We start from the raw sequence: 61627 nt of genomic DNA on the forward strand, positions 1-61627 counted from the left end.
CCGGCGTACAAGACGACCCCCGACTTTTAAGAAGATTTTCAGGGGTTAAAAAGTCGTCTTGTACGCCGGAAAATACGGTATTTTTTTTTTTCAGGGAGACTTTAGAAACCAAATAATATTAAAAAAAGCAAAAAAATAAATAGGCTTTCTATGGCCCACAATTAGAGAGAGAGAGGTGGCACACCCAGGAGTCAAGACTGGCACACAAGCTGAAAGGGCAATATTACTCTCCCACTGTTTTTTTATGTACTTTTTTTTTTCAGGGAGACTTTAGAAACCAAATAATATTAAAAAAAGCAAAAAAATAAATAGGCTTTCTATGGCCCACAATTAGAGAGAGAGAGGTGGCACACCCAGGAGTCAAGACTGGCACACAAGCTGAAAGGGCAATATTACTCTCCCACTGTTTTTTTATGTACTTTTTTTTTTTTTCAGGGAGACTTTAGAAACCAAATAATATTAAAAAAAGCAAAAAAATAAATAGGCTTTCTATGGCCCACAATTAGAGAGAGAGAGGTGGCACACCCAGGAGTCAAGACTGGCACACAAGCTGAAAGGGCAATATTACTCTCCCACTGTTTTTTTATGTATTTTTTTTTTTTCAGGGAGACTTTAGAAACCAAATAATATTAAAAAAAGCAAAAAAATAAATAGGCTTTCTATGGCCCACAATTAGAGAGAGAGAGGTGGCACACCCAGGAGTCAAGACTGGCACACAAGCTGAAAGGGCAATATTACTCTCCCACTGTTTTTTTATGTTTTTTTTTTTTCAGGGAGACTTTAGAAACCAAATAATATTAAAAAAAACAAAAAAATAAATAGGCTTTCTGTGGCCCACAATTAGAGAGAGAGAGGTGGCACACCCAGGAGTCAAGACTGGCACACAAGCTGAAAGGGCAATATTACTCTCCCACTGTTTTTTTATGTATTTTTTTTTTTCAGGGAGACTTTAGAAACCAAATAATATTAAAAAAAGCAAAAAAATAAATAGGCTTTCTATGGCCCACAATTAGAGAGAGAGAGGTGGCACACCCAGGAGTCAAGACTGGCACACAAGCTGAAAGGGCAATATTACTCTCCCACTGTTTTTTTTTATGTATATATTTTTTTTTTTCAGGGAGACTTTAGAAACCAAATAATATTAAAAAAAGCAAAAAAATAAATAGGCTTTCTATGGCCCACAATTAGAGAGAGAGAGGTGGCACACCCAGGAGTCAAGACTGGCACACAAGCTGAAAGGGCAATATTACTCTCCCACTGTTTTTTTTTATGTATATATTTTTTTTTTTCAGGGAGACTTTAGAAACCAAATAATATTAAAAAAAGCAAAAAAATAAATAGGCTTTCTATGGCCCACAATTAGAGAGAGAGAGGTGGCACACCCAGGAGTCAAGACTGGCACACAAGCTGAAAGGGCAATATTACTCTCCCACTGATTTTTTATGTATTTTTTTTTTTTCACGGAGACTTTAGAAACCCAATAATATTAAAAAAAACAAAAAAATAAATAGGCTTTGTATGGCCCACTGAATGAGAGATGGCACACACAGGAGTGGCACACAAGCCCTGACTGAGGCCAATATTTTTCTCCCACTGATTGATGTAGTGTTTTTGTGTTGAGGTAGATTTTAGAACACAAATCAAGGAAAAAAAAAAATAGGCTTTCTATGGCCCACTCAGTGAGAGATGGCACACACAGGGATGGCACTGTAGCAGAAATGCCAATCTTAATCTTCCACAAAAAAAAAAAAAAAAAACAGGGACTGTCCTACAATTACTATCTCCCTGCAGTAATGTAAGCCAGGTATGGCAGGCAGCAATAGGAGTGGACTGATGCACAAATTAAATAAAAAGTGTGGACAAACAAAAAAGATAGCTGTGCAGAAAGGAAGGAACAAGAGGATATGTGCTTTGAAAAAAGCAGTTGGTTTCCACAGTGGCGTACACACAGCAATACAGCTATCACGGAGCCTTCTAGGGCAGCCCAATGAGCTACAGCGCTGAGGGAAAAAAAAAAAAAAAAAAGCTTCCACTGTCCCTGCACACCGAAGGTGGTGTTGGACAGTGGAAATCGCTACAGCACAAGCGGTTTGGTGGTTAGTGGACCCTGCCTAACGCTATCCCTGCTTCTGACGAAGCGGCAGCAACCTCTCCCTAAGCTCAGATCAGCAGCAGTAAGATGGCGGTCGGCGGGAACGCCCCTTTATAGCCCCTGTGACGCCGCAGACAGCAAGCCAATCACTGCAATGCCCTTCTCTAAGATGGTGGGGACCAGGACCTATGTCATCACGCTGCCCACACTCTGCGTTCACCTTCATTGGCTGAGAAATGGCGCTTTTCGCGTCATTGAAACGCGACTTTGGCGCGAAAGTCGCGTACCGCATGGCCGACAAGCACAGGGGTCGGATCGGGTTTCATGAGACGCCGACTTAGCCAAAAGTCGGCGACTTTTGAAAATGAACGACCCATTTCGCTCAACCCTATTCACTACTGAACACTAAAGGGCATGCAATGAAAGATTACGTCCTGACACCAGTGACAGAGTCAGGATGTACTTTGAGGGCGGAGTTTGTTCGGCCCCCGAAGGATCATATAAATATCCAAATGGCCCTTGGCAGAAAAAAGATTCCCCACCCCTGACTTAGTGCATCAACTAATTTTCAAGGCTTTATTCATTCATTCATTTATTTATTTCAAAAGGTTCAACAATTATCCATTATTTAAAGCAGATTTCTCCCCTTTAATGGGGTGAAATCCACTATGATTATATAAGGAGCCATTCAGTTCAGGTCCAGACCCACCAGAATATTTTTTACTCTGGATTTTTATCGTAAGATCCACGGCGAAAATATTCTGCTGTGTCAAAACTCACCTTTAGCCCCTGACATCCCATAATGCCCATAATGTGATTGGTAGTGTATGACCCCACGTGTCTGTATGTATCCTGACATCCCATAATGTGATCGGTAGTGTATGACCCCACTTGTCTGTATGTAACCTGACATCCCATAATGTGTTCTGTAGTGTATGACCGTTATGTCCTTAACATCTTACAATGGATACACTCCAAGCATATGCAGCGCCCCAGAGTCCTGGTCGTTGCAGTAACGTCGCTCTGCCGCTAAGGGGGGCGATGTTGCGTCTGATTGCACTAAAGGAGTTCACCTGACCAGGTAACACTCACACTACACTTCACACTCCGGCCACCAGGGGGAGTGGTTCTATCTAGTAGGCCACTCCTCACACTCTGGTAAAACTGGGGGTTGGACAGAAAGACAGAGAGAAGTAACTGGGAAGAGCTAGAGAGAGGAACTGTCAGGGATGGGATCCTGGCAGACTCCTAAGAGAACAACGCAACAAGTGAGCAACGGGAATACAGCAAAGAGGCAATAGGACCAGAAGGAGTCGTGCTGTAAGATCGAGGCAACATCCTTCTGAGGCGCAAACAGTCAGTGGCCGGAACGCCGAGAAAGTAAGAGACTTTAAGCATTACTTCAAACCACGGCAGGACAGCCAATTATAGGTTGGCTGTCTCACTTAAACACCTAAGCAGACAACGGAGGCAGCTGCGGGAGAGGGGCGACTCTAGGGTCCCGGAAGAACTCCAGGCCTACCCCGTCATACGGGTGCGTCCTAGCCATATCATCTGGGGGACGGAGAGAGAACGAACATCAGAGGCAGACAGAATCAGTTGTGAGGACTATCCCGGGGTGCTCAGCAGGGAAGAACTACAACACATAGGCGCTAGCAGGTTCTCACCTGTCAAGGGAACTCCTAATGTGCCTTTGGACCGGCCGGTCTCAGACAGCCCTGTTAACAGTGCTCTGGATTGACTATCTCGAAGCCTTCAGTAAAGAGGTAAAGAGACTGCAACCTGGTGTCCTCGTTATTTACCGCGACCTGCACCGCACCACCACAACATCATCACCATCCACACCCTTCATTGGACGCCCCTCAGCAGGGTCACGGACCGGGTCTAGCCACCGTGACAACCCCAGAACTGAGACAGAGAGGCCCGGTACCGGGTACCCCTCGACCCTGCGGGACTTAAGTTGGAGCGCCCCCACTGCCGCAGGGCCGAGGGGTACCCGGTGCGATGATTATATCCATATTTTTCTCTAGGGCATGAAGTGCAGCAAATTCCTCTGAACCAAGATTAGGAGGGGCTTGTTGGTTCAGACCTCCTATTCGTTTCAAGTCATCTTCCACCACTTTAAGAAAGATGTCTATATTAGCGTAATCCCCCGCCGGGGGCATTCTATTACTCTTTAATTTTAAATCTGTACATGGTCCAGAACCCCTATCTTGTTTGTTTTCTTCCAGGAGATGTACTAGATTATTCATATCATTGAGGTCTTCCTCACCAATGCCTAGTTCCCGACATCTTTCTTGGTCATTTAGTTTAAAGAACTTCTTCCATTTTAGTTTGCGGCAGAACAAATTAATGTCCTTGACCCATGTAAATGTATTGAATTGTGTTGTCGGGACAAACGTTAGTCCCTTTCTCAGAATCCCCAGTTCAGCTGTAGATAATGTGTATTGACTCAGATTAATAATTTGATTATCCGTCTGTGTTAGGGCCGTTTTCTCAGGTCGTAGCCTGTTGGCGCTCTCTGATCTAAAAAACCCACAGAGGATGAGGAGGCCGAGGAAACTCCTGATGAGGAAGGCAGTGGCCTTAGAAAACTGGAGGGTTGACCCATCGGAACATTTCCCTGGGTTCCCTGATCTCGACCTCTTCCCCCATGCTGAAACCTTCCTGAGTTTCCCCTCTGATATCTCCATTTTCCCCCCTGCTGGAGAGTATGGCCTCTCCCCCTACGTCTCCAAGTAGTTGTTACAGGAGCCCTCTCAGTATCAGACGTTTCTGCTTCGGATGATGATATCTCTGAGCCAGTAATTCCAGAATAATCAAAACTGTAAGCCGTATTATCCTTAAACTCTGCAGAATCTCTCAAGAATTGGGAGTGTTTACGATTTTTTATCTGTGTTTGATATCTCTCAATCGACACTTGTAATTCACTCTCTTTTCTATTAAAGTTTGGATCTGATTTGTATTTCAGCGTTTTTTCTATCAGATCATTCAATTTTTTGGAAGAGGATTCCAAGATGATTTTTTCCTCCTCCAAAAGAAGTCTCATAAGCCTCACAGAGGATGCAATTGATTCCTCTTTCCACGCTTTTAAGAGAGTTGGATTACTTACTCGTGGTGAAGGAGAGATATTGATATGAAGACCCTTAGGTACAATACTGTTTTTAATATAGTTTTCAAGGGCTTTTGTCTCCCACCAAGATTTAAGGTAGTTTTTATAAACGCTTGTTAGCTCTTTAAACACAGAATGGACTGATGGACTAAGGTCAGTACTGCTATAGTCTACCTCCTCTGAAAAAACCTTGTTTGCCTCATTTACCCAGGACTCGCAATTGATTGGTCCAGACAGGAATCCAGCCATATCAAAATCAAAAATCAAATTAAATATGGATAAATTGGTATAGTATTCAAACACTTTAATTCAAAAACCGACTAATACCTAAAAATACTTTATTAGAAAAATATTAAAAGTTGTAATAGACAAAAAACCCGCAAACCTACACTAAATATAAAAGATAGGGCTCCTATTAATCCCTATGAATCCCTAGTCCACCCTTCCTGACAGTGGAGGTTGGCACCCTAGCTTGTACGCAAAATGGCGCCCCCACTCACCGGCGGCTCGTCCTGATATAACCTACTAAACCCTACTACCAGCAGGACAGCAAGAAAAAGCCCGTATCCTCAACACACGTGCCGCTGGAAAATGAAATGGAAAAAGCTTGTTGCGTTGTTCTCTTAGGAGTCTGCCAGGATCCCATCCCTGACAGGTCCTCTCACTAGCTCTTCCCAGTTACTTCTCTCTGTCTTTCTGTCCAACCCCCAGTTTTACCAGAGTGTGAGGAGTGGCCTACTAGATAGAACCACTCCCCCTGGTGGCCGGAGTGTGAAGTGTAGTGTGAGTGTTACCTGGTCAGGTGAACTCCTTTAGTGCAATCAGACGCAACATCGCCCCCCTTAGCAGCAGAGCGACGTTACTGCAACGACCAGGACTCTGGGGCGCTGCACATACACTACCGTTCAAAAGTTTAGGATCACTTAGAAATTTCCTTATTTTTGAAAGAAAAGCAGTTTTTCCCAATGAAGCTAACATTAAATGATTCAGAAATACACTGTATACATTGTAAATGTGGTAAATGACTATTCTAGCTGCAAACGTCTGGTTTGTAATGCAGTATCTTCATAGGTGTATAGATGTCCATTTCCAACAACCATCACTCCAGTGTTCTTGTGGTACTTTGTGTTTGCTAACTGTGTAAGAAGGCTAATGGATGGTTAGAATACCCTTGAAAACCCTTGGGCAAGTATGTTAGCACAGCTGAAAACAGTTTGGCAGATTAGAGAACCAATAAACCTGAACTTCCTTTGAGCTAGTTGAGAATCTGGAGCATTACATTTGTTGGTTCCATTAAACTCTCAAAATGGCCAGAAAAAAAGAACTTTCATGTGAAACTCGACAGTCTATTCTTGTTCTTAGAAATGAAGGCTATTCTATGCGAGAAATTGCCAAGAAACTAAAGATTCCTACAACGGTGTGTACTACTCCCTTCAGAGGAGATCACAAACAGGCTCTAACTAGAGTAGAAAGAGAAGTGGGAGGCCCCGCTGCACAACTGAGCAACAAGGCAAGTACATTAGAGTCTGTAGTTTGGGAAATCGATGCCTCACAGGTCCTCAACTGGCAGCTTCATTAAATAGTACACGCAAAACACCAGTGTCAACATCTACAGTGAAGAGGCGACTCCGGGATGCTGGCCTTCAGGGCATAGTGGCAAAGAAAGAGCCATATCTGAGACTGGCTAATAAAAGGGAAAATATTAATATGGGCAAAAGAGCACAGACATTGGACAGAGGAAGATTGGAAAAAAGTGTTATGGACAAATGAATCCAAGTTTGAGGAGTTTGGATCACACAGAAGAACATTTGTGAGACGCAGAACAACTGAAAAGAAGCTGGAAGAGTGCCTGACGCCATCTGTCAAGCATGGTGGAGTTAATGTGATGGTCTGGGGTTGCTTTGGTGCTGGTAAAGTGGGAGATTTGTACAAGGTAAAAGAGATATTGAATAAGGAAGGCTATCACTCCATTTTGTAACGCCATGCCATACCCTGTGGACAGCGCTTGATTGGAGCCAATTTCATTTTACAACAGGACAATGACACAAAGCACACCTCCAAATTATGCAAGAACTATTTAGGGAAGAAGCCGGCAGCTGGTATTCTATCTGTATAGGAGTGGCCAGCGCAGTCACCAGATCTCAGCCCCATTGAGCTGTTGTGGGAGCAGCTTGGCCGTACGGTGCCAAAAAGTGCCCATCAAGCCAAACCAACTTGTGGAGGGGCTTCTGGAAGCATGGGGTGAAATTTCTCCAGATTATCTCAGCAAATTAACTGCTAGAACGCCAAAGGTCTGCAATCCTGGAATTGCTGCAAAGGGAGCATTCTGTGACGAAAGCAAAGTATGAAGGAGAAAATTATTATTTCAAATAAAATTATTTTTTTCGAACCTTGTCAATGTCTGGACTAGATTTTCAATTCATTTGGCAACTCATTTGATTAATAAAAGTATGAGTTTTCATGGAAAACACAAAATTGTCTGTGTGACCCTAAACTTTGGAACGGTAGTGTATGCCGCTCTATACTATCACTGAACTACTGCCTGATCTGTGCTGGATGCTGCTGCGGGCATTACAACGTTCACTGTATCGTCTCCAGACACGATCACGCCTGTCACACGTGAGTACCTGCTCTCACCTGCCAAAAAAGAAGAAAACAGATTGGACTACAAGAAGGCCCGCACAACCGCATGATATGGAAAATTTACAATACGTTTATTAAACACCACAGCAAGACATATAAAAACAATTAAAATACAACAGGTGTATACAAAACACCCCTATTCAAACATAATGTGTCTGCAAACAATAAATAGGAATACAGTATGGAATGGTAAACCGGGCTAGCATAAGTGTATATCACCACAAATAAGTAAGAATGTATATCATGGCTGAAAAGGAAACCCATCTAGCGTCCGAAGAACACAAAAGTAGGAAGTCCAAAATGGTATGCACTAGGTCCCTAAGCTCCCTGTAGATGCATCAAAATAATAAAGCATAATGAGCACATGGTAAGAAATATTTATATAAAGCTCACTATATAGCTCTCAAGTAGGGTGTGAACAAGATGCAAAGATGGAGTACCCATACAAAATAATGGGAGTGATAACATGCCATGGATACTCAACTGACTCTAGGAAGAAAACAGCTAAAGCCCAAAGATAATCTGGCTGTGAAGAGCCGTGCAGATGTCCATGCCCTGAACAGCCGGCATTGGAACAGAATTTAATAAACGTTTTGTAAATTTTCCATATCATGCGGTTGTGCGGGCCTTCTTGTAGTCCAATCTGTTTTCTTCTTTTTTGGCAGGTGAGAGCAGGTACTCACATGTGACAGGCGTGATCGTGTCTGGAGACGATACAGTGAACGTTGTAATGCCCGCAGCATCATCCAGCACAGATCAGGCAGTAGTTCAGTGATAGTATAGAGCGGCATACACTACCGTTCCAAAGTTTAGGGTCACACAGACAATTTTGTGTTTTCCATGAAAACTCATACTCATACTCATTCTTACCATGTGCTCATTATGCTTTATTATTTTGATGCATCTACAGGGAGCTTAGGGACCTAGTGCATACCATTTTGGACTTCCTACTTTTGTGTTCTTCGGACGCTAGATGGGTTTCCTTTTCAGCCATGATATACATTCTTACTTATTTGTGGTGATATACACTTATGCTAGCCCGGTTTACCATTCCATACTGTATTCCTATTTATTGTTTGCAGACACATTATGTTTGAATAGGGGTGTTTTGTATACACCTGTTGTATTTTAATTGTTTTTATATGTCTTGCTGTGGTGTTTAATAAACGTATTGTAAATTTTCCATATCATGCGGTTGTGCGGGCCTTCTTGTAGTCCAATCTGTTTTCTTCTTTTTTGACTATATATATATCATTGGACTAGGCATTGCACCCCTCCCCCTTATGTTATATTTATATTTATATCCAGCTTGAGTGCACCCTTCTCTATTGCTCATACCTGCTCTCACCTGCGACAAAGAAATAATTAAAAAAGTATGTTCAATAATGCAATTCATTGGCACACTGATCAAGGCCTCACCCTGGGTTTTGCTTTCAACAGCTTCTTCTGAAGCTGGGAAACAAATGGTCAAGCTGTGTATGTGATCAGAGTAACATTGAATCTTTTTATGTTAGAATTGCTATTTTACTGATGACTTTGGAATTAAAGCCATTTTGCATCACACTACTGGGTGGTCTGCACGTGGTTCACTCAGCGGAACGGAGCACAGGCAGTAAATAAGAAAACTGCTGTATGAGCCTGAGAAGCACACACCTGATGGGCAGAAGGGTGAAGATGGCCACCAGCAATCTCCTGTGAGCAGTTTCCTATCTACAGTAGAGGTGGTGAGCAGGGCTGTGGAGTCGATAAGCCAAACCTCCAACTTCGACTCCAACTCCTCAATTTCCATGACACCGACTCTGACTCCACCAAAATGGGCTCAGACTCCACAGTCCTGGTGGTGCCATGTAATGATTTATCTGCATTATACACCATTTGTGGGAAAAAGCTGATGTTGTAGCCAAGTTGGTGAGTTTTGAGAACCAACTTTCTCACTTTAGGGTGAGAGGACTAGCCCTAAAATATCACAAGGATCCAACATTTCAACGTGATGCCCCACTGAATATTGTATTCTCTGGTGATTGACAGTTGAGCTGCCTGTTGCTGGGTGTGAGCCCAGGTCCCACTTCACGACATTTGGCCCTCAAGGCTTGTGTTTCTGACAGTTTCATCACACACGCCACTAGCCTTTAGAGGGCATGTTGTACAGCTCTGGCAGTGGTCCTCCTCACACACAGGAGCAGATACTGGTCCTGAGTTTGGGTTGATGACCTTCTACAGCTCTGCTGGCTCTCCTCATGTCCTGGTATTTGTTCCATGCTCTCAAGACTGTCCTGGGAAACACAGCAAACCTTCCTGTGTGTGGCACGTATGGATACACCATCCTGGATGAGCTGGACAGGACTGCAAGCTGCAAGTGCTCACAAGCAAAATGCAAAACTAGAGAAGAACCGGTCACAAAATATTACAATGTTTGGCCAAAATCTAAACCATTCTCTTTTTGGAGGGCATCTTGCTGTTCCTCCTCTCCACTGCACCTGTTGTCATATTTTCCCCTTTGAAGGTGACACTGATCACAATCGCTTCTGCATCCTGATCTGAAAAGTTTGATATTTGTGCTGTGATTCTAAGTTTCTTTGAGCAGCATCATCTCAGGATCTCCATCAGCTTTTGTCTTTTTCCCATTTGTAACACATAATTAGATTTCTCATCTTCTGTAACTCAGTATGATTCTCTCTCATAGCTCGGTATGAAGATAGATCCATGATTTTGAGCTCGGAGACCCAGGATGACTATTGTCCACCACGGCCCGTATCTCCTTAGTCACCGGGCTAATTACCTACAGGATATTTTACCATTCGTCATGACTGTAATTTCCTCACACTATTTTTAGAATATTTTATAAGTGGGCGTTTATAAATGAAAAGCAATAAAAGAGAAGCAATGAACATACGTGAGACTTTATGAATTGCACAACTCATTCTAATAATGTCTAATATTCTTATAATGTCTACGGACACTCATCCCCTACTGTATGTGTGGTACATGAGTATAACCGGCCACCATGTCTGAATCACCCGGCCGAGCAGTATGACCAACCTCATAGGACATCAGTAACGGCTCTAGAATGTTTATCCCAAATGATTTAATTACTGAGAACATCATAGAAGAAACCGTCGCGTATTTCAGGGCATATTTTGATTGATTCATCATTTAGGCTGATTGACAGCCAGGAGATGACATAAGTGATTTCTGCCAACAGGAATGCAGAGTTGTTCCCATCTTTCATATTCAGGAACATCTTTTTCAACACAACACGCTGCATATTCAGGACATTAGTCTCATAAACCTTCCAATCCCTGTTACCCTACAGATAAAAATCTCACACGTTAGTCTGGTGACAGTAGAACCCTTTTGCTCATTGTACTTTGTTTTGTTAATTCTACATTAACGTGGCTCAGAAACATAATTATTTTTTGCACCATTATTTTTTTGTAACTTTAAAAGGAGTTATCCGTGACTTTTGTTTTTTTCTCCCTTCGAGGATAACTACCTGTTTGAGGTTCTCATGGCTCAGAGCAGTCAAGGACCTCTCCTGCCGATGATTCTCCTCCTTAGTGTGATGTTCCATTCTGCTCTGTCGATGTCTGGCTGATTGACAGCCAGGTCCCTGCTACCTAACTGCGGAGAGCCAGCTGTCAATCAATGTGACGTCCCATCAACAGAGCACAGTGGAAGAGGGATAACTGCTCTGTTAACATGATGTCAAAGAAAGCAGGAGAATTGCCGCCTGAGCTTGGAGATCAGCTCAGCAACAACCTACCTGTGATTTCTTAGCCTCACAGGGAAAAAAAATAAAACAAAGTCCCGGATACCGGTAATTCATTTAACAGAATGTTTTTTCTTTACCTGTAATGTACTGGTATATAGATAGAAATGTATATACCAATATATCTATAAAAAAAAAGAATACCATTTAGATCTTTAGGCAGAAATTGTTATTGTCATATCCCACAGTGCAGCCTGTGGCTCACTGTTAGAGTTTCTGTCCTCCACATTACAGGTCCTGAGTTTAAGTCCTAGATCAGCTAGAAAGAAAAATACTGGCAGTTGTAAAGGCAAGAACTGAGCCCAGTCAGGTTGCCGAGGATGGGGAGTGCTCCTTCCCTCTTGTGGCATCGGAGGAGTAGCTTCACGTGGAATTGAACTACACATGTAGTGTGATTTGTATGGCATCAATTAATTGGGCAACCTCTCCCAAGGCTGCACACACATTACATCCACCCTGCCATCCAGGTTTAGACTGTGTAATGAGCCTTGTAAAAGAAAAAAAAAAAAAAAAAGAGAGACTGTGCCAAGGGAGTCCTCCTCACCATAAGGAATCGTATGGACAACGTGCGGTGGTATTGAGATGAAAGAGATGAGTGACTTTATTAAGTGGCTGGACGCCCAAGGATTTATTTTGTGCTGTTGATGTACTTACTTTGTGGTGCCTGAAGATAACACTAGTTGACACCAGCTGTGTTGGAGTGAAATTTCCTCCTGTGACCATCATCTGGACCGGAAGACTGTAATCCCACAGACTTTTTGGCCCCAAATTGCTTTCGGCATAAAATGGCACAAGACTTATATTGGAGGTGATCAGTGGACACTGAGACAAAACATTTAAAGACAAATCAACCAACCAAACCTGTCATCTTCTTTTCCCTCCATCACAGAAATATTAAGGGAAAAATGGATGTCAAATTTCAACACCCGATCACTTGGTTCACTCATGAGATAAGCGTATGTCAAAAGTTTCTAGGAGTGGGTAACATCCCTCTCCCCATTGTATGCATGTCTTAAGGGGGGGTTGGAAGAGATATTTGTTGGTTCTACTGATTCATAACCTTGAAGATGTATTTACACATGTAATATTAGTTGCAAAAATTTCTACAACAATTCTCGCAAATATGGCAAAGCCCCACTCTTAAAAAAGGTGGAATGTTTGTAATGGGTGTTTCCAGGGTCGGAACTTAAATATCTGTTTTACCAACAAAGACATAGTCAAGTATACCAAATAGTGATGAGCGAGTGTGCTCGTTACTCGGGTTTTCCGAGCATGCTCGGGTGTCCTCAGCTGAGCATTTTGGGCGTGCTCGTAGATTATGTTTGTGTCCCCGCAGCTGCATGATTTGAGGCTGCTAGAAAGCCTGAATACATGCAGGGATTTCCTGATTGTTAGGGAATCCCCACATGTATTCAGGCTGTCTAGCAGCCGCAAGTCATGCAGCTGCAGCGACTCAAACATAATCTCCGAGAACGCCCAAAATACTAGGAGACCACCCGAGCATGGTCGGAAAACTGGAGTAACAAGCCTACTCGCTCATCACTAATGCCAACAAAAATTTGTATCAATTACAAAGGATGGTTAAAAAAAGTAAAATGTAACATAAAGACTAAAAAAACATACAAAGTAGAATTTTTTAGCGTAAAAATAGCAAAAACACTGAAAAAAATAATATAGATACTATTAGTAATGAAATGTTCACTCGTCCAGTAATTAAAGTAAACCATTTAGTGTGTCCATATCAAGCTTATTTTGTTTCTTAATTAGGAAGACAGAGAGAGAATGTGAAAAATAAATATTAAGAAAAAACAATCAGACATTATACAAGTCAAATAAGAAAAAAAAATAGAAATATTACCTAATATGATGAATGAGTCTTTGAGCTGAATTAAAATAAGCAGAGAAATTAAAATAATTGATTATATCCCACAAAATATGAAAAATTAAAAAAAAAAAGTTATATTAAGAAGAAAAAAAACAACACACCTAAAAACAACAAAAGAAAAAAACAGTGAAATAATAGAATACAAAATTGGATTTAAAGAAATGCAAAACTAACAAAGAATAATACGAAGACGTAAAAGAACTTAGAAAGGATTTGATAAAAAAAGTAAAAAAAAGTTACACTAAGAAAGAAAACAACACATCCTAAAAACAAGAAAAGAAAAAAAAACTGTGAAATAATAGAATACAAAATTGGATTGAAAGAAATGCAAAACTAAAATGGAAGAATAATATGCAAAGACGTAAAACAAAATAGAAGATAAAGATTTGATATAAAAAAAAAATGCAACAAAAAATTGATCGAAACTGGATAATACGATTGAAACCGTGAGATTGTTGATGATAATGAAGATTGATGGAGGGAAAAAGGCGAGACAGTTGTACGCAGAATGACACAGGCACGGACGTAAAAACTGCAGGATGAGGACAAGGAGGGAGAGAAAGTAGCATCAGGAGTGATTCACCCTATAACTGCTAGGTTGCCTGTTGTTTTGGGATGTGAATAAAAGCAGAGCCATAAACAGCCGCACCCATGGGTGTCAGCTCCGTGAGCGCCTCTCACACCCTCGTGAGGCATGCTTTGTCAGGCTCAGCCCAGGATACAAGCCAAAAAGATGTAACATCTCCTCCTACTGAGCCGGCTCTATATATGACACTGACTCAATGGGGAAGGGATCCCGTGCTCCAAAAAAAAAGGGAACATCCAGCCGTCAGGATGAGCAGGTCTGGTCCAATTAGGGCCCTGCTGTGCTGCACCGTTGTGCTAAGTGTCTGCAGTAAGTACGACAAACGGCGGGACATTAATGTCTAAGAAATATAGAAGAAATCCACTGGCATTCCTCAGTTCTGCATCTATTATTTTCACAGTATACCATTTTTACATCATTCATTTTCCCCATTTTTTTTACAATAATTATTTTGCATGCAGAACAATCTTTTTTTACATCTTTCTTACTTAAGATCTTCTTGTATTTTTATTATTTTTACGTTATATAATTATTTCAATTTTTTGTTAAGATTTTTTTTTAATTTTTTTTTATCTTTTTGAACCTGTTCTTCGGTATATGGTTTTTATATTGTTTACTAACTGAAAACTAATGCGTGTCAACTGTTTTCCCAAATGTACTATTATATACTGTATTCTATATATTCTATTGCAGGAATAGAGTGAAAAATTATTTTATATATTAATGAATAGAATTAATTTATATAAAATACTTTTTTATCTTATTTCCTTATTTCCAAGCACAATACTTCTATATTTTTTCATAAATTGAGTACTGATTTTTTTGGTATTGTAGAAAAGTGTTTTTTATATATACATTATTGCTCTTTTACATTTTTTTTTAGAACTTGTATGCTGAATTGTTATATGAATTTTTTATATACTTTTTAAAATAAATTGGGACACAATTGTTACGGTATATTACATAAACTTGCTTTTTGTATATTGCACCTTTTATATACTATTTCATCAAATCGATGCTGAATTATTATATAAGTGGTTTTTATATATTATTGCTTTTGTAAAAAAAAATTATAAATTGGATGCTGAATTGTTATATTAGTGTTTTTATATATTTGTATTGCTCTTTTATACACTTTATTTCTATAGATTGAAAACGGATTTGTTATATAACTTTTTTAATCTTTTATTGCTCTTTTATATTCGCTTTTCTATACATTAATTGCTGAATTGTTATATAAAAGTGTTTATTTATTTAATGCTCTTTAATATACTTTTTCATTAACTTGGACACTACATTTTTATAATGTATAAATGTTTTTTTACATTTTATAACTAATATTCTAAATTTTACATTTTTTATATATATTTTATTTCTCTTTTTTATAAATTGGTCACTGAATGTGATATTGTTTAATATATATATTTTATTGCTCTTTTATACTTTTTTTATAAATTGGTTGCTGAATTTGATATTGTTTTATATATATTTTATTGCTCTTTTTTACTTTTTTTTTTTATAAATTGGTCACTGAATTTGATATCGTTATATATTTTATTGCTCTTTTATACTTTTTTTATAAATTGTTCACTGGATTTGATATGGTTATATATTTAATTTTTAACTGCTTTTATTTTTTTTTCTAAAAATTGGACACTTAATTGGATATTGCATACATCTGGTCTACATATATTTTTGTGCTCCCATCTGCACATTTTACCAAATACAGAAATGCCAATAGTGCATATTAGTTCTAAAGGTCCATAATAAGAAGAACAATTTTTCTATAGATATTAGGGACTGTCCCTAACGTTACCTGATTCTCTGTCCATGGTGCTGAGTTGTTGGTGTTGGTCTGTGGTTTCAGCTATGTGATGAGCCCCAGTGCATATTTTTGCACAGCACATGTACTGGTATTTGGGGGTGATAAAGTTGAATTGCAAAAAATCAATTTTGCTTTGAGATTTTAAAAGTTTTGTAGTTGAGTAACGATGACATTCTTGAACCCAAGCTTCGATTCGCCCCGGCTTAAATTAAGGAATCTAAAAATGACCAAAGAGAGTAAATTGGTGAAATTACTCACTCCATTACTAGTGAATAGACTTAAGTGGACACATTTGACTTTTTGGTAAGTCAAAGTCCCCCTTTGGCAACCAAAAAAAGTACGGTAATTCTGACATTTTGACTTTTTTTCTTGTTACACTGTTTAGCGATCGGGTTAATTTTTTTTTATTGATAGATCGGGCGATTCTGAACGCGGCGATACAAAATATGTTTGATTTTTTTTCATTGTTTTATTTCGAATGGGGTGAAAGGGGGGTGATTTGAACTTTTATATTTCTTGAATATTTTTTAAAAACTTTTTTTTTTACTTTTGGCATGCTTCAATAGCCTCCATGGGAGACTAGAAGCTGCCATAACCCAATCGGATCTGCTATATACAGGAGATGATCAGATCGCATGTATGTAGCAGAAATGCTCACTCACTATGAGCGCCGACCACCGGAGGGGCGTTCATAGCAATCCAGCAGTGACAACCAAAGAGGTCTGCTGGAGACCTCTGGTTGTCATGCCAACCTATCGGTGACCCGCGATCACGTGATGGGGTCATCGATGGGCGAGATTCCCGGCACACTTGCTGGACGCTCGTGTTAAATGCAGCTGTCACAGATTGACAGCGGCATTTAACTAGTTAACAGCTACAGGTGGATCGCGATTACACCCGCGGCTGTTAAAGGCACATGTCAGCTGTTCAAAACAGCTGACGTGTGCTGGGAAAGATGTGGGCTCACCGTTGGAGCCCACATCAAAGGGAGGGAGTCCAACATCTGCGTACTGTTACGCCCCATTTCGGAAAGGGATTAATGGTCAGAATAATTAATGCCATGGTTTTGGGAGCTACGAAGGGCAGTTTCCAACTATGTGCCTTGGCAGCAAAATTTTGGTATAAGGGTGTGTAGGACATGTTGCAGCAGGCATGATGATTGAGGTACAGGTTATATTGTAGGATAGTCCTTATATATAATTGCAGCACCCTATTGTTCCATGTACACAGTGCCTGAGGCTAAAGGGGGAGGAAGACGCTGGTTATTATATTCTTTTCCACCCTAAGACTTTCTTCATACCAGATTGGCCGGTATAAAGTCTAAGATTGCATAATATATCAGTCCAATTGTTTCCAAAGTTCACATAGTAATTATGTGGCATAAAAAAGGAACGTAAAATAGGTAGAAAAATGATAAAAAGAAACAAGTGAATACATTTAGCATTATTTTGCTTTTTGGATTGAATTTGTTATTATTCGTTGTTCACTTTACACGATTTACTCAGCTTTATGGTTCTCCTAAAATTCTGATTTCTAAGAAACCAGTGGGAAACGTAAACGACAAAACGAATGCAAATAGTAATAAAGTAGCATGAAAATGTCCCCTTGTCCCCTCCAAAAAAAACTATAAAATTAGAAACTGTCATTTTTTTCTCTTATTTGCTTTTTACTTTGGCATAACTTATGTAGCGTTATCATTTTTTCTCAATTTTCTAATGTTTGAGGAACATGTGGCCTAAAAAAAGGTAAAAAGAAAATCTTAAAAAGCAAAGTTCCAGAAAGGTACTAATAAAACATTTCCTAAGAAATTCAAATGATTTATGTTGGTTTAAGACTTTGCCTAGATACATGTGGCTAAAGAAGATTAAAGAAAAATGTGGCAAGAATTAGAAACTTATTTTTGTAGGTTTATGACTTTCTCTAGATACAAAAAAAAAAAAAGTATAAAACTAAATATGAAAATCACACAAAACTATCCAGCTCTATCCGTAACCTCAGACCCAAAAGAGTTAGACGATCCAGACAAAACTAGATTAACGTACCAGGAACGTACACGAACTTGGAGGAATTATTGCAGCAGATGATTGATTGCGATTAGACCGGGTACAGAATGCGGCCCACACAAACACTCATCCATCAGACTGTCAGGAAGCCAAAATCAACAAATTATGTTTTGCAACATAACCTGAAGGAATCCCAAATATTGTCTACTTTTTTGTTTATTGTGCATTACTTCATGTTGGCTTTTATCTTCGCAGATGCGGCTCCTCAGTTGTATTGCAGGATCCCAAGCTACACACCAACAGGTCCCACCGGTAAGTTACATGTGTTACGGCAAAGTACTGTCCAATAGAAAAATATAAAGCAGTTGTCCACTACTCTGACAACCCTTTCTTAAACATAGGTTTCCTCCATGTAAGAGCTAAACTCACCTCCGTTGCCTGTGCCATTCCTATGACATCGGCAACTGGTCTCCCGGGGCTTGCATGACATTATGTCACTCAAGCCCTGCAGCTCATCAGCGTCCACTTCCCTCACTTTCTTCTACCAAAACTGACACCCAGAAAAGTGAGAACTTCCTTCAGATCTGTTTTGTCCGAAGGAAGTGAGAGGGAAGTGGCTACACGAGCCCCAGAAGACTAAGCACCAACATCGCAGGCAGAGTGGCCACAAAGCTATCACCGTATAACTACATTTTACCTGGATATTAGAGTGATTGAAATGGACAAATACTAGATATATAAACGTGGATAATATATATATGTATAGATTTATATTAGTAGTGTAGTGTATTATTTTAGGATAACATCTTCACCATTGTTTACTTGCTATTTTTCGCAGATCCCATTGCCGCATTTCCTGTATGTGATGGGACGCCGGGCTACGTCCAGATTTCCGGCGGTAGCTCTTCTAGTGAGTATTCTCGACATTACCGGTAGAGCAGTCCACTTTCTACATTAGTCACATCAGTTCTTACTATAAACACATGAGAACATCTCCATGACATTAATTTTGGGGCAGCCATGGTGATATGGACAGTATAGAGAGGAGTTATACAAGGAGTCAAAAATGGATCTGGCAATGAGGAATGGTTCCGCTATTCATGGGTCAATAACATTGTGTCTGTGTGTAATTGAGTTATACCAAGGCTTATATGCTGATTACCTTCACAGCCGCATTCACAATTCTGCTAATTTTTTTAAAGAAAAAAAAGCTTTGTACCATATTAGCCGGTAGATGGAAAAGATACAAGCAGATAGTCTTTAGTTGTAGATGCCTTTTAATGACCAACTGAGAAGCTTATGACAAACAGCAAACCTTCGAGATTACTTTGGCCTCTTCTTCAGGACAGATATTACACAATGTCAATATCAGATATTGTATTGAAACATTTAAGAAATGGTCCTAGTAGCCTCGAAAGCTATTTGTGGTCATCTCTCAGGGTAGTCATTAAAAGGGGTTTTCTAAGATTAAGATAATGATGACCTATCCATAGAATAGATGATCAATATCAGATCGCTGCAGGTCGAACGCCTGGCACATCCACCAATTGGCTGCTTTCAGGATTGTGAACAGAGCACTGTTTATTTATGGCCAAAACTGGATCTGCAAGCAGCTGATTAGTTGGGGTTCCATGTGTTGGACCTCCACTGGTCTGCTATCGATTATCTATTCTATGGATGCATCATCAATATAGTAAGCCTGGAAAAAGCTTTTAAGAATCATTCTTCTGAGGATGCTGAAAAAATTCTAATGGATTCCAATTTTCAAGAACTCTCTGTCCAGACACTGAACCAGCAAGGAGTGCAAATAAATAAGCCCATAGAGCTGATCTAACAAACTGAATTGTGAATGCAGCTCTCATTGCGAGTATTATATAAGACATGAAGGTGCAAAGTTCCTCAACATCAAAAGCCTTCAGAAATAATTTAATTGATGAGCAAGGGAGATAACTTAACCTTTGTGTTGGCTTTTGCAGGTGTAGCTGCATCTTCAGGAGGATCTATGAGTGGATCTGCAGGTGGCGGAAGCAGCTCCCAGCTCGTGGAAGCCGATATACAATACAGCAACACTGTTATACGAGGAGGCAGCATGGAAAGTAGTAGTGGCATCCTTACAAGTGGCGGTGGTGGTGGTGGAGTACCATATGTCCTTAGCAATTCTGGAGGAGGAAGTTCACAATTCATTGCAACAGGTGGAGGCACAGGAGGTAGTTCTTCTCACCTAATTTCAATCAATTCTCAAGGAACTGGTGGAGGTTCATTTGGTCAAAATTCTGGAGGAGGTTCATTTTCCCACTCCTCGAGTGGAGGCTCAATCTCTAAGGAAACTGGAGGGTCATTTAGCCAAAGTTCTGGAGGAGGTTCCTTCTCTGGTGGTAGTGGAGGCTCATTTGGCCAGAGTTCTGGAGGAGGCTCATTCTCGGGAGGAAGTGGAGGTTCATTTGGGCAGAGTTCTGGTGGAGGCTCGTTTTCTGGAGGTTCATTCTCTGGAGGAAGTGGAGGTTCATTTGGTCAGAGTTCTGGAGGTGGTGGAGGCTCATTTTCTGGAGGAAGTGGAGGCTCATTCAGCCAGAATTCTGGAGGAGGCTCATTCTCTGGAGGAAGTGGAGGCTCATTTGGGCAGAGTTCTGGTGGAGGCTCATTTTCTGGAGGAAGCAGTGGCTCATTTGGGCAGAATTCTGGAGGAGGCTCATTTTCTGGAGGAAGTGGAGGCTCATTTGGGCAGAATTTTGGAGGAGGCTCGTTTGGGCAGAACTCAGGAGGAGGCTCATTTTCTGGAGGAAGTGGAGGCTCATTTGGGCAACATTCTGGAGGAGGCTCGTTTTCCGGAGGAAGTGTGGGTTCTGGACAGATTATTCATGGTGGTAGTATCGGTGGCGTTGGAGGCTCTTTTGGCACTGGCTCCGGATCCAGCGGCAGTTCAACAATCTCTGTTAAGCTACCACGTAAGTATAGATATAAAATAATTTATAGTTTGGAGGGGGGGTCCTACTCTAATATTTGTCATCTAAAACTTTTCACCAATTTATTAAAAAGTCTTCATTGCAATGACCCGTTGTAAAACACATTCAGATCTGTTTTGCCCAATGAAGAGAGATTTAACACTGGTGAAGGACTTAGTAGTCATAGCTGGTGGGGCAGATGTCTCATTATATGGACTTCATGGCCCCAGTAGAGTTTATGGCTTTATGAGGATCATTATATGGACTCCAGTAGAGTTCCCCAGTCCCTCAAAATACAAAGCATCCATACCAGTCGATATGTTGCAGACATTTTAACATCTCTAAGAAGATCGAAAAACTAAAAGCTCCTAAAGTTCTACACAAATCATAGATCATCAGAGGTTTTATTGGTAATTGAAGCTTGATTAGGTAACCACATGTAAGGAGTCAAAACAGACCTCGTATAGACCATATTTTTTTGATTCTAGCCTCGTATCAGGAGATAAACTTTTGTAGTGGGGACGGCAGTCAGGTCACGTTTCTCTATGTGGTTCCTTAAGATATTGTAAAGAATACAAGATGTAGAAACCACTCAATGTGCAGTTTTTATATTTTATATTAACTGATTTTCCACCTTGTTTTTTTTTCTAGCCGGAGTAAACCCAAAAGATGTTCCCGTGTCCCCAGGATGTAATAAGAGTGGACAAAGTAAGAATCACACCGAAGCTCACACTTTCTAAGACTGCATGCTCTTAGGATGAGTTCCAAAAAAACATTTCAAATTAATCTTTTAAGCTGGATAAGGCCTTAATCTAATTTTTTTTCATTCAGATCACTGTTCCTCTATCATTCCACTCACATACTACAGGTCTGGATGTCCTGCGTCTCATTCCTTTTCGATGTTCTCCTATATTATTCCATACTGGTCATGCATGCGCCAGATCCAAACTCCTTAAAGTTCACCTCTATGACTTTTAAAATACTCTTACCCCATCCCTAAAAAAATATGATCCTTTAAGTACCAGAAACTACTGGTGTTTGTTCCCATTTGGTATCAAATCAGCTTGCATTTTTTCCATGTCTTGCTGTCTGCTGCCCATCTAAACCTTTGCCAATCTGCAGCTTGTGACCAAGCTCTGCCTCCTTTGACTTGGGCACCATCTGACAAATTCTTACCAGGAATTGCGAATGAAGAAGTCAGTCTAGTAGACCGTGTTAACAGATTTAGTCCTACGCCAATTCCGTCAGTGACTCATGGGTTCCCCTTTCTTGTTGTCCTGGTTACATGGGTTGCTGCCAGTAGGAGGCTGCAGCTTTATATATGTCCTATAGGTAGGTCAGAAGCCGTGCACAGATCAGCCCCCTCGCGGTGGAAAATGTCAGCTAAAATTTTTGAAGTGTGGCCCGAATTGGGATTATTCTTCTAGAAATACTTTTACTACATCGTTAGTCATCTCAATTTCTTTACAGCTGGTCAAGGATCAAACCATGGTGGAGGTTCTGGAGGAACTAGTGGTAGTGGAGGAACTGGCGGCGAATTTTCACAGGTCTCACAAAGCCATGGATCTAGTGGTGGAGGATCAGCAAATCAAGGGGCAGGAGGAGGAGGAAGTTTCTCCCAAATCCAACAATCCCAAAGTCAAGGTACAGTGTGACCAAGTGGTGGTGGATCAATAGGAGGACGGAGTAGTTCTTCAGGTCATGGTCAAGAGCACCAGTGAACCCCCATTTATAGCTTATGTATTGCCGGCGACCCCTGTGCAAATACTTTATATATGCTCCATGCTCCCCAATGATTAAGCCTTCCTCCATGTCCCTCACTCCACAAGTAATCATGAACCATGAAGTACATTAGTCCAGGATTGTAGTAGGCGATAATGAGGTGCTAGATGCTTCTCTATGATGGCAGAGGGTCTTCAAACCTTCTGGACTCATGTCCAACTAAACATATAGAGCAGTTTCTTCACCCAACCTATTCTACTAAATTATGATGTTAGTGCTCAGACATTGCATTAACGCATTTAGACAAGGAGTCTTGGAAGTTTCTATACAAAACATATGACGTGATGGTAGAGGATACATAGTAATGAGATTGCTTGTGGCTTCGTCTACAGGTTCTATACAGAAGCAAGTTCAGCAGTCGGGGTGATGAATCCATGATGGAGAGTGTAATTAGTCACTGAGGTAAGTCTATGGGGTCCATGGCTGAAGAATTTGAATAAATCATTTTTTGACTAATATATGGACATTTGTACATACAAAGCACAACGAGCAATTCTGGAATTTAGCAAAATTGGAAGTTCACTAGGACATTCCACACACATTACTGCCAAACCAGTCAATTTCCGTGAGACAGATGAGCTAGTGTATATCGGGGCAGATTTGTGGAAAGAGAAGGGTCAGACAGTTGGGTTCCAACATGCCCGATCCTTTAGCATTTGGGAAAGATAAGCTATTGCCAGGGGCAGCTTACTTCTCACGTCACATTCAGATGACTTGCACGCTCATCCAGAAGCAGTGGGGTCCGATGTCATACATCAGGGGAAAGGGGATGAGAACCCAGAATCCAGTGATTAAGACGCAACATACTTTTGTCCATGTAGGGTATTTAGCGTTGACGATCGGGAGGCTAAACTAAAAGTGAGAACCAAGTCAACCAAATGGCACGGACTCCTGAAAACCGTCATTATTCTGATTTTACTAACCACATCTTTTACTTTGCAGGACTTCACTCCTCTATCTGCCGCTGACCGCCGTGAGCAAATTTTTTTTATATAAATACGTAAAACCAGAATTTGTATATATTTATTTTTGTACCGACCCCCTTCAGCCCCATCCTGCATCTCTCACATATGTAAGGTTTTGTCCGTGTGATACGATAGGTGGTCTCATTACCGACAACTTCTCACTCGTAGCTCCATAACTTTACCAGTTCCTTCTCCAGTCCACTGAACACGGCTCCCGCCGGGGGGCGTTTTGTGCCATACAGCGTTTGTTTGTGATGTTTTTTGGTTTGATAAAAAAAAAATCTGAAAATTACATTGAAATAGTTTTTTTTTTTCATATGTGCAATAAAACCTACTTGTGTCATATGTCGGGGTCTTCGCGTGTGATTTTAGAGCTTTGCTTCTTGTTATTAATATCATTTAACGGCCTTCAACTCGATCTCGAGCCATGACGACTTGATGAACGCTTTGTAGGAAGAGCGATCTTGTGCAAGCCTACATAGGTCCATCAGGGTCTTCTCCGCTGGTATCTTGATGGGATCAAGCCATTAGGTTGCTGGTCTTCCTAGTCGCCATGTTCCTTCTATGACCATGATGACCATGATGTCCTTCTCTGGTGATTGTTCTCTTCGTATGTATCCAAAGTAGTCAAGTCCAAGATTGCCGATTCTTGCTTCGAGTGACACGTCTGGCTTGACTTGTTCCAAAATTGATATACTTGTTCTTCTTACCATCCATTGTATTGCTTCTTGTACAGTAAATAAAGACACAATGTACTATAATATAGGGGGCAGGCACCCAAAACGAACACCTCTACAGATCTGACACTTGGGCAGAAGGCAAAAAAAAAGCCTCACACTCAGGAAAAAGCAGTGAGACTGGAGAGACGCAGATTTTGTCTCTGTTCTTCACTTACATATAACCCAAGGTCCCTGACTATCAGTCAAACAAGGTGATTAAGGCCCCTTTCACACATCAGTTTTTTGCCATCAGTCGCAATCCGTCGAATTTTGAAAAAAAAAAGGATCCGGTGACTGATGCCGTCGGATCCGTTTTTTTCTCATAGACTTGAATTAGTGAGGGATATCCTCACGCTTCATCAGTAGCTCGCCGCATCCGTTGAAAATTGTTTGTCTGGTGGACAAAGTAACTTTTTTTGTGTACGTCGAAAAAACGGACAGTGACGGATCAGTCGCCATCTGTTATTTGCTAGAATGGAAGCCTATGGCGTAGGATCCGTCAAATGACAGAATCCGGCGCCGGATTACGTTTTTTTCTAACGGAGCATGCTTTGATCCAATTAGCCAGATCTGCTAGTTTTTTGGGGACAGATCAGTCGCATCTGTTTTTCACAACCTGCGACGGATCCGTCAAGCCAACGGATTGTGACTGACGGCAAAGAACTGATGTGTGAAAGGGGCCTAACAGGGAGGCGGTGCAGGAGACGCACATTTTTGTCTCTCTTGCCTACCCAGAAGGAGATGACCCAATGCATTGGACTATTGGTTAAAAATGCAGCACTGGACAAAATAATTCACAATCAGTGTAAGGGAAGAGTCTGACGACCGTATAAGATTACAACGCAATTCTCAGACCGGCAGATGGCTCTGCCGACCCAGGTGTGACAGTATGTACTTCTATGCATCTGTCGGGAAAGCCGCCGGACAGCAACACGTTGTGATCTTCCTCAGAGTTACACGGGTGTCTGACTCTTCCACAAGGCAGAAAAAGAACAGATTTTCTCTCTTCCATCGTCCAAAAGGGATACAGTCTATTGGTGAAAAATAAAGTTAACAACGGGTGATAAACAGTAACCAGGAGCGATGCAGATTTTGTCCATCATTTTGCCCTCAAAGCAGAAGAACCAGACGTATCCGAGGCTTGGAAAAAAAATTTTTTTTATATATATATATATATATATATATATATATATATATATATATACACTGTGTGTGTTCCAAATTATTATGCACAAAGAGTTTAGGAGTGATAAGGTTAGAATTTTTTGGTTTGTCATTTAAACTCATTGATGGTGATGTGTGTCAGGGCTCTTTATATCACTGAAAGCAATTGCAGATACCTGTGCACATTAGTTTGGCAGGTGTGTCCAAATAAAGGCAAGACTACTTAAGAAGGCTGTTCCACATTATTAAGCAGCCTACATTTTTTGCCAAAATGGGAAAGAAAAAGGATGTGTCGGCTGCTGAGAAGCAACAAATTGTGGAGTATTTAGGTCAAGGCATGACTACACTCAACATTGCCAAGACACTTCATCGTGATCATCGCACAATCAAGAAGTATGTAGCTGATTCCCAGCACACACGTGTGTGTGCTGATAAGGAAAAATTGAGGACTCTTTCCAACAGGCAATTGCGTAAGGTTAAAAGAGCAGCTGCAAAAATGCCCTGTCATAGCAGCAGACAAGTTTTTGAAGCTGCTGGTGCCTCCAACGTCCCCAGAACAACAAGATGCAGGGTCCTTCAGAGGTGCGTAAGCCATCCTGTCGACCACCTCTATCCACTGCAACAAGCAGAAACGGCTCCAGTGGGCCAAACGATACATGAAGACTGACTTCCAAACTGTTTTGTTCACCGATGAGTGCCGTGCAACGCTTGATGGTCCATATGGATGGAGTGGAGGATGGCTGGTTGATGGACACCCCATGAAAACACGGCTAAGGCGCCAACAAGGAGGAGATGGAGTAATGTTTTGGGCTGGAATCATGGGGAGAGAGATTGTCGGCCCCTTTATGATCCCTGAAGGGGTAAAGATGAACTCCATAATCTATGTGGAGTTTCTAAAACAACACTTCCTGCCATGATTCAAGAGGAAGAACCGTGCTTTCTGCAGCAAGATCATTTTCATGCATGATAATGCACCGTCTCATGCTGCAAAAAACACATCTGCATCTCTGGCTGCTATGGGCATAAAAGAGGACAAACTTATGGTGTGGCCACCATCTTCCCCTGACCTCAACCCCATTGAGAACCTCTGGAGCATCATCAAAAGGAGTGTCTATGATGGCGGGCGGCAGTTCACATCTAAGCAACAGCTCTGGGAGGGTATTCTGTCCACATGCAAAACAACTGAAGCAGAAACCATCCAAAAACTGACAAATTCAATGGACGAGAGAGTTCAGAAGCTTCTTTCGAACAAGGGGTCTTATGTGCAAATGTAACATCACCTAGAATAAAGTTTTCACATGAAAACTGTTTGATTTAATTTTGTAATAAGCTGATAATGCTTATAACATCACAATTGACCATTTTTTGGTTCAAAATAAAATAAAAAAGGTTGAAAACTCTGCTGTGCATAATAATTTGGAACATGCATTTTGAGTGTTTATTTTTTTTTAAAAAGATACTGTTTTCATAGGCAGTTTGTTCCAAAACATTGCAATTATACTAGACTAGTAGATGACTGGAAAATAACAATGACTGCAATTCAGATAGGTAATTTAGAGAAAATATGAGGAAATATTATTTGCATAATAATTTGGAACACAGTGTATAAACGAGGCAGAAGACACAGATTGTCTGTCCTGTCTATACAGATGGAGAAGAATCCAATGTATCAGACTATTGGTAAGAAAAAAAGATCAAGTAGTCAAAAGATGATGCCGATCCGTGAGAGGCAGCGGAGACAACTCTCATCTCTCCTGCCCCTTCTCTTCTACTGGACAATGTCTGGTTATAAGAAAACTGGATTCCTATGACTTTTACATGCATCTTTTATAAGGTCAGAAGGCTCTAGACCCCAACAATCAGCTGAAATCCAAGGGGCAGAAAGGGTTTGGCTTCCCTGCAGCGCCTCCACAGGGCAAAATAAGAACTGCACATTTACCTCCATCAGACGCCTGTGTGATACGGTACAGGCCCTGATCCTCCAGATCGAGAGACGCTCTTTGTATCATGTCCCTAAGCATCCTCTACTAGTACAAAATGGGTCATAAGAAAAATAGTTTTTCTAAACCGGAGAATCCCTTTAAGATAATACCGCCATCAGTTCTGAGAAAGTGTCGCATCGACCCATCCATGCAGCCAGTAAAGAGGATAACAATTAAGTTCCCGCTTCTAAAAAGAAACACTGTACAAAAAAAAAGTCCACACGGTACATCAATAGGCAGTACACCTGCCTACATCAGCGCTCGTGATACACACGGTGACCACAAGGTGGCGCTCACTATATCTTCCCTCCTAAGACAAACGTTCCAAGGTCGCCATTATACGTCGTATTCTTGAGATTTTCGTCTGCAGAGAATTCTAAAGAAAAAGAAGAAACGACAATAGAGAAGAAGTCAGACAGTGATGGGAACGTCCATGTAGACGCGTCCAGCTCCGCAGCTATGAGGACCCACCTCTGTCTCCTCTTCTTCCTCCATCTTGCCTTTCCACTGGTTCTCTAACTTGCTGAGTTTAGACTGCAGTTTCTGGAGTTCGGAGGACGGATCCACCAGTCCCTTGAGGGTAAAAAAAAAAAAAAACGAAAAAAAAGTTTAACTGAGCAAAACTTTAAAGGGAACCTGTCACCCCCCCCCCCCCCCAGGCGGTTTTAACTAAAAGAGCCACCTTGTGCAGCAGTAATGCTGCATTCTGACAAGGTGGCTCTTTTAGTTCTGGGTGCTGTAATTGCCGAAATAATCCGTTTTGTAATTTGTCCTAAATACCTTTCTTCAGTCCTGGAGGCAGGCCTTTCCCCCCTGCTGCAGACGCCACACAGCCGTCACTCCAGTCTTCTTGGCGCCGGGCGCCGCCTCCTCAGCGCTGTTTTGAAATCAGCCGGCGCCTGCGCTCTTTTCTCCTGCCCTGGGCAGGCGCAGTGAGCGCTACCCGTCCTCATATGCAGTCTAGCTGACTGCGCCTGTGCGGCCGCCATGCCTGTGAATCCCAGCCCCGCAATGAGAATAAATCAGAAGACACTGCGGGGCTGGGATTCACAGGCAGGGCGGCCACACAGGTCAGCTAGACTGCATATGAGGACAGAGGACGGGCAGCGCTCACTGCGCCTGCCCAAGGCAGGAGAAAAGAGCGCAGGCGCCGGCTGATTACAAAACAGCGGTGAGGAGGAGGCGCCAAGAAGATTTGAGTGACGGCTGTGTGACGTCTGCAGCAGGGAGGAAAGGCCTGCCTCCAGGACTGAAGAAAGGTATTTAGGACAAATTACAAAACGGATTATTTCTGCAGTTACAGCACCAGTAACTGAAAGGGCCACCTTGTCAGAATGCAGCATTACTGCTGCACAAGGTGGCTCTTTTAGTTAAAAACACCTGGGGGGGGTGACAGGTTCCCTTTAAAAAAAAAAAAAAAAGTTCTAAAACTTCATCATCATAAAGAGAAAAGTTCTGTAAGTTTTTATTGCATTTTGCAGGATCTCTGCTGTCAGTCAGGGAATAGAAGCAGTCCCGGCTGTCTGGGGCGCTGCGCCTGGGATCACACAGATAACGCTTCCATTCACTCACAGCAAGCAGAGAGCTTACAAAAGCAGTCGGGGATCGGGCAACTATCAGACACACCGATCACTTACCCTCAGGTTCATGTACACGTGACAGCCATCGGTCACTTCTCCGGAGGCCCAGCCAGGACCGTCCCCGGGAGCCTGGGGTGCGGCCCCTGAGAGGTGGAGAGGGCCCGAGAATGAGAGGGTCTGCAGCGGAGACAGGAAAGTCTGAAGAGACAGCAGGTCGTCTTCTTGAGAGCAGGAGACACGAACTGGAGAATAAAGCAGTTACATTACTTAAAGGGGGTTTCCAATTTCATATAAATATTTCTTAAAGGGGTTGTCCGCCCATTAAGTATCATATTAGTGGCACAAGTCATAAACAAATCTACATTATTCCTCATTAAAAATATCATCCAGTGACGAATTAGGAAACTTCTGACAACACGGCGCCACCTTGTGAACAAAATGTATAGCAATGTGCGCGTCCATCTAATGAGTGGAAACACAGCGCCACCTTGTGAACAAAATGTATAGCAATGTGCGCGTCCATCTAATGAGTGGAAACACAGCGCCACCTGGTGTTCAAAATGTATAGCAACGTGCACGTCCATCCAATGAGCAGAAACACAGCGCCACCTGGTGTACACAATGTATAGCAATGTGCACGTCCATCTAATGAGCGGAAACACAGCGCCACCTGGTGTTCAAAATGTATAGCAATGTGCGCATCCATCCAATGAGCGGAAACACGGCGCCACCTGGTGTACAAAATGTATAGCAATGTGCACGTCCATCTAATGAGCGGAAACACAGCGCCACCTGGTGTACAAAATGTATAGCAACGTGCGCGTCCATCCAATGAGCGGAAACACGGCGCCACCTGGTGTTCAAAATGTATAGCAATGTGCGCGTCCATCTAATGAGTGGAAACACGGCGCCACCTGGTGTACAAAATGTATAGCAACGTGCGCGTCCATCCAATGAGCGGAAACACGGCGCCACCTGGTGTACAAAATGTATAGCAACGTGCGCGTCCATCCAATGAGCGGAAACACGGCGCCACCTGGTGTACAAAATGTATAGCAATGTGCGCACCCATCCAATAAGTGGAAACACGGCACCACCTGGTGTACAAAATGTATAGCAATGTGCGCGTCCACCTAATGAGCTGAGTGCTAGTGGTCACACATGCTCAGTAGCCATAGTTTGCGTGCCAGGAGAGGAGCAAGCCTCTACAAGGAGTACTTTCTAGCTTCCAGAGGGGGAAGGAGACCGATTTTGTCTAGAGCTTATTCCTGCAGAACCAAGGAAGACAAGTGGGTGCAAAAAGTGATAACATTTTTTTTTTAAATATACTTTGTGTTTCAATTCCCTGCCATTTTTAAAATCCCTGCTTGCTGTCTGAGAGTAGGACTGGCCTCACATCCAGGAGATGAAAACAGACAAAGCTGAGATTTTGCCACAATGTCCGTCCAGTGTAGACAACCCTTTATGAGCGCCAATCTCTCTCCTGCCCTGGTGGTCTGCGGCAATATTTGGCATTCCCGCAGGGCGATCCCTTTAATTCCCAGTAACCCTTTACCTTCAGGTCTGGCCTTCGTCAGGTTGTAGTCGCTCCTCAGGCCGCGTAATGTCCGGACCACCGAGTATACGAAGTCAAAGTGCCGCGTCTCCTCCGGATACGACCAGTGACCCTGCGAGAGGAGCGCGAGGAGTGAGTGACGCCATAATACCGCCATCGCTACGGACGAGACGCGGCCTCCATTATCGTACCGTGTGCCCGGGGAGGGGGTACTCCGCCACACAGACGCTGGGCGCGTGCCAGGAGAGTGATGACGGCAGTCGCTGCCACAGTTCTTCTGAGAGGTAAGGGGTGAAGGGCGCAAGAAGCCGAAGAGTCACCTCCGCCCCCCGGTACAGCACCTGCCGAGCGTCGGAGCCGCCAGGACCCTTCAGAACGGGTTTCACAGCTTCCTGTACAAAAAAAATGAAAGTGTGTTACTATGTGTACGCAGCTCCACTGCCGAGTAATACGTCTCCATAGCGACAGACTACAAACCAGCCCTGTGTGTAGTAAGAGCCGGCAGTCACCTTCCATCTAGTGAAGGGCGGAGAGAGGGAGGGACCCAGAACTGCAGGGTCAGGTTACACATTAGTCCACCTCAGAGCTGTATTCACAAAACGGCACATCTTTAATGATGACCATTGGGAAAACTTAACCTACCGTTTTCTGTTTACAGCTCCTATGCAGACCCATGTGCAGCCCTATCCTGCAGTGCTGTGTTATAACACATGACTGCAGGACCAGACTACACACGGGCGAGGTTTGTAGTCTGTGACTATGGAGACACATTAGTCTGCATAGGAGCTGTATGCACAAAACGGTGGAGTGAATGAAGTAATGGTGGAGCAAAACTCCCAGCAGGAAACAGTCAGTGCATGCTGGGGGTTGTAGTTCTGCACCAGCTGCAGGCCACTCACCACATAGATATCGCAGTAGTTCTTCAGCCAGAAGCCATGAATGGCGGCGGTGACCTGGTGAATCTCGTAACTCCGCAGCTTCTCCTCGCACTCCTCCGTCACCTGCCGCAGTCGGTCCAGCAGCCATCGGTCCAGGGGGGCCGACGGCCTCAGCTGATGAGAAGAAAGCAGAATTTGTGTCGCCCCTCAACAGCTTGAAAGACGGCGCCATCTCCCACCCTCTATTCTGGGACCCCCGCTCCATTCACTTCTATGGGAACGTAGACTTTCTCCATCTGTCCAATAGAAGTGATTGGAGCGGTGGTCACACTGCAGATATTGGGGTCAATGGAGGTCCCAGAGGTCAGACCCCCAACAACTGTGGGGACCTATTCTCTGGGTTCGCCAACTTTGTTCCTAAGCGTGAAGGGGTCGAGTGAGTGGGGGGCCGGCAACAGTTCCCTGCACAGAAGGGGGGCCTGAGGGAGGGGAAGACAGTCTCAGGATCGGTTGGACCCCCGCGATCAGCTGCCATTAATAAGATTGAATACCTCTTTAAGCTTAAAATTTGCTTGGCTCTTAAAGGAATTGTCCTCCTGGTGTTTGCAGCCCCATAGTCCGTGTAGTGGCCATTCTCAGGTACTGCAGCTCGGCCCCCATTCACTGCAATAGGACCTGAGAACGGCCACTCCACAGTGTACGGCGCTGGGCTGCGTCAGATATCGGACCCCCACTGACCCGGCGCTGAGGATAGCCCACCAATATCATAGCCCTGGACCATCCCTTTAAGAAATTAAAATGAAAGGGAAAATGTGACAGCAGCTTTCCTCACCTCCTCCATGGGCAGAGGGGTAAACCCTTCCCCCAGTGCGGCCAGCACGAATCTCATCCCGTTCCACACTTTGTTGCAGAAATGTCGCACGGCGAGAACCGAAGCTACGTCCAGATTAATGTCGTCACCTGGAAGCGGAAAGGAGCACACGGCGTCAGATCTCAGGGACATGGCAGAGACGGAGAGATGTCACATGGTCAGGCCACGCTGCAGTACCAGACACAGCCACAGGGAAAAAAGGGGGCGCTGTTCAAGAAAAAAGAAATCTACTACCTGTCATCCCTCGCCACAAACACAGGGGTGCGACCTCACCTTGTACGCGGTGAGAGCAGAGGGCAAATCTCAGGGCGTCGGTGCCGCACTCCGGGATCCCGTGTGGGTAATCCTTTACCTGGGACAAGAATCAGACAAGAAATGGAGTCCTGTTATCAGAGGGCATCTCATCGCAGTCCTGCTATCCGGCACCGGGGTACAGGAACAACAAAAGGGGCCTCCACCTCAGAAGCCTCCACCGTAGAAGCCCCCACCACACAGGATGTCCACCGCAGAAGCCTCAACTGCACGGGACCTCCACTGCAGAAGTCTCTACCGCAGGGGACGTCCACCGCAGAAGCCTCAACTGCACGGGACCTCCACTGCAGAAGTCTCTACCGCAAGGGACGTCCACCGCAGGAGCCTCAACTGCACGGGACCTCCACTGCAGAGGTCTCTACCGCAGGGGACGTCCACTGCAGAAGCCTCAACTGCACGGGACCTCCACTGCAGAAGTCTCTACCGCAGGGGACGTCCACCGCAGAAGCCTCAACTGCACGGGACCTCCACTGCAGAGGTCTCTACCGCAGGGGACGTCCACCACAGAAGCCTCAACTGCACGGGACCTCCACTGCAGAAGTCTTTACCGCAGGGGACGTCCACCGCAGAAGCCTCAACTGCACGGGACCTCCACTGCAGAAGTCTCTACCGCAGGGGACGTCCACCACAGAAGCCTCAACTGCACGGGGCCTCCACTGCAGAAGTCTCTACCGCAGGGGACGTCCACCGCAGAAGCCTCAACTGCACGGGACCTCCACTGCAGAAGTCTCTACCGCAGGGGACGTCCACCGCAGAAGCCTCAACTGCACGGGACCTCCACTGCAGAAGTCTCTACCGCAGGGGACGTCCACCGCAGAAGCCTCAACTGCACGGGACCTCCACTGCAGAAGTCTCTACCGCAGGGGACGTCCACCGCAGAAGCCTCAACTGCACGGGACCTCCACTGTAGAGGTCTCTACCGTAGGGGACGTCCGCCGCAGAAGCCTCAACTGCACGGGACCTCCACTGCAGAAGTCTCTACCGCAGGGGACGTCCACCGCAGAAGCCTCAACTGCACGGGACGTCCACCGCAGAAGCCTCAACTGCACGGGGCCTCCACTGCAGAAGTCTCTACCGCAGGGGACGTCCACCGCAGAAGCCTCAACTGCACGGGACCTCCACTGCAGAAGTCTCTATCGCAGGGGACATCCACCGCAGAAGCCTCAACTGCACGGGACCTCCACTGCAGAAGTCTCTACCACAGGGGACGTCCACCGCATAAGTCTCTACCGCAGGGGACGTCCACCGCAGAAGCCTCAACTGCACGGGACCTCCACTGCAGAAGTCTCTACCGCAGGGGACGTCCACCGCAGAAGCCTCAACTGCACGGGGCCTCCACTGCAGAAGTCTCTACCGCAGGGGACGTCCACCGCAGAAGCCTCAACTGCACGGGGCCTCCACTGCAGAAGTCTCTACCGCAGGGGACGTCCACCGCAGAAGCCTCCACCGCAGAAGCCTCAACTGCACGGGACCTCCACTGCAGAAGTCTCTACCGCAGGGGACGTCCACCGCAGAAGCCTCCACCGCAGACCTCAACTGCACGGGACCTCCACTGCAGAAGTCTCTACCGCAGGGGACGTCCACCGCAGACGCCTCAACTGCACGGGACCACCACTGCAGAAGTCTCTACCGCAGGGGACGTCCACCGCAGACGCCTCAACTGCACGGGACGTCCACCGCAGAAGCCTCAACTGCACGGGACCTCCACTGCAGAAGTCTCTACCGCAGGGGACGTCCACCGCAGACGCCTCAACTGCACGGGACCACCACTGCAGAAGTCTCTACCGCAGGGGACGTCCACCGCAGACGCCTCAACTGCACGGGACCTCCACTGCAGAAGTCTCTATCGCAGGGGACGTCCACCGCAGAAGCCTCAACTGCACGGGACCTCCACTGCAGAAGTCTCTACCGCAAGGGACGTCCACCTCAGAAGCCTCAACTGCACGGGACCTCCACTGCAGAGGCCTCTACCGCAGGGGACGTCCACCGCAGAAGCCTCAACTGCACGGGACCTCCACTGCAGAAGTCTCTACCGCAGGGGACGTCCACCGCAGAAGCCTCAACTGCACGGGACCTCCACTGCAGAAGTCTCTACCGCAGGGGACGTCCATCACAGAAGCCTCAACTGCACGGGGCCTCCACTGCAGAAGTCTCTACCTCAGGGGACGTCCACCGCAGAATCCTCAACTGCACGGGACCTCCACCGCAGAAGCCTCCACCACAGAAGTCTCTACAGCAGTGGACCTCGACTGCAGAAGCCTCCACCGCAGAAGCCTCCAAAGCATGGGACCTCCACCACAGAAGTCTCTACCACAGGGGACCTCCACCACTCGGAACCTCGACCGCAGAATCCTCCACCGCAGAAGCCTCAACTGCACGGGACCTCCACTACAGAAGTCTCTACAGCAGAGAACCTCTATCGCAGAAGCCTCCACCACGGGGGACCTCCACTGTTTTTTTTTAACGAAATATAGGAGTGTGCTATGACACGCTATAGCTTTTGTGTTTTCTGCACTGTATGGCGGTAGTATTCGTACATTTAATATCATTATTATCTCCAATTTTCAGTCTTAGCTTCCCATTCACAAATACATTTACCAAAGTCTTAGGCTACTTTCACACTAGCGTAATGCACTGCACGTCGCTATGCGACGTTGCAGCGCATCGACGCTAGCAGCGAAAGTGCCGCACAACGGGGGCAGCGGATGCAGTTTTACATCGCATCCGCTGCCCCATTGTGAGGTGCGGGGAGTCGGGGGCGGGGAAAAGACGCTCCCAACGCACAAAAAAATGTTACATGTAACTTTTTTTTGTGCCGACGGTCCGCCAAAGCACGACGCATCCGTCGCACGAAGAATGCGACGTGTGGCAATCTGTCGCAATGCGTCGCTAATGCAAGTCAATGGAGAAAAAACGCATCCTGCAAGCACTTTTGCAGGATGCGTTTTTTCTCCAAAACGACGCATTGCGACGGAGGCCAAACGACGCTAGTGTGAAAGTAGCCTTAAACATCCCCATCCATCTTACCAGTCCGGACTCTGCTACTTTTAACTCTCGCGGGTCCAAATTTCCCTCCTTTAATTTTTCCTGTAGTTTCTGTGAAGATAAAATGAAAAACACTAATGACGCGACTCTGCGCATCTGGTCTAGAAATCTGGCACAATTTGTGTATGCTGGAGCGGAGCAGAAGCGTTTCAGGACAGAAACAAAAGCAAAAGTCCGAGGAACGAGGGGGCCGAGAGGAACGAGAGGGCCGAGAGGAACGAGGGGGCCGAGAGGTCCAAGAGGCACGAGAGGGCCGCACTTTGCTCTGCACTCACGTTCTAAACAGTCACCGCATAGTATAGCAGCTACGTTGAATCATGCAGTGGGATCGGAGCCAGTCAGACACAGCCAGACTCCACAGACAGAGGACAGAGCTGGTTTATAGCCAACTCTGCTGTGCGGATTGCTCTATATACAGTGCAGGGCCGGTGCCCCGTACGCAGCACAGGACGCCATGTTGGAGCTTCCTCCTCTAATCTCAGCCTTTGTGACTGCAGGAGGGAGAAGGAACTGCTGGTCCTTATAGTCCCAGTCGCCTCTGCTGTACACTCTGCTACATTTCCCCTGTAACTAGGGATAATATACCAGCCCCAGTTACAGGGGAAAACGACAATAAAAAATAATGTATTAATATTTTAAAATGCCCCCAAGAGTCCTAGTGAGCGATACAGGACGGCTGTACCAGGTTGTTACAGCAAGCGGAGGTACTACAGGGAGCAGCACTCACCTCCAGGGAAATGCCGGTCATCACATCAAGAGGATCGAGAACATTTCCTAGAGATTTGCTCATCTTCCGCCCATGAGCATCTCGGACCATGGAGTGCAGGAACACCTGAGGGGAAACACAGAGGGAAGTAACCAGAAAGCAGCCGAAAACATGGACCACAAGCGCCAGTGGCAAGGCTCAGGAGGCAAGGAATTAAAGGGGTTGTATGAGATTAAGTCATATAATAGTGATCAGGAGCCGAGCAGACAACAGCCAGTATACCGAGCTCCGAGCGGAAACTAAACCGTGAGTAAAATTTTAAAAAAAAACTTACAAATTCTCCCATTGGTTAGAATGAGCTCACTGACTGATTCTCAGTTAACCCATTTAGCAGAAGGGACATGAAGCAAAATGTTTAATGACCTAAATACAAAAAAGATTTTTAACCAAAAGTACATGTATTGGAAATCCCAGCAGTAAGTGATGGACATCCCCACAGCTCCCCCGCAGGGGAAGTGAAGTATTACACAGTGCACAAATAATGCTCAGATATGTTGGGTCCTCCAGAATGAATTAGATCCTCAAAGAGGGGTTAACAAAATGGCTCTAGAACGGCGGACACCCCTTTATTATGGCGGTACCTCTCGGAATGGTAACTGCCCTGTGAGCTGTTCTCCTAGCATCACCATCCGGGCCACCCAGAAGAACAGGAGGTCGCTGCCCGTCTCCAGGAGGGAGTTGGGGTAAAAGTCCTCCAGATCTCGAGTCTGTAAGGAAGAGACAATGAGAAAACACAATCCCCTCCCCCACACCGCTCCGTCCACCCAAGAAGAAAAAACTAAGGGAAAAACGGATTTTATTTTATTTATTTTTTTAACCCCCTCACCCCTGGGCGATTTTCCATTTTTCACTCTCCTTCTTCCAAAAGCCATAACTTTTTTACTTTTCCATCAATATGGCCATGTGACGCCTTGTTTTTTGCAGGACGAGTTGTACTCTTGAACGACACCATTCATTTTACTGATTTTACCACATAGTGTAACGGAAAACTGTGAAATTGCAAAAATAAGTGCAATTCCACAATAGTTTTTTTTTTTAAATTTACCATGTTCACTAAATGCTAAAACTGACCTGCCATTATGATTCTCCAGGTCATTACGAGTTCATAGACACCAAACATGTCTAGGTTGTTTTCTTATTAAAGTGGTGAAAAAAAAATCATTTGTATGAAGAAAAAAAACAAAAAACTCTGTGACCGTGATTGAGAGCGCATTTAACTGGTTAACAGCTGCGGGTGGATCTCGGATTAAACCAGTCATCATGTGCTGGGATAGGTGTGTGGACGTATGACGTAAGTGTGAAATCATCGGTCGTGAAGGGGTTAAAAAAAGTTCTGATTTTTTTTCCCCCACCAAATATTTTTTCTAAAAAAACTATACAAGTCTGGTATGGCTGTGATCGTACTGACCTAAAAAATTGTGTTTCCAGGTTAATTTTACTGCAAAATCAACGTAGTTAAAAAAAAAATAAAAATACAACAAAAAATGTTGAAATTCTTTTTTTTCACCATATTTGGGAGTTTTTCACTACATTATATGGTAAAATGCATGGAGTCATTCAAAAATTCGACTCGTCCCGCAGAAGACAAGCGCTGATACAACAATGTGCAGGGAAAACTATAGGAGTTACTGCTTCTGGAAAAAAAGGGGAACAAAAAAAAAAAAAAATCAGTTCCTGCAGCCACCACTAGAGGGAGCTCAGGAGTTTGATGCAGGCATTGAACCCTGCAATATCACAGTGTGCAGTGAGCTCCCCCTGGTGGTGACTGCAGGAAGCCACACTATAAGGCCGGAGACACACTGGTGCGAGAGACGGCCGAGTCTCGCTGGTTAAAAGCAAGCTGTGGCACCTGCACTCCGGAGCGGAGCGTGCGGCTCCATAGCAATACATGGAGCTGCACGCTCAGCTCCGGAATGCAGGTGCCACAGCTTGCTTTTAACCAGCGAGACTCGGCCGTCTCTCGCACCAGTGTGTCTCCGGCCTAAATCAGCGATGGGAGATTAGTAAGAAATCCTCTCCTAAGGCAGAACTCACCGGCTGCGGCCATCCCAGCATCGCAAATGGAAAGAGAGCTGATGAAAACCAAGTATCGAGAACGTCCTCATCTACACAGGAAGAAGAGCTTATATAATAACAACATCGCAGGATAGGACGCGTGCCGGATTAGCAGATATTCTGGATTATCGGGTGGGTAAGCCCTCACCTCTTCTAAGGACGAGCTCGCACTCCGGTTTTCCTAACACGTTGGCGGCTTTCTTCCTGGCTTCTGATTCGCTGTGAGCAGCTACCCAGAATCCTTCACTTTCATCATCCTGCGGCGCATACAAGCGGGGGTCACTAACCTGGGGAGACGGCGCCACGGACACCAGGTAAGCGGGAATCCGATGCCCCCACCACAGTTGCCGCGAAATGCACCAGTCGCTGGAATAAAAGGACAGCCCAAAAATGAAGAAAGGCACATGTATCAAGAGGAATTGGTTCTGTCTTCAAAAATGGGGTATGACCCCGAATATCGGTAATGGCATCATTCTCTGAGTGCAGCCTGCAGTGTAAAGCATGGAGGCTTGGTTACAGGATGCATGGCTATGCAGGGACAAGCATCCTCTAGTCCAACTGCTCTAGCACTACAACTCCCAGCGTGACCTGAGATGCTAGAAGATACCGTTTTCTGCTTGGAACACTACAAGGCAGTGAAACTACAACTCCCAGCATGACCCGATATGAGGCTACCTGATGTTCGAGAGCCAGTTCTTCCAGTTCTTCTGGTGATAGGACGGCGTGATCCTCATCTGCCCCGACTCCACGGCCTTGGGATAGTATCACGTAGGTCATATAAGACACGGAGGGTGGTGGGGTGGGATACGATAATGGAAGGACATAACGGCTCCTACCCTTAGAGCTTTTTGGGCCATCTCCTCACAGTTCACAAACCACTGGCGCTTCAGTAAGTGCTCAATCACGTCACCGGAGCGGCTGCAAGACAAAGAAATGGGGTAAGTGCTGCTGTGCAGACTTGTATGTCGTTCCTGCAGCCACCACCAGATGGAGCTCTGTGCACAGGGATCCATTACAGTGAACATCTGTGATCAGTGAGTGCCCTCTAGTGGTAGCTGTAGGGAATACAATTGTATCATTGATCTCTATAGATGACGATTTGGCACTCGAGCATAAAAAAATAAAATGTATCTCTGAAGTCATTAAACTTAGGGGTCTATTGTATGATAAAATGGGGGTCAACTAAGGAAAGTTCATACACTGATATTCCTGTTTCCAAGACTTAAGGTCTGGGGTCCGAATTTCCTTATGATCTGACATCTTGGGTCACCGTCTGTGACCTGAATTAATTTATGGATTTGATGTCATCAGTTTGAGTTCATTGTGGGGATCTGACATTTGGAGTCAGGTTTAATTTCAGTTTAGGTTCTAAATTAATTGTGCCGTGATTTGAAAATTCCTTTTTTTGTTACCTTCTCGCTTTTGGAAAGTATTAATCACTAGGTTTCATAGTGTCAGCCTACTCGGAAAGTATTAAATGTCTAGGTTTTATAGTGTCATCCTACTCGGAAAGTTTTCTGTAATCTGCCGATGTGCCACCAGAGGGCGCTGGTTGTAGTCAGTCAGCACCACCTGGTGGCTGCACAGAGCACTACATCAGGATGGCGGATGGCCTCACCTACAGACGGGCAGCAGCATCGAATGCTCGCAGTCTCCTCTATAAAGTCCTTTCTCCTTCAGTGCGGCCACAACCTGCTCCCGAGCGTCGAATCTTTTCACGCCCTGTAAGGATGCACCGACACATTGTAACGCTGACCAATACCAGAGAAGGGGGGATACACAGAGCATCAGACCTGTATCCAATCCCCGCAGGCTTCCGTCATGGACCCATCTTCCCCGATCACAGAAATCGATGGGAGTGCCAGGTCTTGCGCCATCTCAAAGTCTACGGGGCTGTGAGCGGGGGTCACCTTTACGGCTCCTAGAAGAAAAAATGGCCAGAGAGGGTCACACTGCCACCTAGTAAGTTGCAGCCACCGTGCAGGGATGTACTGACCGGTGCCAAACTCCGGGTTCACCAGCCGATGGGCGACAACAGGGAGCAGACGGCCAGTGAAGGGGTGACGGAGGCTTCTGCCATGGAGGCGCTAAGAAAGAACGAGTCCCAGGTCAGTCCTGTGGTCCGGACAGGCATATAAGGCCGCTCCCCGACATGCGGAGCCGTCACCGCCACGTCCTTGCAGCCACCGCTAGGGGGCGCGTACAGGACACGAGCTGCACACGGCCTATACGGGGTTCACAGAAAAACCAATATGGCAGCAAAGGAGGCATTCAGAAGGCTACAAGGACAGCCCACCGGCACCCAAAGACATGTGCTGGGAGGAGACAGCGCTGCAGTCAGTGATTGACAGCAGCATTTCCATGGTCAGCTGGATCCGGACACTGCAAATGCTGGATGTACCACACAGCCGGCACCGGCCATATTACCGGATAGCAGGGAGCCCAGAGTCCTCTGTAATCAGCGCCATTACTTCTCACACAAGTCTCGTCGTCTTCCAAAAACCAGAATAATGGAGACTCACCAGGTACCTGGGGTCGTCCGGATGGACCGCCACGGCGGTGTCCCCCAGCATGGTCTCCGGACGTGTGGTGGCCACGAGGATTTCATCATCTGTAATGCAAGGAAGGCAGCGGAGTGATCGGGAGGCCACACTGAAGAGGCCGCCATCGGCTGATGGATCTACCTCCTTCCTCTGTGGGGTAAGCGAAGCGGAACAGGAGTCCAAAGGGGACTTTCCTCTGGTAGCCGGGCACGGACAGGAAGGTCTTACCACCCAGCTGCCGACTCTCCACCTGTGGAAAGAGAACAAGGTGCGTGGTGAGAACACAGAACAAACATGGAGTCTGCATCATGTCTCCAGTCCGTGTCGAGGGGCAGCGGACGACATTGTCCATGCATTTCCTCAGTGTCAAGAGGCAACGAACGGGGTGGTCCATGTTGAGGGGTGGCGGAATTTGATGGGCCTTGTCTCCCCTCCGCATTGAGGGATGACGGATGGCGCGATCCACAGTCCCCCTTGCTTCGAGGGGCGGCAAATGGGATGGTTCATATCTCCCCTCCGTCTCAAGGGGCGGCGACAGACAGGACGGTCCATGTCAAGGGGTGGCGGAATGGGATGGTCCTCGTCTACCCTCCATGTTGAGTGACTGTGGACGACGCAATCCATGTCTTCACCCTCTATCCCCCGTGTCATGGGGCTGCAGACAGGACAGTCCATGTCTCCCCTCTGCGCTGAACGATGGTGGACGATAAAGTCAATGTCTCCCCTCCATGTCGAAGGGAAGTGGACAGGACAGTCCATGTCTCCCTTCCGTGTCGAGGGGCGGTGGACAACACGTCCATGTCTTCACTGTGCACTGAGTGATGACAGATGACGAAGTCCACGTCTTCCCTCTGTGTCAAGGGACAACGAATGGGACGGTGCATATCAAGGGGTGACTGAATGGGATGGTCCTCGTCTCCCCTCCACGTTAAGTGATGGCAGACCATGCGGTCCACATCTCCCTTCAGTGTCGAGGGGTGGTGGACTACACAGTCCCTTTCTCCCCTCCGCGCTGACTGATGGCGGATGACGAAGTCCACGTCTCCCCTCCGTGTCAAGGGGCGGCGGACGACACGATCCATGTCTTCCCTGAGTGTCTAGGGGCAACGGATGGGATGGTCCATGGCGATGGGTGGCAGAATGGGATGGTCCTTGTCTCCCCTCCACGTTGCGTGACGGTGGACGACGCAGTCCACGTCTCCCCTCAGTGTCGAGGGACGGTGGATGCTACAGTCCACATCTCCCCTCTATCTCGATGGGCAGCGGCGGACAGGACATGTCTCCGCTACATGTTAAGAGACGACGGACGGGCCACTCCATGTTTCCCCTCCATGACGAGGGTGGCGGACATAAATATCTCCCCTCTATATCAGAGGCGGCAGACAGTCCACCACTTACCTCCCTATCAGAGGTGGGGCCATGCCTTACCTCAATATCAGAGATGGCGGACCGGAGGGCACAGGACCAATTCACAAGACGATGCCGGCGACGAACCAAACCACTCTCATAGAGATGGATGAAGGCCTCAGACACGGCGCGGGAGAAACGCTGAGGATGAAAGCAGGATCAGGGCTGGGAGAGACAGCAACGATCACGGGGGAGGATGAGATTGTACCGCACCATGGAATACAAAGGCGCTATATAAATCAGAGCAATTACTTCTATAGAAAGGCCACCAGATATTGGGACATCCTAAGAATCCGGCCTGTGCCAAAATAGTCCCGTGTGCCGGATCTTGCCACCTAAGTGATGTTCTGAGAGATTGACAGTGGCATTTCAATGGTTAAACAGCGGCGGTCGCAGCTCAGCCGTCAGTGTCAGGCAGTTATCTGGAGAGGGATCAGCGATGGCGCCATGTGACAGGGTCTCACCTCGTCCATGGTGAAGCAGGATCGGTCCCAGTCCAGAGACGCCCCGAGGGACTGCAGCTGCTGATAAATCCTGTCCCCTTTACTGCAGGAAGGAAGAAAGTGACAAAGTCAGAGACACAAAGACGCTCCGGCCACGGCCCGGACTGATCGCGCCTTTTACCTCTCCTTCCATCGCCACACGGCCCCGAGAAACTCCTCCCGACCCAAATCATGGCGAGAGACGCCCCCTTCTTTATACAGGTTCTTCTCCACCACAGTCTATGAAGGGGAAACAGCAGCCGGTCAGCTGGAGGGACTACAACTCCCAGCATATGTCATCCTGGCCAGTGTATTACTGCACTAAATACCTGTGCAGCCTGGTAACAGGGCGGCACAAGCCCCATTCACATGCATGGGATTCAAATTTTACAAGGATTGAGCCGTTGCACCAGTGATAAAATCCGGGTGAAATCTGACTGTTTCCTACAGATCCAGTGCCGTACCTGAGTGGCGATCCCCGCGTGATCGGATCCAGGCACCCACAGCACCTTCTCACCCAGCATCCTCCTCCTGACCAAGAAGAAAGTAGAGACACACGGGACTGTGATGTGACTTTAGTCAGCTCTGATCACTGCTGAATTAAAGGTCATGCAGGATTCGAAGAAAGTAAAAGGGGGGGGGGGGGTCTTCAATTTTTCACTATTTTTTCCTCCCAGAAACAACTCCACACCAGTCTACAGGCAGCATGTGGTATTACGGAACAGTATCACTTGAATGGAGATGAGCTGCAATATCAGTGGCTCGGCTTCTGCTTGAAACAGGGCAGCTTTTCCACTGTTGGCTCATGACTGCTGCTATGTAGAAGGGGCTGGCTGTTCTCTTCAATGGCTAGGCCAACCTCCTTGTAGGTCCATACATTGGCAGCGACAATGCTGGCTTTGCTATGGAAATGAGTAGCCGGCTGCCTTCACACAGGAAACGTCACCTGTAGATCAAGCAGAAGCCGGAGGTCCAATAATGGAAATACATTAGAAAGTTGCATAATTTGCTTGCTGAGGCGAATAAGTAGAATTGTTTTTTTTTTTTTTTTTTTTTTTTTTTAACTGGACAATCCCTTTAACTCATTGCACTGGGCGAATTTTCATTTTTATTTTTTATTAATGTGGTGTAATGCTGCTTTTATTGGAATTATTTGGGGCAATATTTGTTTGGATCAATTATTCCATTTTTTGGGGGGGTGGGGCAGTTAGGAGATGACGATAGTATCAATTCTGGAGTATCCACCCCCTCATTCTTTTAAGCATTTATATCTCCACAGATTAAACTTTTGCTTTCTATTATTTCTTTATTTTTGAGGGAAGCCCACCGGCACCCAGAGATCACATGATGGGGGCAGATGGGTAGGGAGCAACAAGAAACCCTTTAAATGTCACAGTCAGAAATTGACAGCGTCAAGTAAGCGGTTAACAGCAGCGATCAGAGTCAGCTCCGGTCATTGCGGTCCATGGGGCCCATTGTTGGGGCCCCTCACGTGACGGATCCAGCACTTCTGTTGTTCTGCTCTGAGATGGATCAGAACCACAGAATTTCTGGACACAGGTGCTTTTCAGACATTGTCTACTCACCAGCGCACCAGAGAGTCCTCGATGGCGACGGTGAGAGCGTGGCCCAGGTGGAGGGAGCCGGTGACATTGGGTGGAGGGATGCAGAGCGAGAAGATCTGGGGCCGGGCGTGGGGGAGACGACTCTGATGGGAGAAACAACAACAAAAAAATTATATTTAGCAGGTTGTATACCAATGTGAATGGGTCAGGAACGAGCTGCGGATTTGGGGTCTTTTCTCCCCTCTGCCAGTGACAGGTCAGGTGACACAATCTGGCCATAATCGCACCGACCAGGAGAATCCCGTCACTGCACAATGAGAGCAGCAAAAACAACAGAGAAAATGCATTTTATTCTTCCCCCATTTCTCTGCACTTGGAATTTTTTTCCCTTTTATTTTGGTGACAATCAAAACTACAACTCGTCCCAAAAAAACAGAAGACCTCGTACGGTGATGTCAATGGGTAAAGGAGGAGACAAAAACGAAAAAGACAGAAACGGCCATGTCCTGAATGGGTTCATTAAAAAGTGAGAATCTGCAGCAGTGTCTCCCTCTTCTCCCCTTGCCTTGTTGCATGGTCTGACAGTAGGGGGCGCTCCTTACTATAATGGGGGTCACTCCAAGTGGAAGCGGTGCTGCCTCTCACAGCTCGTCCTCACCTGGTACTCCGGCTTAAAGAATCCCTGCTTCACCCACCAGGAATACCATGTGGCCTCCACGTATCGGGGACTGTAAGCCGCCGGGAGCGGCACACCGGTATCTAGGAATGAAATATAGGGCATTAATCAGGAAAGGCCGGCAGAGTATACAGTGTATGTACTGCCATACCGTGCCCACATAGTGCCAGACAGGCCACATACACAGAGCCAACATGCTGCCATACTGTGCCCACATAGTGCCTGACAGGCCATATATATATATATATAGACAACATACTGCCATACTGTGCCCACATATTGCCAGACAGGCCACATACACAGAGCCAACATGCTGCCATACTGTGCCCACATAGTGCCTGACAGGCCATATATATATATATATAGACAACATACTGCCATACTGTGCCCACATAATGCCTGACAGGCCATATATATAGACAACATACTGCTATACTGTGCTCACATAGTGCCTGACAGGCCACATATACAGAGCCAACATACTGCCATACGGTGCCCACATAGTGCCTGACAGGCCACATACACAGAGCCAACATACTGCCATACTGTGCCCACATAGTGCCTGACAGGCCATATATATAGACAACATACTGCCATACTGTGCTCACATAGTGCCTGACAGGCCACATATACAGAGCCAACATACTGCCATACGGTGCCCACATAGTGCCTGACAGGCCACATACAGAGCCAACATACTGCCATACTGTGCTCACATAGTGCCAGACAGGCCACATATACAGAGCCAACATACTGCCATACTGTGCCCACATAGTGTCAGACAGGCCACATATACAGAGCCAACATACTGCCATACTGTGCCCACATAGTGCCTGACAGGCCACATATACAGAGCCAACATACTGCCATACTGTGCCCACATAGTGCCTGACAGGCCACATATATATATATATAGACAACATACTGCCATACTGTGCCCACATATTGCCAGACAGGCCACATACACAGAGCCAACATGCTGCCATACTGTGCCCACATAGTGCCTGACAGGCCACATATCATCATACAGGGACAACATAATGCCATACTGTGCCCACATAGTGTCAGACAGGCCACATATAAAGAGCCAAGATACTGCCATACTGTGCTCACATAGTGCCAGACATTACACATATCATCATACAGGGAAAACATACTGCCATACTGTGCTCACCAAGAACCACAAAGTACTAGATCATACAAGGCAGACATACTGCCATCTCGTGCCCACAGAGCGGCGCAGTGCCACCTGCTGCCTGACATTACCGCTGTGCTCCTCCCTCCCCATGACGCAGTAAGACTCACTGCCCCTATGGCACCGCCGCCATCTCTCGTCATCCATTTTCCCATGGAGCGGAGACACTGCCCTCTCCTGGCAGCAGCAGGTATCACAAGTAATGTCGGCCTGACACCTCTAGTCCTCCAGATACAGAGGTTAGAGCAGACTGATGGCGCTGATTCTCCCTTCTACCTTTCTTCTCTCCTGGCGCCGTGCGGCCTTCGTACTCGACGGTCTCCTTGTCTTGCCAGTGCCGGCCTCTCCCTGGAGCCGCCTGCGGACACATCGCGCCTATTAGTGACCATACACTGTACACGCTGCACCATGTAATAAGGCGCTACACACCGTCTCCAGCGCGGCGTCCTCCTCCCGCTGACACTGCCGGCGCCGCCGACGCTCATCCCTCCTCATCCGCTCTGTGACGCTAGCGGCGCCCCTGCAGGGTGCTCCCCCAATGACCCCGCGGTCACAGAAGAGGCGGAGCATTGTAAGGGGAGGGGGAGGAGTCCTAAAAATAAAAAACAGAAAAAACTTGAAATATCTGACATTAAAAGTGAAATCGTTGTGCTGTGTGAAGCCCCTATAAGACACGAAACCGCACCACGGCACTATGGGTATTTTTGTGGCGTTATCTGGTGGCATTATGTGGCAGCTGTACAGTAAGTATAGGGGTGTCATGATGGGCGCGGTCTATTAATTAGGTGTCACATTATATTGGTGCAGTCTAGGAGTGGACTATTTGGCGGCACTACGTATACACGGTCAGGGAGGATTATTTAGGGACTACATGGGGGCAGTTGGCTTCTTTCTGGGTTTATTATATGGCTGCATTCAGGATGTGTTTATTAGTACAAGAACGGTGGGATTATTCGGCAGTGTATGGCGGCATTATACGGGTTTAGTATTCAGGAACAGTATGGCGGCATTATTTGTATTACGTGGAGATGTATGGGTGCAGTCTGTGAGTCAGTAACTGTACGGAACCATTATATGGACAGTTAGGGCCGGATAGTGCCACATTACGGTGACATTACCTGTGCAGTATATGGCGGCATTATACGGGTTTAGTATTCAGGAACAGTATGGCGGCATTATTTGTATTACGTGGAGATGTATGGGTGCAGTCTGTGAGTCAGTAACTGTACGGAACCATTATATGGACAGTTAGGGCCGGATAGTGCCACATTACGGTGACATTACCTGTGCAGTATATGGCGGCATTACAGGACTATATGGGCACGTTACATGGGGGTCATTAGCAGCGCTATAATGCTGGCACTGGCATGGCGGGATTATATAGAGATATTGTACAGGAATTACTTGGGAGTCTGTACGGCAGTGCAGGGTGGGCATCAGTATTAGATAGGGATACTATGTGGGGACAGTCGGAGAATGTGACAGTGAGGCACGGTATGGCGGGATTACATGTCCTCTGCTCCGGCTCACACCGACCTCCTCTCCCCGGCTCAGTCTCCGCAGCACGGCTCTCACGCTCCTGACAGCCAGAAATCTTGTGCGTTCCAGAACAGAATCCACCAATCAGGACTCTTAGGTTCCATTCTGAAAGCGAGGCTTGGCTAAAAGGACTCGACCAATGACAGAAAAGAAATCTCAGACGTTCGTCGGCGTGGCCTCACTTGTTCCACCAATCAGGGTTCAGGTTTATTTCGTTATTGGCTACTATGGGGATTTCTTAGTTTAGCGCAGCCCCTGTGATGCCGCACAGGTGGGAGCTGCCTGCAAGGTCTGCACTGATGTGTGCGGGCTGAGGAAGGGGCGGGATGGTCAGAGAATAGGGCACGTAATATCAGAGGAGGGCAGGAGCGAGATGGAGGAGCAGATCTGGTCCGGTCGGGGATGGAGGATGGCGGCAGATCTGGTCCGGTCGGGGATGGAGGGTGGGGGAAGATCTGGTCCGGTCTGGGATGGAGGATGGCGACAGATCTGGTCAGGGTGGGGGCAGATCTGGACCAGTCGGGGGTGGAGAGTGGGGGCAGATCTGGACCAGTCGGGGGTGGAGAGTGGGGGCAGATCTGGTACACTCGGGGGTGGAGGGTGGGGGCAGATCTGGTCCGGTCGGGGGTGGAGGGTGGGGGCAGATCTGGTCCCGTTGGGGATGGAGGGAGGGGCAGATCTAGTTCGGTTGGTGATGGAGGATGGTGACAGATCTGGTCCGGTCTGGGATGGAGGATGGTGGCAGATCTGGTCTGGTCAGGGATGGAGGGTGGGGGCAGATCTGGTCCGGTCGGGGATGGAGGATGATGACAGATCTGGCCTGGTCAGGGATGGAGGGTGGGGGCAGATCTGATCTGGTCAGGGATGGAGGGTGGGGGCAGATCTGGTCCCGTTGGGGATGGAGGGAGGGGCAGATCTAGTTCGGTTGGTGATGGAGGATGGTGACAGATCTGGTCCGGTCTGGGATGGAGGATGGTGGCAGATCTGGTCTGGTCAGGGATGGAGGGTGGGGGCAGATCTGGTCCGGTCGGGGATGGAGGATGATGACAGATCTGGTCTGGTCAGGGATGGAGGGTGGGGGCAGATCTGATCTGGTCAGGGATGGAGGGTGGGGGCAGATCTGATCTGGTCAGGGATGGAGGGTGGGGGCAGATCTGGTCCGGTCGGGGATGGAGGGTGGGGGCAGATCTGATCTGGTCAGGGATGGAGGGTGGGGGCAGATCTGATCTGGTCAGGGATGGAGGGTGGGGGCAGATCTGGTCCGGTCGGGGATGGAGGATGATGACAGATCTGGTCTGGTCAGGGATGGAGGGTGGGGGCAGATCTGATCTGGTCAGGGATGGAGGATGGTGGCAGATCTGGTCTGGTCAGGGATGGAGGGTGGGGGCAGATCTGGTCCGGTCGGGGATGGAGGATGATGACAGATCTGGTCTGGTCAGGGATGGAGGGTGGGGGCAGATCTGATCTGGTCAGGGATGGAGGGTGGGGGCAGATCTGATCTGGTCAGGGATGGAGGGTGGGGGCAGATCTGGTCCGGTCGGGGATGGAGGATGATGACAGATCTGGTCCGGGCGGGGATGGAGGATGTGGGTGGGTCCAGTTGGGGCTACTGTTTGGCAAGAATAACAGTTGTACAAAACTATAAAACATATTTTTTTCTAAAATGTCACCACCTCTGTACACAGGTTGAGTCTGTCATTACAGCCCAGCCTCATTCACTTCAGTGGAGCTGAGCTGCAGTACCAGACATGACCCATGGACTGGTGTGGCGCTGTATGTGGAAGCAGATATGTAGATAGGTATATATCTAATCATGGAAGACCCCTTTAAGATTGAGAATTGATTTTTCTCTTAATTATAGGTGTGAAACCCAACATGTAAGTGACCCCACTGGGCCGCAGCGGGCACTGCTGGGAACCTCCTGCCGCAATGTGACGGCAGGTCCTGCCGGGGTACTGCTGGTAACCTCCTTCCTTCAGTCTTGGACATGAAAACGTCTTTTGGTCATGACGGACGACATGCACTAGATTTGAAAAGACAGGAAGAACTTCAACCATCCAAGAAGCCAGACCCAGTGATGGTCTCCAGACCTCGTCTTGTGTACCACCAGAAACTATGGAGGATCTGATAATGGATGACAACATCCAGACTGAGGACAGTAAGGAGGATGAGACCCGTGGGCCACAGATGGACGTCTTGTACAACGCTGATTCTGGGGACGATGGCAGCCGAGAGTCCTTGGGTGAAGTAACCACTTCTGAGATTATGGAAGATGACAATGGAGAGGTCCGTTATGTCTGCTTCATCTGCGGGAAGATGTTCAAGCACATCTTTCACCTGAACAGACACAAGAAGAATCACTCTGGCCAGACTGGCTACAAATGTGCTGAAAGCTTCTGTGATCAGCGAGCGTTGGAGGTCCACCAGCGATCCCACACGGGGGAGAAGCCGTACAAGTGCTCTGAATGTGAGAAGACCTTTGTCAAGCAGTCCCTTCTTACTGCCCACACAAGGGTCCACACGGGGGTGAGGCCGTTCATGTGCCCCATATGTAATCGCACTTTCACCAACTCCTCCAGCCTAAAGAGGCATCAACAGACTCACACGGGGCATCGGCCGCACCAGTGCATCGAGTGCTCCAAGGCGTTCGGCCGCAGGGCCCACCTGGTGCGGCACCTGAGGATCCACACGGGCGCGAAACCCTATAAATGTTACAAGTGCGACAAGACGTTCAATAGGAAATTCTCTCTGGAAATGCACTACAGAGTCCATACGAAAAAAAGACCCCAGGCGGACCCCGAGTCTTCTGGGAGCACGGACGATTCCAATGATTGGTGACCACATGGTCCAAGAAGATCAGTAAAGAGCAGCCTCCCTTCCCGAGTCGTCTTCATTTGGCAAAAAATATATGGCTTCTAAGAGCTAGTTACTGAAATAGAGGAATAATGCGGTAATATCTCCTGGTTACTAGGGCACACTGCCTAGCAACCAAAATATGGCTGCCATAACCTAGGTACTAGAATTGAGGAATAATGCAATAATATCAACTGGTTATTATGGGGCACAATGCCTAGCAACCAAAACATGGCCGCCATAACCTAGTTACTAGAATAGAGGAATAATGCAGTAATATCTCCTGGTTACTAGGGCACCCTGCCTAGTTACCAAAACATGGCTGCCATAACCTAGTTACTAGAATAGAGGAATAATGCAATGATATCAACTGGTTATTATGGGGCACACTGCCTAGCAACCAAAACATGGCTGCTATGACCCAGTTACTGAAATAGAGGAATAATGCAGTAATATCACCTGGTTACTAGGAGCACACTGCCTAGCAACCAAAACATGGCTGCTATGACCCAGTTACTGAAATAGAGGAATAATGCAGTAATATCACCTGGTTACTAGGAGCACACTGCCTAGCAACCAAAACATGGCTGCTATGACCTAGTTACTATAATAGAGAAAATATGCAGTAATGTCACCTGGTTACTAGGGGCACACTGCCTATAACCAACATTTAGCTGCTATGACCTAGGTACTGTAATAGAGGAATAATGCAGTAATGTCACCTGGTCACTAGGGGCACACTGCCTAGTTACCAGCCTTATCAATAAGGACGTTAGGTGGCAGGGCCATAGTAACCAGTCCATCCCCTCGCTGAATTGTTACTAGACTGGAGGGCAAACAGGCATTTGGGGAAGGGATGCTTAGCAAGTGGTCTCAGCTTAAACACCCCTCACCTGAGACTTGGGCCACATTCAGACATGTTTTGCTTGTACAAGTTCTATCCGAGTTTGTCATGGATAATACCGGTACCAGTATAGTCTGTGGGAGTGCAGTTCTCAGATGGAGAAGTTTTTTTTTTTTTTTTCTGTCCATCATTGCCATAAGCTCGTCTTTTGTAGGACCGCCTGTAGTTTTCATTGACACCATTCATGTAACCATGTAACTTACCGAAAGATGGGGAAAAATTAGGATCTAATTTCTAATTTATTTGGCCTTTTTATATGCGGCACCCATCGATCTGGTAAGAGGCAAATCCACATTCTCCAGCTCATCGCCTGTCATGCAGACTGGATCTCTGAGAAATCCTGACTCACCAGCGATCCGGCCTGAACATGAGGGTGGGAGCAAAGCGTCGGCTTTCTGTATAATGAAAAACGGAAAAAAAAAATATTTTATTAAATTTTATTTTATTTTTTTAAGTGTTAAAAAAAACAAACCATAGCTTTGTAGAAGAAAAAAATAGTTGCCAATTATTGAGCTCCGTAGCTTTTTTTATTTATTTTTCTGTATACAGCGAGCTGATGGTTTCTCTTGATATCATTTTGGGGTACAACGCTTTGATGGCTTTTTTTTTTGTTTTGTTTATTTGTTTTATTAATGGAAATGCAGTAACTGAAAAACCATTGTTGTTCCATCAGAATTTTTAGTTTTCTATGTTCTTTAAATAATTGTTAGATTTTGGCAAATCGGACTTTTATAGATACAATGATAATGTTTGTTTGGATTTTTTTTGTAACTGGGAAAAATGTTATGTATTTTTTTTTTTTAATACTTTTTTTAATTTAAAGAGCAACTATCGTATCACTTCCTAAATGAGCAGTATATGTGAAAATAACAAACTTTCTCAGTCCCCCATGACAGCACCACAGAGAGAGGGGATCCGCCCTTCAGGGACAGGAGACCTACAGGATAAAAAGGGCGGTACCTCTCACCTGCATCAGTTTGGTTTTCTGTCCCTGACGGGGAACCTACTAGGATCGGTACCTGAAGCACGTCCGAAGATCAACCGAGGAGCCGGCCAGTCCGACTTCTGGCAGCGGGGATGCCCCTGCCACGGCTGGTGCGGTGTCCGTAGCCGCCACTGCTGGGACCGATGGGTCTGGAGCGTGAGCGAGGGGAAGCGCAGCCGCCACTCCGGATTGGAGATAGGGGCTTCAGGGACCTGACGCGCACGAGGGATTTCCAAGATGGATGCCGCGCCGGAAATGGTGAAGGACTTCCGGTTTCGGGGCGGGCGCAGTGAGTGCATGAGGTGCACCAGGATGGCCGCTGCCCCGGAACCACAGGTTGCATTTCCGGGTCCCTGACAGCGCGCGCATGCGCAGAAAGAGAAAAAAAAATACAGCAGCGCTTCCCCAGCGACACAGCCACAAGGGGAGGGGCTGGAAGTTGGCTCCAGATTTAAAAAACGGTGGGTAAGGGAGCTCTTTGCTGCATGCCGTCCCAAGGTAATACCATGGAAGACACCACCAGCAGCTCCAGCCGCTGCCGCAGCAGCGCCACCACCAGCGACCGAAGCCGGATGTACAGGAAAAGCGAACTTCTACTGACACCCGGAGTTCTTGGTCCAGTAGCCATTCCACGCAGCACAGCAAGAACTCCAGCGGGGTGAACCAGCTACCACCTACGGATCTCACACTGCAGGATCCTACCAGTCCTCCAGAACCGGTACCTGTGGCTGCGTCAGATTGGTGAGTGATCTTCGTGAAAGTTCACTGTTTTAATTGGGGTTCCCTCTTCTCCGTTTATCTTAGGCAAGGAAAAGAACGGGGAAAACAAAACACAGAACCTGCCCCTTGTGCGAAAAAGCTTTACCGCAATCCTGGAATAAGAAGTTGTGCGACTCCTGTATAGGACCTCTGTGAGGAAACCCCAAATTTTGCCTCTGAGTTACGATCCGTAATTAAGTTAGAGGTAGAAACTGCGTTTAATTCCCTTAAAGGAGGAAGTAAAATTAAAAGAAAGGAACTTCTTGTTTACCCTCACTCTGATTCTTCCAGCCCCGAGAGTAGAGACTCAGATACACGGGACTCCTCCTTCTCCTCTTCGGATAATGAGAGTGGAGGTCGTCATTGCTTCCCCCTAGATGATGTTGACGCACTTGTAAGGGCAGTAAGGTCGACTATGGGGGTGTTGGACCCTCGTCCTGACAAGACGGTCCAAGATATAATGTTTGGAGGTCTCAGCCAAAAAAAGCGTAAAGTTTTTCCCCTTAATGAAAACATCCGAGCGTTAATTAAAAAGGAGTGGGCAAAACCAGAGAAGAACTCATCAGTCCCCTCTATTAAAAGGAAATATCCCTTTGAAGAGGAGGCTTCTACTTCATGGGATAAAGCCCCCAAACTCTACGTTGCGGTAGCTAAAGCCTCAAAAAAATTTGCACTACCCTTTGAGGACATGGGAAATCTGAAAGATCCCCATGATAAAAGAGCAGATACCTTCCTTAAAGGGGCCTGGGAGTCGGCAGGGGGATGTTTAAGACCAGCTATAGCAGCTGCTTGCATGTCGCGGTCCCTAATGATTTGGGTTGACAGCTTAGAAAAACAGCTGAGGGATGGGGTATCTAGAAATAAAGTATTAGAGTCTATCCCTATGATAAGAGGAGCAGCGGCATTTTTGGCAGATTCATCGGCCGACTCAATTAAACTAGCGTCTAAATCTGCAGCTCTTTCGAATGCCGCCCGGAGGACATTATGGCTAAAGAGCTGGCCAGGTGACCTACAAACTAAACAAAAGCTTTGTTCAATCCCTTGTGAGGGCAAGTTTCTTTTTGGAGAGACTCTGGATGATATCTTGCAGTAAGCAGGTGACAAGAAAAAAGGTTTCCCTAACCTGGCCCCACCATTCACTAAACGGCCCTTTCGGAATAGAAATTTTTTAGGAGAAGACCACCCAGAGAGCAGAGCAGATGGGATGAAGGGAAAAGAAGAGACAAGGGGTTCCTTTTTGGTAATTCCTCACGGGATCGGAAACACCCCCACCCCCTTTCCCAAGTGACAACTCCCCCAGAGTGGGAGAGATTATCTCAGTTCCTCCCGGCCTGGGAGAAAATTTCTATCCCTACCTCCCCAAAACTGCTTGGTAACACCGCTGAGGTCCTCTCCTCAACAACAAGAAGCCTTAGAAATGGAAATCATAAAACTGATAGACAAAGCTGTCATCCAGGAAGTCCCCCCTTTGGAGAGAGGTAAGGGATTTTACGCCCCATTATTTCTGGTTCCCAAGCCGGACGGGTCCTTCAGGACAATAATAAACTTACAGAAGTTAAACACTTATGTAAGGAACCAGAGATTCAAAATGGAGTCAATAAAGTCAACGATCAAAAACCTGTTTCCGAACTGTTTCATGATAGTACTGGATCTCAGCGACGCGTATTATCACATTCCTATTCACCAGAGCTCTCAAAAATTCCTCAGACTATCAGTGGTCATGAAAGGAGAGATAAGACAATACCAGTACAGAGCTCTTCCCTTTGGCATATCAATTGCACCCCGCATATTTATCAAACTGATAGCGGAGATGATGGCCCATCTGAGAGAGAAAGACATTTTGATTGTCCCATATTTGGATGATTTTCTGATTGTGAGCAACTCGGCCTAGCTCTGCCATCAACAATGCAACAGAGTGATAGATACTCTAAAAAATTTAGGCTGGCTTGTAAACCTTCAAAAATCAAAACTAGAACCAACCAGGGTTCAGGAATTTTTGGGTCTCACCTTGGACTCTATTTCTCAAGAATGTCGCCTCCCAGTCCAGAAAAGACAAAAGATAATAAATCTAGTATCAAAAACTCGCTCAAACCCTTCCATGACTCTGAGAAACGCGATGTCATTACTGGGGTCCCTCTCTGCTTACCTTCCAGCAGTTCAGTGGGCACAACTCCACACGAGACATCTCCAGTGGGACATTCTAAGAAACCAGGTTACACTAAGGGGACGTTTGGAAAGTCACATGACTCTGAGTTTAGATACTATTCATTCCCTAGCTTGGTGGATGGACCCCAACAACCTGTCAAAAGGGATTCCCTGGGTGATAGAGGTATCTCGGATAGTTACCACAGATGCAAGTCCCACAGGGTCGGGAGCTCACCTGGACAACAGGGTCACTCAGGGAAATAGAAAAAGGAAGCAGCATCCGTCCCAGGTGAAGAAGATAAAAAGTCTTTATTCTGCCATAGTCACATACAACGTTTCGGCCATGTTGGCCTTTATCAAGTATACAATACCTATCACCTGGCCACCTTAAATAGTGTGGAGCCAAACAAAGCTCCAATCACTAACAGAGGGCGGCCCTAATATATTTACATAAACAAGTGCAAAAAACCACATAAAACACATTTAAGAAACCATAATGTAATCACCATATTAGTAACACAACATATAATGTAATAAATTCTTCATAATAGAAGAGGGATGATCCGCTGTTCAAGCCGCAGACCAATCGCAGCGTTTGTTATTCCAGTTGTCATAGTAACCGCCCACCGGTTATTCAGTCCTCCATCTCCATGTAATGTGATCTCTGATCGTATCCGATCTTCATGTCAGTATGCCACCTATAAGCAATAAACCCCCACACATCATAAAAAAACAACTCATATCTACCTCCAAATCCGCCGATCCGGAAGCGCCAGAGCAAGCGTGAGGGCACATCACATGTCGGCGGTCACATGACCGTAGCAGTGATACGCCCCACAGCGCATGCGCAAGCCGCGCCGGACCAGACACCACTCTCAGCAACGTTGAAGACTGCACGCAGCCCCGCAAGAGACAGGGAGGACCAGGGCAAAACGCCCTGTCCAACCCCCGACTTCCACGTGACGCAGCAGTCCCAACATGCACGGGAGGACCGGATATAGCCAATTCCATGGCAACAGAGGCATATATAAATATAAACAGATAGCGATTTGACAAAAAAAGGGGGGACAAAAACCAAAAGGCATATTATAACTAACCTGAAAGGCAGGACAACACATCACTTACTCAAAATCCCCCAGATCTTAAATATCAGATGTATACTAATGGAAAAACAATTAAAAACCGCACAATTAAAAACAAATATACAGATGAGGGTGCCACCTATATAGAGGAGGAATTAAGAGATACATATTTGTAAATTATACTCGATGTTGAACCCTTTCGGTTGCAGGGTCTCCAACGTGGAGATCCATCTGAGCTCTTTTTGTTTCAACAATTGTACCCTATTCCCACCCCTTCTTAGTGTAGGGACCCCATCAATCACCCTGAATCTCAATTGATTCACAGAGTGTCGACACTCATCAAAATGTTTAGGAACTGGTAGTTCAAGTAATTTAGTTCTTATTGTGCTCTTATGCTTGCTTATACGTGCCCGAACCTCCATCGTAGTCTCCCCTACATACATCAGTCCACAAGGACATACAATCAAATAGACCACGAAACTGGAGGAGCACGTATAGCGATCTTTAATTAAAAAATTTTTTCCTGTGCGAGGGTGATAAAAACTATCGCCCTTTAACATGTTACTGTAGCAGGCACAGTTGAGACAAGGAAAATTGCCCATCCTAGGTGGACAAAGTCCTTTGGAGGGCAACTTTCCTGGTCCCAACATCAGACCTAACCAGCCTATCTTTTAAGTTACGTCCCCTTCTGTAAGAGAGAATAGGTCGTGAATGAAATTGATCAATCTGCGGTAACCCTTTATTCAAAAGACCCCAATGCTTATTCAAGATATTAGCAATACCCCCACTAGCTGGGCAATAAGTTGATACAAAAGGAACCCGTTTCTGCATTACTCTATTTTTTCTTGTTTGTAATTCACTACTTGGTAACTCTGTCACCCGATTTTTGTGGGAAATGACCTTCTTTTCAGGATAACCTCTACAAATAAATTTGTTACACATTTCATCCAACCTAACGTCGCATATGTCGTCATCGGACACAATGCGACGCACCCGTAGCAGCTGGCTCCAAGGGAGCGAATCCATCATCCTCCTCGGATGATAACTCCCATATTCCAAAAGACTATTTCTATCAGTTGTCTTCACGAATAGATCAGTATAAAGCCTATCATCTTGCTTGTATACCATGGTATCCAAAAACTGTATCCTATCCACAGAATGAGTAACAGTAAACTTTAACTGTGGATGTACATTATTCAATTCAGATAGAAAATCAAAGAGATCAATTTGGGTCCCTTCCCATATACAGAAGATGTCGTCGATGTAGCGCCACCAAGCTCGGACGTGGCGCCAGTAGCTGGATTTGTACACAAATTGGTCCTCAAGTACCGCTATATAGATGTTAGCATATGTGGGGGCCACATTGGACCCCATGGTGGTACCCCTTAACTGGAGATAATAGTCATCCCCAAAGAGGAAGTAGTTCCTCCTGAGGATGAACTCCAGCAAGGTGAGGACCAACTGTGCACAGGCCGGGGCCACGTCCGAGCCCGATAGCACCACACCGACGGCATCTAATCCCTTTTCGTGTTCAATTGACGTGTATAGGGAAACAACATCAAAGGATACCAGGATGGTAGAGGCACCCACCCTGATATCCCTTAGCTTCTCCAGAAAATCATTAGTATCCCTAACATAGGACCTAGCCGAGGTAGCATGACACCGTAGGATTCTATCCAGAAAAATTGCCACTTTATGACACATAGAACCCCTCCCCGACACAATGGGGCGTCCGGGGGGGGGTTATCCAGGTCTTTGTGTATCTTTGGCAATGTGTACAGAACTGGAGTGATAGGTGCGTCCACAAAGAGAAATTCAGACAGCTTCTGATCGATAAGTCCACTGTTAAAGGAGTCCTCGATCAGAAGCTGTAACTCACCCTGGAACCGAGTGGTAGGATTACATGTCAATTTCAAATATACAGCAGTATCTGCTAACTGACCAAAAATTTCCGCTTCATATTTCGTAGTATCCATAATTACAACCGCACCGCCTTTGTCGGCCGGCTTGATTGTAATTTTGGTATTACCCGCTAAATTGTCAAGTGATTGTCTTTCTACATTAGACAGATTATTAAAGCCCATACTCCGAAACCTCCCCTTCAATAATTTCATGTCCTTCTCAACCAGTTCGATATACGACTCAACAAAATGGTTTCTAGCAGGAGGTTGGAAAGAACTTTTGTTAAATAAACCAGTACTTTTCAAAGTAAAACCATCCACAACCCCCATATCTAGGTTTTCACCCACTTGTCCTTCAGAAAAATGTACAGCAAGTCGTAACCGTCTAAAGAAGGCGTACAGGTCACATTCTATCTGAAACCAATCAGGGGAGTTTCTAGGGCAAAATGTAAGGCCTTTAGATAGTACAGTATAGTCACTCTCCGACAATTCAACTGATGATATATTTACCACTAGGTCCTTAGAATTTAATTCGCTTTCTGCCGCTCGTCCATGTTCCGGGTCCTCATTGGTGATTTGTAGATTTTCCTCCGTTCCTGATGTATGCCTCCACCTCTTGTGTTTTCTGCCACCTCTCCGGATCCGCCTTTTGTTGCCAGAGTGTCCGTTCTTGTGTTTCCTAAAAAAGTGGAGGAAGAGGAAGCTGCTCCAAGGTTGGAGTCATCAGTAGAATCAGAGTCCGCAGTAGTAAAACCAAACTTCTGATTATCCTTATCAAATGATCTTTTCTTTCTCCTTGGTTGCTGAAATCTGGGCCTCCTATTGAAAGAAGACTGTACACCAGCATGCCAAGAAAACACTCGACCAGACCTATAGTCTTCCATATCACGAAACCATTTGGACCTCTTTGTTTTCTCAATGTCATTCCGAAATTTCAACAAATTTTCATCTAATTGTTTTTTATAGGAGTCCAACTCCTGCACTGTCATCAAACTGCTCAATTGTTGCTCCAAGTCTCTCACAGCATTATTTATATGTTCCATTTCCATCCGTAGAAACTCAATATTCAGGAGCATTAAATCAAACGCAAATTTGTTAGTGATAGACTCAAATCTGTTACAAAACTGTGTATTATCAGCCAGCAAGGTTGGGCGCAGATGTGGGCGTAAGCCCTGAGGTATCCTGCGTACCTTGTAGTACTCAGTAAGCGTAGTCACATGCAACTCAAAAGAAATTAATTTCCTCTTTTCACTCTCAAATTTCTTACGGAGCATATCCGCAGTGGGTTTATTTAAAAAAGCATTGTCTATAGAGGTACCAGACAGAATCCGTATAGCATCCTCATCCGTATATGAAAAAGTTGTGGCAGTCTCCAGTTCACCCATATCTGGATTAGTGTACGGCTCCATAGCCAATGTCAGTGCACGCTGGTTCAAGATCCAAAGCACATATAAAAAAATCACAACCAACAGCACCAAAGTATTCGGCTGCACGCTCCAAAGTCCAAGGATCCAATTTGGACAATACTCACAAAAATAGAAAAAGGAAGCAGCATCCGTCCCAGGTGAAGAAGATAAAAAGTCTTTATTCTGCCATAGTCACATACAACGTTTCGGCCATGTTGGCCTTTATCAAGTATACAATACCTATCACCTGGCCACCTTAAATAGTGTGGAGCCAAACAAAGCTCCAATCACTAACAGAGGGCGGCCCTAATATATTTACATAAACAAGTGCAAAAAACCACATAAAACACATTTAAGAAACCATAATGTAATCACCATATTAGTAACACAACATATAATGTAATAAATTCTTCATAATAGAAGAGGGATGATCCGCTGTTCAAGCCGCAGACCAATCGCAGCGTTTGTTATTCCAGTTGTCATAGTAACCGCCCACCCGTTATTCAGTCCTCCATCTCCATGTAATGTGATCTCTGATCGTATCCGATCTTCATGTCAGTATGCCACCTATAAGCAATAAACCCCCACACATCATAAAAAAACAACTCATATCTACCTCCAAATCCGCCGATCCGCAAAACGCCCTGTCCAACCCCCGACTTCCACGTGACGCAGCAGTCCCAACATGCACGGGAGGACCGGATATAGCCAATTCACGTGGAAGTCGGGGGTTGGACAGGGCGTTTTGCCCTGGTCCTCCCTGTCTCTTGCGGGGCTGCGTGCAGTCTTCAACGTTGCTGAGAGTGGTGTCTGGTCCGGCGCGGCTTGCGCATGCGCTGTGGGGCGTATCACTGCTACGGTCATGTGACCGCCGACATGTGATGTGCCCTCACGCTTGCTCTGGCGCTTCCGGATCGGCGGATTTGGAGGTAGATATGAGTTGTTTTTTTATGATGTGTGGGGGTTTATTGCTTATAGGTGGCATACTGACATGAAGATCGGATACGATCAGAGATCACATTACATGGAGATGGAGGACTGAATAACCGGTGGGCGGTTACTATGACAACTGGAATAACAAACGCTGCGATTGGTCTGCGGCTTGAACAGCGGATCATCCCTCTTCTATTATGAAGAATTTATTACATTATATGTTGTGTTACTAATATGGTGATTACATTATGGTTTCTTAAATGTGTTTTATGTGGTTTTTTGCACTTGTTTATGTAAATATATTAGGGCCGCCCTCTGTTAGTGATTGGAGCTTTGTTTGGCTCCACACTATTTAAGGTGGCCAGGTGATAGGTATTGTATACTTGATAAAGGCCAACATGGCCGAAACGTTGTATGTGACTATGGCAGAATAAAGACTTTTTATCTTTTTCACCTGGGACGGATGCTGCTTCCTTTTTCTATTTTTGTGAGTATTGTCCAAATTGGATCCTTGGACTTTGGAGCGTGCAGCCGAATACTTTGGTGCTGTTGGTTGTGATTTTTTTAAACAGGGTCACTCAGGGGACATAGACAGGTCAGGAACACGGGGCTTCCTCAAACCAAAAAGAACTGTGGGCAGTGAGTCGTGCATTAGTATTTTTTCTAAACAAATTACAAGGACATCATGTCCGAGTATTTTCGGACAACAGAGTAGTGGTAG

General features: G+C 45.8%; 3 protein-coding genes across 8 annotated transcripts; 2 read left to right on the forward strand and 1 right to left on the reverse strand.

Annotated features, from left to right (window-relative positions):
• Nucleotides 1–14079: 14079 nt before the first annotated feature.
• LOC143806084 (uncharacterized) lies at nucleotides 14080–23949 on the forward strand. Of its 4 annotated transcripts, none has more exons than XM_077286020.1 (9): nucleotides 14080–14396; nucleotides 18171–18227; nucleotides 18754–18825; nucleotides 19892–20350; nucleotides 20417–20860; nucleotides 21509–21565; nucleotides 22328–22501; nucleotides 22972–23041; nucleotides 23582–23949. In XM_077286020.1, exons 1-8 carry the CDS (start codon nucleotides 14153–14155, stop codon nucleotides 23004–23006), a joined length of 1542 nt encoding a protein of 513 aa, XP_077142135.1. In that variant the 5' UTR covers nucleotides 14080–14152; the 3' UTR covers nucleotides 23007–23041; nucleotides 23582–23949. The 4 variants fall into 4 exon arrangements, with proteins under 4 accessions (XP_077142135.1, XP_077142132.1, XP_077142134.1 ...); XM_077286019.1 differs by having other exon boundaries at nucleotides 14082–14396; nucleotides 19892–20416; nucleotides 20474–20860; XM_077286018.1 differs by having other exon boundaries at nucleotides 14083–14396; nucleotides 19892–20449; nucleotides 20501–20860.
• A 3079-nt stretch (nucleotides 23950–27028) lies between these two features.
• On the reverse strand, nucleotides 27029–48058 carry VARS2 (valyl-tRNA synthetase 2, mitochondrial). 2 transcript variants are annotated; one of them, XM_077286023.1, is made up of 29 exons: nucleotides 47936–48058; nucleotides 46829–46991; nucleotides 46676–46757; nucleotides 45187–45287; nucleotides 44550–44671; nucleotides 43428–43494; nucleotides 43106–43203; nucleotides 42946–43027; nucleotides 42503–42622; nucleotides 41216–41324; nucleotides 41054–41142; nucleotides 40528–40618; nucleotides 40325–40452; nucleotides 40150–40253; nucleotides 39368–39449; nucleotides 39207–39283; nucleotides 38680–38897; nucleotides 38511–38581; nucleotides 37058–37183; nucleotides 36438–36542; nucleotides 35693–35761; nucleotides 32627–32705; nucleotides 32315–32442; nucleotides 31504–31656; nucleotides 30796–30996; nucleotides 30605–30716; nucleotides 29107–29291; nucleotides 27941–28042; nucleotides 27029–27845 (listed from the first exon to the last, which is right to left on the reverse strand). In XM_077286023.1, the coding sequence occupies exons 2-29, from the start codon at nucleotides 46967–46969 to the stop codon at nucleotides 27780–27782; spliced, it is 3108 nt and encodes a 1035-aa protein (XP_077142138.1). In that variant the 5' UTR covers nucleotides 46970–46991; nucleotides 47936–48058; the 3' UTR covers nucleotides 27029–27779. The 2 variants fall into 2 exon arrangements, with proteins under 2 accessions (XP_077142138.1, XP_077142137.1); XM_077286022.1 differs by having other exon boundaries at nucleotides 47909–47986.
• A 105-nt stretch (nucleotides 48059–48163) lies between these two features.
• LOC143806086 (uncharacterized) lies at nucleotides 48164–51011 on the forward strand. Of its 2 annotated transcripts, none has more exons than XM_077286024.1 (2): nucleotides 48164–48209; nucleotides 49800–51011. In XM_077286024.1, the coding sequence occupies exon 2, from the start codon at nucleotides 50054–50056 to the stop codon at nucleotides 50774–50776; it is 723 nt and encodes a 240-aa protein (XP_077142139.1). In that variant the 5' UTR covers nucleotides 48164–48209; nucleotides 49800–50053; the 3' UTR covers nucleotides 50777–51011. The 2 variants fall into 2 exon arrangements, with proteins under 2 accessions (XP_077142139.1, XP_077142140.1); XM_077286025.1 differs by having other exon boundaries at nucleotides 48186–48227.
• Nucleotides 51012–61627: the final 10616 nt, after the last annotated feature.

Source organism: Ranitomeya variabilis, chromosome 2, assembly GCF_051348905.1.
Source record: "Ranitomeya variabilis isolate aRanVar5 chromosome 2, aRanVar5.hap1, whole genome shotgun sequence".
Classification (NCBI taxonomy): Eukaryota; Metazoa; Chordata; class Amphibia; order Anura; family Dendrobatidae; genus Ranitomeya; species Ranitomeya variabilis.

What these genes read in the sequence shown, in the direction of transcription:
- LOC143806084 (XM_077286017.1), top strand. Translation starts at nt 14,153, where the DNA reads ATGGGTGTCAGCTCCGTGAGCGCCTCTCACACCCTCGTGAGGCATGCT. An exon ending in ATGTAATAAGAGTGGACAAA is followed by an intron (nt 21,566 to 22,327) that starts GTAAGAATCACA and finishes ATTTCTTTACAG; the next exon opens with CTGGTCAAGGATCAAACCAT. An exon ending in CCAACAATCCCAAAGTCAAG is followed by an intron (nt 22,502 to 22,971) that starts GTACAGTGTGAC and finishes CTTCGTCTACAG; the next exon opens with GTTCTATACAGAAGCAAGTT.
- VARS2 (XM_077286022.1), bottom strand. An exon ending in GAACCCGGAGTTTGGCACCG is followed by an intron (nt 40,453 to 40,527) that starts GTCAGTACATCC and finishes TTTTTCTTCTAG; the next exon opens with GAGCCGTAAAGGTGACCCCC. An exon ending in TGCTGGGATGGCCGCAGCCG is followed by an intron (nt 37,184 to 38,510) that starts GTGAGTTCTGCC and finishes TCTTCCTTACAG; the next exon opens with ACTCGAGATCTGGAGGACTT.
- LOC143806086 (XM_077286024.1), top strand. Translation starts at nt 50,054, where the DNA reads ATGGAGGATCTGATAATGGATGACAACATCCAGACTGAGGACAGTAAG.